Source organism: Urtica dioica, chromosome 3 (genome assembly GCF_054948205.1).
Source record: "Urtica dioica subsp. dioica isolate 48M chromosome 3, U.dioica_male_clone48M_v1_H2, whole genome shotgun sequence".
NCBI lineage: Eukaryota > Viridiplantae > Streptophyta > Magnoliopsida > Rosales > Urticaceae > Urtica > Urtica dioica.
The window spans coordinates 31,539,989-31,611,492 of NC_142758.1; the positions used below are offsets into that span (position 1 = coordinate 31,539,989).

Here is a 71,504-nt window from a genome sequence, read left to right on the forward strand (position 1 = left end):
CTACTCCTCGTGACGACTCTACATGACTCCTCGAGGTGAGTTCGCTCCTCGAGTCGAGTCCACGAGTCGACCGATAAGTCCTCGTGTTGACTCCTCGAGTTGAGTCCCGAGTTCACGAGTCGACCGATAAGTCCTCGAGTCGAGTACCGAGTCCACAAGTCGACTAACTACTCCTCGTGCCGACTCCTCATGACTCCTCAAGTTGAGTTCACTCCTCGAGTCGAGTACCGAGTCCACGAGCCGGCTGACAAGTCCTCGTGCCTACTGCACAGGACTCCTCGAGTTAAGGTCGCTCCTCGAGTTGAAGTCAGAGTCCACGAGTTAACTGAAGGCTCCTCGTGTTGACTCTACGCACATGACTCCTCGAGTTGAGTTCACTCCTCGAGTCACGTACCGAGTCCACGAGTCGACTAACTACTCCTCGTGCCGACTCCTCATGACTCCTCGAGTTGAGTTCACTCCTCGAGTCGAGTACCGAGTCCACGAGCTGGCTGACAAGTCCTCGTGCCGACTCCACAGGACTCCTCGAGTTGAGCTCGCTCCTCGAGTTAAAGTCCGAGTCCACGAGTCAACCGATGGCTCCTCGTGTTGACTATACGCACATGACTCCTCAAGTTGAGTTCACTCCTCGAGTTGAGTATCGAGTCCACGAGTCGACTAACTACTCCTCGTGCCGACTCCCCATGACTCCTCGAGTTGAGTTCACTCCTCGAGTTTAGTATCGAGTCGACGAGCTGGCTGACAAGTCCTCATGCCGACTCCACAGGTCTCCTCGAGTTGAGGTCGCTCCTCGAGTTGAAGTTCGAGTCCACGAGTCGACTGATGGCTCCTAACTGATTGACTCTATGCACATGACTCCTCGAGTTGTGTTCACTCCTTGAGTCGAGTACCGAGTCCAGGAGTGGAGTACCGAGTCCACGAGTCGACTAACTACTCTTCATGCCGACTCCCCATGACTCCTCGAGTTGAGTTCACTCCTCGAGTCGTGTACCGAGTCCACGAGCTGGCTGATAAGTCCACGTGCCGACTCCACAGGACTTCTCGAGTTGAGGTCGCTCCTCAAATTGAAATCCGATTCCACGAGTCGACTGATGGCTCCTCGTGTTGACTCTACGCACATGACTCCTCGAGTTGAGTTCACTCCTCGAGTTGAGTACCGAGTCCACGATTCGACTAACTACTCCTCGTGCCGACTCCCCATGACTCCTTGAGTTGAGTTCACTCCTCGAGTCGAGTACCGAGTCCACGAGCTGGCTGACAAGTCCTCGAGCCGACTCTACAGGACTCCTCTAGTTGAGGTCGCTCCTCGAGTTGAAGTCCGAGTCCACGAGTTGACTGATGGCTCCTCGTGTTGACTCTATGCACAAGACTCCTCGAGTTGAGTTCACTCCTCGAGTCGAGTACCGACTCCACGAGTCGACTAACTACTCCTCGTGCCGACTCCTCATGACTCCTCGAGTTGAGTTCACTCCTCGAGTCGAGTACCGAGTCCACAAGCTGGCTGACAAGTCCTCGTGCCGACTCCACAGGACTCCTCGAGTTAAGGTCGCTAGCTCCTCGAGTTGAAGTCCGATTCCACGAGTTAACTGAAAGCTCCTCGTGTTGACTCTACGCACATGACTCCTCGAGTTGAGTTCACTCCTCGAGTCGAGTACCGAGTCCACGAGTTGACTAACTACTCCTCGTGCCGACTCCCCATGACTCCTCGAGTTGAGTTCACTCCTCCAGTCGTGTACCAAGTCCAAGAGTCGACTAACTACTCCTCGTGCCGACTCCACATGACTCCTCGAGTTGAGTTCACTCCTCGAGTCGAGTACCGAGTCCACGAGTCGACTAACTACTCCTCGTGCGGACTCTACATGACTCCTCGAGTTGAGTTCACTCCTCGAGTCGAGTACCCAGTCGACTAACTACTCCTCGTGCCGACTCTACATGACTCCTCGAGTTGAGTTCACTCCTAAAGTTGAATATCGAGTCCACGAGTCGACAAGCTACTCCTCGCGCCGACTCTACATGACTCCTCGAGTTGAGTTCACTCCTCGAGTCGAATATCGAATCCACGAATCGACCGATAAGTCTTCATGCCAACCCTACACATGACTCCTGGAGTTGAGTTCACTCCTCGATTTGAGTCCCGGGTCCACGAGTCAACCTATAAGTCCTCGTGTCGACTCTACACATGACTCCTCAAGTTGAGTTCACTCCTCGAGTTGAGTCCCGAGTACACGAGTCGACCGATAAATCCTCGTGTCGACACTAGACATGACTCATCGAGTTGAGTTCACTCCTCGAGTTGAGTCCCGAATCCACGAGTCAACCTATAAGTCCTCGTGTCGACTCTACACATGACTCCTCGAGTTGAGTCCCGAGTCCACTAGTCGACCGATAAGTCCTCGTGTCGACTCTACACATGACTCCTCGAGTTGAGTGCCGAGTCCACGAGTCGACCGATAAGTCCTCGTGTCGACTCTACACATGACTCCTCGAGTTGAGTTCACTCCTCGAGTTGAGTCCCGAGTCCACGAATCGACCGATAAGTCCTCGTGTCGACTCTACACATGACTCCTCGAGTTGAGTTCACTCCTCGAGTTGAGTACCGAGTCCACGAGTCGACTAACTACTCCTCGTGCCGACTCCCCATGACTCCTTGAGTTGAGTTCACTCCTCGAGTCGAGTACCGAGTCCACGAGCTGGCTGACAAGTCCTCGTGCCGACTCCACAAGACTCCTCGAGTTGAGGTCGCTCCTCGAGTTGAAGTCTGAGTCCACGAGTTGATTGATGACTCCTCGTGTTGACTCTACGCACAAGACTCCTTGAGTTGAGTTCACTCCTCGAGTCGAGTACCAAGTCCACGAGTCAACTAACTACTCCTCGTGCCGACTCCCCATGACTCCTCGAGTTGAGTTCACTCCTCGAGTCGAGTATCGAGTCCACGAGCTGGCTGACAAGTCCTCGTGCCGACTCCACAGGACTCCTCGAGTTAAGGTAGCTCCTCGAGTTGAAGTCCGAGTCCACGAGTTAACTGAAGGCTCCTCGTGTTGACTCTACGCACATGACTCCTCGAGTTGACTTCACTCCTCGAGTCGAGTACCGAGTCCACGAGTTGACTAACTACTCCTCGGGCCGACTCCCCATGACTCCTCGAGTTGAGTTCACTCCTCGAGTCGTGTACCGAGTCCACGAGTCGACTAACTACTCCTCGTGCCTACACCACATGACTCCTCGAGTTGAGTTCACTCCTTGAGTCGAGTACCGATACCACGAGTCGACTAACTACTCCTCGTGCCGACTCTACATGACTCCTCGAGTTGAGTTCACTCCTCGAGTCGAGTACCCAGTCGACTAACTACTCCTCGTGCCGACTCTACATGACTCCTCGAGTTGAGTTCACTACTAAAGTTGAATATCGAGTCCACGAGTCGACTAGCTACTCCTCGCGCCGACTCTACATGACTCCTTGAGTTGCGTTCACTCCTCGAGTCGAATATCGAATCCACGAATCGACCGATAAGTCTTCATGCCAACCCTACACATGACTCCTGGAATTGAGTTCACTCCTCGATTTGAGTCCCGAGTCCACGAGTCGACCTATAAGTCCTCGTGTCGACTCTACACATGACTCCTCAAGTTGAGTTCACTCCTCGAGTTGAGTCCCGAGTACACGAGTCGACCGATAAGTCCTCGTGTCGACTCTAGACATGACTCCTCGAGTTGAGTTCACTCCTCGAGTTGAGTCCCGAATCCACGAGTCAACCTATAAGTCCTCGTGTCGACTCTACACATGACTCCTCGAGTTGAGTTCACTCATCGAGTTGAGTCCCGAGTCCACTAGTCGACCGATAAGTCCTCGTGTCGACTCTACACATGACTCCTCGAGTTGAGTTCACTCCTCGAGTTAAGTCCCGAGTCCACGAGTCGATCGATAAGTCCTCATGTCGACTCTACACATGACTCCACGAGTTGAGTTCACTCCACGAGTTGAGTCCCGAGTCCACAAGTCGACCGATAAGTCCTCGCGTCGACTCTACACATGACTCCTCGAGTTGAGTTCACTCCTCGAGTTGAGTCCCGAGTCCACGGGTTGACCGATAAGTCCTCGTGTCGACTCTACAAATGACTCCTAAAGTTGAGTTCACTCCTCGAGTTGAGTTCACTCCTCGAGTTGAGTCCCGAGTCCACAAGTCGACCGATAAGTCCTTGTTTCGACTCTACACATGACTCCTCGATTTGAGTTTGCTCCTCGAGTTGAGTCCCGAGTCCACGGGTCGATCGACAAGTCCTCGTGTCAACTCTACACATGACTCCTCGAGTTGAGTTCTCTCCTCGAGTTGAGTCCCGAATCCACGAGTCGACTGATAAGTCCTCGTGTCGACTCTACACATGACTCCTCGAGTTGAGTCCCGAGTCCACGAGTCGACTAACTACTCCTCGTGACGACTATACATGACTCCTCGAGGTGAGATCGCTCCTCGAGTTCAGTTCACTCCTCGAGTTGAGTCTCGAGTCCACGAGTCGACCGATAAGTCCTCGTGTTGACTCTACACATGATTCCACGAGTTGAGTTCACTCCACGAGTTGAGTCCCGAGTCCACGAGTCGACCGATAACTCCTCGTGTCGACTCTACACATGACTCCTCGAGTTGAGTTCACTCCTCGAGTTGAGTCCCGAGTCCACAAGTCGACCGATAAGTCCTTGTTTCGACTCTACACATGACTCCTCGATTTGAGTTTGCTCCTCGAGTTGAGTCCCGAGTCCACGGGTCGATCGACAAGTCCTCGTGTCAACTCTACACATGACTCCTCGAGTTGAGTTCTCTCCTCGAGTTGAGTCCCGAATCCACGAGTCGACTGATAAGTCCTCGTGTCGACTCTACACATGACTCCTCGAGTTGAGTCCCGAGTCCACGAGTCGACTAACTACTCCTCGTGACGACTATACATGACTCCTCGAGGTGAGATCGCTCCTCGAGTTCAGTTCACTCCTCGAGTTGAGTCTCGAGTCCACGAGTCGACCGATAAGTCCTCGTGTTGACTCTACACATGATTCCTCGAGTTGAGTTCACTCCTCGAGTTGAGTCCCGAGTTCACGGGTCGACCGATAAGTCCTCGTGTCGACTCTACACATGACTCCTCGAGTTGAGTCCCGAGTCCACGAGTCGACCGATAAGTCCTCGTGTCGACTCTACACATGACTCCTCGAGTTGATTTCACTCCTCGAGTTGAGTCCCGAGTCCACGAGTCGACCGATAAGTCCTCGTGTCGACTCTACACATGACTCCACGAGTTGAGTTCACTCCTCGAGTTGAGTCCCGAGTCCACGAGTCGAACGATAAGTCCTCGGGTCGACTCTACACATGACTCCTCGAGTTGAGTCCCGAGTCCACGAGTCGACCGATAAGTCCTCGTGTCGACTCTACACATGACTCCACGAGTTGAGTTCAGTCCTCGAGTTGAGTCCCGAGTCCACGAGTCGACCGATAAGTCCTCGTGTCGACTCTACACATGACTCATCGAGTTGAGTTCACTCCTCGAGTTGAGTCCCGAGTTTACGAGTCGACCGATAAGTCCTCGTGTCGACTCTACACATGACTCCTCGAGTTGAGTCCCGAGTCCACGTGTCGACCGATAAGTCCTCGTATCCACTCTACACATGACTACTCGAGTTGATTTCACTCCTCGAGTTGAGTCCCGAGTCCACGAGTCGAACGACAAGTCCTCGTGTCGACTCTACACATGACTCCTCGAGTTGAGTTCACTCCTCGAGTCGAGTACCGAGTCCACGAGTCGACTAACTACTCCTCGTGCCGACTCCCCATGACTCCTCGAGTTGAGTTCACTCCTCGAGTCGTGTACCGAGTCCACGAGTCGACTAACTACTCCTCCTGCCGACTCCACATGACTCCTCGAGTTGAGTTCACTCCTCGAGTCGAGTACCGAGTCCACGAGTCGACTAACTACTCCTCGTGCCTACTCTACATGACTCCTCGAGTTGAGTTCACTCCTCGAGTCGTGTATCCAGTCGACTAACTACTCCTCGTGCCGACTCTACATGACTCCTCGAGTTAAGTTCACTCCTAAAGTTGAATATCGAGTCCACGAGTCGACTAGCTACTCCTCACGCCGACTCTACATGACTCCTCGAGTTGAGTTCACTCCTCGAGTCGAAAATCGAATCAACGAATCGACCGATAAGTCTTCCTGCCAGCCCTACACATGACTCCTGGAGTCGAGTTCACTCCTCGATTTGAGTCCCGGGTCCACGAGTCGACCTATAAGTCCTCGTGTCGACTCTACACATGACTCCTCAAGTTGAGTTCACTCCTCGAGTTGAGTCACGAGTACACGAGTCGACCGATAAGTCCTCGTGTCGACACTAGACATGACTCATCGAGTTGAGTTCACTCCTCGAGTTGAGTCCCGAATCCACGAGTCAACCTATAAGTCCTCGTGTCGACTCTACACATGACTCCTCGAGTTGATTTCACTCCTCGAGTTGAGTCCCGAGTCCACTAGTCGACCGATAAGTCCTCGTGTCAACTCTGCACATGACTCCTCGAGTTGAGTTCACTCCTCGAGTTGAGTACCGAGTCCACGAGTCGACCGATAAGTCCTCGTGTCGACTCTACACATGACTCCTTGAGTTGAGTTCACTCCTCGAGTTGAGTCCCGAGTCCACGAATCGACCGATAAGTCCTCGTGTCGACTCTACACATGACTCCTCGAGTTGAGTTCACTCCTCGAGTTTATTCCCGAGTCCACGAGTCGACCGATAAGTCCTCATGTCGACTCTACACATGACTCCACGAGTTGAGTTCACTCCACGAGTTGAGTCCCGAGTCCACAAGTCGACCGATAAGTCCTCGTGTCGACTCTACACATGACTCCTCGAGTTGAGTTCACTCCTCGAGTTGAGTCCCGAGTCCACGAGTCGACCGATGAGTCCTCGTGTCGACTCTACACATGACTCCTCGAGTTGAGTCCCGAGTCCACGAGTCGAGCGATAAGTCCTCGTGTCGACTCTACACATGACTCCTAGAGTTGAATTCAATCCTCGAGTTGAGTTCACTCCTCGAGTTGAGTCCCGAGTCCACGAGTCGACCGATAAGTCCTTGTGTCGACTCTACACATGACTCCTCGATTTGAGTTCGCTCCTCGAGTTGAGTCCCGAGTCCACGGGTCGACCGACAAGTCCTCGTGTCAACTCTACACATGACTCCTCGAGTTGAGTTCGCTCCTCGAGTTGAGTCCCAAATCCACGAGTCGACTGATAAGTCCTCGTGTCGACTCTACGTATGACTCCTCGAGTTGAGTCCCGAGTCCATGAGTCGACTAACTACTCCTCGTGACGACTATACATGACTCCTCGAGGTGAGATCGCTCCTCGAGTTCAGTTCACTCCTCGAGTTGAGTCTCGAGTCCACGAGTCGACCGATAAGTCCTCGTGTTGACTCTACACATGACTCCTCGAGTTGAGTTCACTCCTCGAGTTGAGTCCCGAGTTCACGGGTCGACCGATAAGTCCTCGTGTCGACTCTACACATGACTCCTCGAGTTGAGTCCCGAGTCCACGAGTCGACCGATAAGTCCTCGTGTCGACTCTACACATGACTCCTCGAGTTGATTTCACTCCTCGAGTTGAGTCCCGAGTCCACGAGTCGACCGATAAGTCCTCGTGTCGACTCTACACATGACTCCACGAGTTGAGTTCACTCCTCGAGTTGAGTCCCGAGTCCACGAGTCGAACGATAAGTCCTCGGGTCGACTCTACACATGACTCCTCGAGTTGAGTCCCGAGTCCACGAGTCGACCGATAAGTCCTCGTGTCGACTCTACACATGACTCCACGAGTTGAGTTCAGTCCTCGAGTTGAGTCCCGAGTCCACGAGTCGACCGATAAGTCCTCGTGTCGACTCTACACATGACTCCTCGAGTTGAGTTCACTCCTCGAGTTGAGTCCCGAGTTTACGAGTCGACCGATAAGTCCTCGTGTCGACTCTACACATGACTCCTCGAGTTGAGTCCCGAGTCCACGTGTCGACCGATAAGTCCTCGTATCCACTCTACACATGACTACTCGAGTTGATTTCACTCCTCGAGTTGAGTCCCGAGTCCACGAGTCGAACGACAAGTCCTCGTGTCGACTCTACACATGACTCCTCGAGTTGAGTTCACTCCTCGAGTCGAGTACCGAGTCCACGAGTCGACTAACTACTCCTCGTGCCGACTCCCCATGACTCCTCGAGTTGAGTTCACTCCTCGAGTCGTGTACCGAGTCCACGAGTCGACTAACTACTCCTCCTGCCGACTCCACATGACTCCTCGAGTTGAGTTCACTCCTCGAGTCGAGTACCGAGTCCACGAGTCGACTAACTACTCCTCGTGCCTACTCTACATGACTCCTCGAGTTGAGTTCACTCCTCGAGTCGTGTATCCAGTCGACTAACTACTCCTCGTGCCGACTCTACATGACTCCTCGAGTTAAGTTCACTCCTAAAGTTGAATATCGAGTCCACGAGTCGACTAGCTACTCCTCACGCCGACTCTACATGACTCCTCGAGTTGAGTTCACTCCTCGAGTCGAAAATCGAATCCACGAATCGACCGATAAGTCTTCCTGCCAGCCCTACACATGACTCCTGGAGTCGAGTTCACTCCTCGATTTGAGTCCCGGGTCCACGAGTCGACCTATAAGTCCTCGTGTCGACTCTACACATGACTCCTCAAGTTGAGTTCACTCCTCGAGTTGAGTCACGAGTACACGAGTCGACCGATAAGTCCTCGTGTCGACACTAGACATGACTCATCGAGTTGAGTTCACTCCTCGAGTTGAGTCCCGAATCCACGAGTCAACCTATAAGTCCTCGTGTCGACTCTACACATGACTCCTCGAGTTGATTTCACTCCTCGAGTTGAGTCCCGAGTCCACTAGTCGACCGATAAGTCCTCGTGTCGACTCTGCACATGACTCCTCGAGTTGAGTTCACTCCTCGAGTTGAGTACCGAGTCCACGAGTCGACCGATAAGTCCTCGTGTCGACTCTACACATGACTCCTTGAGTTGAGTTCACTCCTCGAGTTGAGTCCCGAGTCCACGAATCGACCGATAAGTCCTCGTGTCGACTCTACACATGACTCCTCGAGTTGAGTTCACTCCTCGAGTTTATTCCCGAGTCCACGAGTCGACCGATAAGTCCTCATGTCGACTCTACACATGACTCCACGAGTTGAGTTCACTCCACGAGTTGAGTCCCGAGTCCACAAGTCGACCGATAAGTCCTCGTGTCGACTCTACACATGACTCCTCGAGTTGAGTTCACTCCTCGAGTTGAGTCCCGAGTCCACGAGTCGACCGATGAGTCCTCGTGTCGACTCTACACATGACTCGTCGAGTTGAGTCCCGAGTCCACGAGTCGAGCGATAAGTCCTCGTGTCGACTCTACACATGACTCCTAGAGTTGAATTCAATCCTCGAGTTGAGTTCACTCCTCGAGTTGAGTCCCGAGTCCACGAGTCGACCGATAAGTCCTTGTGTCGACTCTACACATGACTCCTCGATTTGAGTTCGCTCCTCGAGTTGAGTCCCGAGTCCACGGGTCGACCGACAAGTCCTCGTGTCAACTCTACACATGACTCCTCGAGTTGAGTTCGCTCCTCGAGTTGAGTCCCAAATCCACGAGTCGACTGATAAGTCCTCGTGTCGACTCTACGTATGACTCCTCGAGTTGAGTCCCGAGTCCATGAGTCGACTAACTACTCCTCGTGACGACTATACATGACTCCTCGAGGTGAGATCGCTCCTCGAGTTCAGTTCACTCCTCGAGTTGAGTCTCGAGTCCACGAGTCGACCGATAAGTCCTCGTGTTGACTCTACACATGACTCCTCGAGTTGAGTTCACTCCTCGAGTTGAGTCCCGAGTTCACGGGTCGACCGATAAGTCCTCGTGTCGACTCTACACATGACTCCTCGAGTTGAGTCCCGAGTCCACGAGTCGACCGATAAGTCCTCGTGTCGACTCTACACATGACTCCTCGAGTTGATTTCACTCCTCGAGTTGAGTCCCGAGTCCACGAGTCGACCGATAAGTCCTCGTGTCGACTCTACACATGACTCCACGAGTTGAGTTCACTCCTCGAGTTGAGTCCCGAGTCCACGAGTCGAACGATAAGTCCTCGGGTCGACTCTACACATGACTCCTCGAGTTGAGTCCCGAGTCCACGAGTCGACCGATAAGTCCTCGTGTCGACTCTACACATGACTCCACGAGTTGAGTTCAGTCCTCGAGTTGAGTCCCGAGTCCACGAGTCGACCGATAAGTCCTCGTGTCGACTCTACACATGACTCCTCGAGTTGAGTTCACTCCTCGAGTTGAGTCCCGAGTTTACGAGTCGACCGATAAGTCCTCGTGTCGACTCTACACATGACTCCTCGAGTTGAGTCCCGAGTCCACGTGTCGACCGATAAGTCCTCGTATCCACTCTACACATGACTACTCGAGTTGATTTCACTCCTCGAGTTGAGTCCCGAGTCCACGAGTCGAACGACAAGTCCTCGTGTCGACTCTACACATGACTCCTCGAGTTGAGTTCACTCCTCGAGTCGAGTACCGAGTCCACGAGTCGACTAACTACTCCTCGTGCCGACTCCCCATGACTCCTCGAGTTGAGTTCACTCCTCGAGTCGTGTACCGAGTCCACGAGTCGACTAACTACTCCTCCTGCCGACTCCACATGACTCCTCGAGTTGAGTTCACTCCTCGAGTCGAGTACCGAGTCCACGAGTCGACTAACTACTCCTCGTGCCTACTCTACATGACTCCTCGAGTTGAGTTCACTCCTCGAGTCGTGTATCCAGTCGACTAACTACTCCTCGTGCCGACTCTACATGACTCCTCGAGTTAAGTTCACTCCTAAAGTTGAATATCGAGTCCACAAGTCGACTAGCTACTCCTCACGCCAACTCTACATGACTCCTCGAGTTGAGTTCACTCCTCGAGTCGAAAATCGAATCCACGAATCGACCGATAAGTCTTCCTGCCAGCCCTACACATGACTCCTGGAGTCGAGTTCACTCCTCGATTTGAGTCCCGGGTCCACGAGTCGACCTATAAGTCCTCGTGTCGACTCTACACATGACTCCTCAAGTTGAGTTCACTCCTCGAGTTGAGTCACGAGTACACGAGTCGACCGATAAGTCCTCGTGTCGACACTAGACATGACTCATCGAGTTGAGTTCACTCCTCGAGTTGAGTCCCGAATCCACGAGTCAACCTATAAGTCCTCGTGTCGACTCTACACATGACTCCTCGAGTTGATTTCACTCCTCGAGTTGAGTCCCGAGTCCACTAGTCGACCGATAAGTCCTCGTGTCGACTCTGCACATGACTCCTCGAGTTGAGTTCACTCCTCGAGTTGAGTACCGAGTCCACGAGTCGACCGATAAGTCCTCGTGTCGACTCTACACATGACTCCTTGAGTTGAGTTCACTCCTCGAGTTGAGTCCCGAGTCCACGAATCGACCGATAAGTCCTCGTGTCGACTCTACACATGACTCCTCGAGTTGAGTTCACTCCTCGAGTTTATTCCCGAGTCCACGAGTCGACCGATAAGTCCTCATGTCGACTCTACACATGACTCCACGAGTTGAGTTCACTCCACGAGTTGAGTCCCGAGTCCACAAGTCGACCGATAAGTCCTCGTGTCGACTCTACACATGACTCCTCGAGTTGAGTTCACTCCTCGAGTTGAGTCCCGAGTCCACGAGTCGACCGATGAGTCCTCGTGTCGACTCTACACATGACTCGTCGAGTTGAGTCCCGAGTCCACGAGTCGAGCGATAAGTCCTCGTGTCGACTCTACACATGACTCCTAGAGTTGAATTCAATCCTCGAGTTGAGTTCACTCCTCGAGTTGAGTCCCGAGTCCACGAGTCGACCGATAAGTCCTTGTGTCGACTCTACACATGACTCCTCGATTTGAGTTCGCTCCTCGAGTTGAGTCCCGAGTCCACGGGTCGACCGACAAGTCCTCGTGTCAACTCTACACATGACTCCTCGAGTTGAGTTCGCTCCTCGAGTTGAGTCCCAAATCCACGAGTCGACTGATAAGTCCTCGTGTCGACTCTACGTATGACTCCTCGAGTTGAGTCCCGAGTCCATGAGTCGACTAACTACTCCTCGTGACGACTATACATGACTCCTCGAGGTGAGATCGCTCCTCGAGTTCAGTTCACTCCTCGAGTTGAGTCTCGAGTCCACGAGTCGACCGATAAGTCCTCGTGTTGACTCTACACATGACTCCTCGAGTTGAGTTCACTCCTCGAGTTGAGTCCCGAGTCCACGAGTCGACCGATGAGTCCTCGTGTCGACTCTACACATGACTCCTCGAGTTGAGTCCCGAGTCCACGAGTCGAGCGATAAGTCCTCGTGTCGACTCTACACATGACTCCTAGAGTTGAATTCAATCCTCGAGTTGAGTTCACTCCTCGAGTTGAGTCCCGAGTCCACGAGTCGACCGATAAGTCCTTGTGTCGACTCTACACATGACTCCTCGATTTGAGTTCGCTCCTCGAGTTGAGTCCCGAGTCCACGGGTTGACCGACAAGTCCTCGTGTCAACTCTACACATGACTCCTCGAGTTGAGTTCGCTCCTCGAGTTGAGTCCCAAATCCACGAGTCGACTGATAAGTCCTCGTGTCGACTCTACGCATGACTCCTCGAGTTGAGTCCCGAGTCCACGAGTCGACTAACTACTCCTCGTGACGACTATACATGACTCCTCGAGGTGAGATCGCTCCTCGAGTTCAGTTCACTCCTCGAGTTGAGTCTCGAGTCCACGAGTCGACCGATAAGTCCTCGTGTTGACTCTACACATGACTCCTCGAGTTGAGTTCACTCCTCGAGTTGAGTCCCGAGTTCACGGGTCGACCGATAAGTCCTCGTGTCGACTCTACACATGACTCCTCGAGTTGAGTCCCGAGTCCACGAGTCGACCGATAAGTCCTCGTGTCGACTCTACACATGACTCCTCGAGTTGATTTCACTCCTCGAGTTGAGTCCCGAGTCCACGAGTCGACCGATAAGTCCTCGTGTCGACTCTACACATGACTCCACGAGTTGAGTTCACTCCTCGAGTTGAGTCCCGAGTCCACGAGTCGAACGATAAGTCCTCGTGTCGACTCTACACATGACTCCTCGAGTTGAGTCCCGAGTCCACGAGTCTACCGATGAGTCCTCGTGTCGACTCTACACATCACTCCTCGAGTTGAGTTCACTCCTCGAGTTGAGTCCCGAGTCCACGAGTCGATCGATAAGTCCTCGTGTCGACTCTACACATAACTCCTCGAGTTGAGTCTCGAGTCCACGAGTCGATTGATAAGTCCTTGTGTCGACTCTACACATGACTCCTCGATTTGATTTCGCTCCTCGAGTTGAGTCCCGAGTCCACGGGTTGACCGACAAGTCCTCGTGTCGACTCTACACATGACTCCTCGAGTTGAGTTCGCTCCTCGAGTTAAGTCCCGAGTCCACGAGTCGACTGATAAGTCCTCGTGTCGATTCTACGCATGACTCCTCGATTTGAGTCCCGAGTCCACGAGTCGACTAACTACTCCTCGTACCGACTCTACATGACTCCTCGAGGTGAGTTCGCTCCTCCAGTTGAGTTTACTCTTCGAGTTGAGTCCCGAGTCCACGAGTCAACTAACTACTCCTCGTTCCAACTCTACATGACTCCTCGTGTTGATTTCACCCCTCGAGTCGAGCTCCGAATCCACGAGTCGACTGATAAGTCCTCTCGCTGACTCTATACATGACCAACCCTCGTGTCGACCTCACGCGTGGCTCCTCAGGTCGGGTCTATTCCTTGAGTTTCGACTTGAAAGTCCCCATGTCAGACATGCACGACTTCTTGACTCACTAATAATTGATAGACTCGCAAGTCTTGATGACAAATCTGCGTGCCCTCATACGAGCAACACCAAAACTGTCCCTAACGACATGCTTATGTCGCCCCTAGCGGCGCACCAAAATTCGCTCCACGACGCTCTCGTGAGAAAAAGAATGGGCCAATTGAGTCACTAAACGTGACGCGCGCGCCATGGCGTCGCATTCACAAGGGCACAAGACTCGACCCAAGAGACTCAACCCGAAAACGCGACCAGTGCACTACGGTGCCACACTCGCCGGGGGATCAAGTCTACACCTAACCCCGCATATCACATGACACGCGCTCCCAAGGATACCGCGCTCATGAGGTGGTGCGGTCACGCTCGCCGCCCAGCTCGTGCGCCAATAGGCAGCGAGTCACAAATGGGTTTCAAAGGCCTGCGCCCGCCGAACGAAACTGGTCTAGCCAGCGTCCACGGAAAACCTGGTCACACAAATGTGGCACTAATGCCCCACGAGGCCCAAGCCGTGCAAATCGATCACGCCTTCATTGGTAGGTCGAGAAAATAAGCCGCGCACAACAAAGCCGTGCAAATCGATCACGCCTTCATTGGTAGGTCGAGAAAATAAGACGCTCACCGACAAAACCATGCAAATCGACTACGATAGTATGTCGAGAACATAAGACACGCAAAACGAAAGATATCAAAGGCCGTCCCTCGCGACGCGCCAAGGCCGTCCCTCACGACGCGCCAAAGCCGTCCCTCACGACGTACAAAGGCAGCCCCTCGCGACGCGCCAAAGCCGTCCCTCGCAACGCACAAAAGCCGTCCCTCGCGACGCACAAAGGATGTCCCTCGCGACGCACCAAAGCATTCCCTCGCGATGCATTAAAAGCCCTTCTACGGCGCAATCACAAACTCGAGAGCGTTTATCCCGGGTTCGCACGTCAGCTCAAGTACTGAGTTTCCACTCGACCCACTCTCGACCGGAAACTCGAGGTGCTAATGTTGTCGGCCCGTCTCGGACCGACGAGGACAAAGGCGTCACTTCGACCCGCACGGCCGGCACGAAGCCTCGGACTGCCATCGGGCGGCAAATCCTTGCCTCGGCCATTTGCCGGCCCAAACTGGTGGCTGGCCCAACCTTGCCTCGGCCCTTGGCCGGCCAAGACCAATGGCCGGCCCAAGGTTGACTCGGCCATTGGCCGGCCGAACCCTTCAGCCGGCCAATGGCCGACCCAAAGGTTCACTCGGCCAATGGCCGAGTGAACCTTCCAGCAGTTCACTCGGCCATTGGCCAAGTGAACCCTCCAGCATATCACTCGGCCAATGGCCGAGTGAACCTTCCAGCAGTTCACTCAGCCATTGGCCGAGTTAACCTTCTAGCAGTTCTGTCACGACCCGCGACCTCTCGTCGCCAGTTCACGAGCCGCGACGGTGGGTTACGTCACAAGTCACAACATCAATATAATACAATATCTCATATCAACATAAACCGAATCAAATAATCATAATACTTATGTTAAACGTGTGGAACTGGAGGTGCTGGGTGTTGTTGAGGTGGCGCGTTCAGCCTCGTTAAGAGTTCTGTGATCGTGCGATTCTGCTCTTCCAGCTGTTGCGCGAACCTCCGATTCATCTCATCTCTTTGGATCGCGTCAGCAGCTTGTCTCTCCAGCGTGCGTCTGATCTCCGCGAGGTCCACCGCTGTAACATTCTCGGCATTAGACGGGTCTCGTCTAGGCCCCATGCCTGCTCAATTCTACACATGGAAGAGGGCATGGTTAAAATCCAAGTCACAACATCGAGAATGCGAGAAAAGAAAACATATCAACACACGATCCTAACTCAAAACGAGATCTCATAAACATTTCTCATATCCTCATCAAGTCAAAAGATATATCCAACCTGCATTCATGCCTTTACTATTTACACGTCACATGGCAACTATCGCTATCTACACAAATTTATAGACTCCCAGAAAAAGACTAGCATTTCCCGAGGCTTAGTCAGATGGGTTTCAAAAAGGGTAATCATGTCGCTACTTACTAACTATCTGCGTCATATCAACAACAGGGCAACAGTAAGCTCAGCATGATCCCGCAATCCGTACCGGAAACGTGTATCTCAAGTCTACAGGAAAGGTTAAACCTGGGCTCTGATACCACAAAACCTGTCACGACCCGCGACCTCTCGTTGCCGGTTCACGAGCCGCGACAGTGGGTTACGTCACAAGTCACAACATCAATATAATACTATATCTCATATCAACATAAACCGAATCAAATATTCATAATACTTATGTTAAACGTAATACGATATCATATAAGTATTATAAGCCGTTATTTAAAAACCTAGGTAAATTTTTCGTTTTTCTCAATTCACACTTTGAGTCTCACTAAGACTCTAAATATTTACATAACCGCTCCTGGGTTAACTTATAATTACAAGAGATAGTTTTAGGAGCGTAGTTTACGGAAGGGGTTCAACAAAATATAGTTATAACTATAGAAGAGGTTGATCCCGAGTGAGTCTCCACTAGTCCAAAGGTCAAGAGATACACGTCCGGTCTTCGTCTTCAGTTCTGTTATTCACATCGCCGTCTTGCCCTTCTCTACATTACCAAAGGTCATAAAACTATGAGTCGATTGACTCAGCAAGTGGGAGTCTAACTTAGAAAATAAAGCGACTAAATGCCATGTGATAACATGTGACGTGCAAACAAGCACATAAGAATGCATGGATGCAAATCTAGCAAGTTTTAGAGCATGACTAATGTGTGCACACTCTAACTAGTACTTGTCGTCTTTAAGGTTACACACATCCCCCGCTATAACCTCTAGAACGACAAGAGACCAGCCTTAGACTTCGAGCAGCAGTCGTCCGGCGGCCTAAGAGTTTTAACGTCTGTCTGGGATCCACTAATGGTACGAACTACATTCGACGTCGGCGCAACCCTCAGGCCCTCATAGCCCGTCAAGGTGCATTCTTCAGGTCTTCATAACCTGGCATCAAGATCGGGTGCGACTCTTGGTCGACTTCCCGATAAATGAGTACTCAGCGCCATCCCCCAGGCCCTCATAGCCCGTCAGGGTTCAATTCATTTTGGTACCATCGACACAACAATTCTTTAAGGTTCGGGTACTCTGCTGCACTCAGAGTACACACCTGTGCTACTTACAGGAGAGCGACTCGGGATAAATCTTGAAAGAAATTTCATTTCCCTTTTTATGCTCGTTAGTGTTTTAGGTTGAAGACTCGGGATATGACTCCCGGTACTTCTACCCTCGATTTGAATTCGAGAGTTAAACACGGCTCTCCTGTCTCCCCCGTTCTAACGGGTCAATCACAAATCCTAAGGAATGATTATATCACATAACAAAGGCGGGGTTTCACAAATCTTACGTTTGAACTTATTGAGCGAACTCACGCTAAGTTTTCAGGAAAAGCGGCCGAAGCCTTAATCTTTGAGATTATTCGATTTTAAAGCTTTTCCTATTCTTGTTTACTAACAAGCAATAATGCACGTAAACAGGGTTATTTCTTTGGTATGTAGTTGACTTAAGTCTCCACCCTTACCCGGAAAAGATCGTCTGAAAATTGGTTGACTTCCTGGGTTTCCTTGCTTTTCACGCTTCCCGAGACTCTACACGTCCTGGAGCGTTAACACATTCTAAAGCGTCGAGAAACGAAAACCCAAAGTTGAAAACTCATTAGTCAATGATCCAGGAGGTGATGACAAGCTTAAAGTTCTTATCGGGGTTCATGCGAGCCGGTTCAGGGGTTCGAGAATTTAATTCACTTATTTCCCGGCTTTTCGGAATTTAAACTTATTCAAAACTCGTACGAATTCGTACCAGAGAATGAGTACGAAATAAAATCCGAATCATTATTTTAACGAGTCTTAAATAAATTAAAGAAATAATCCGAAAGTAGTACAAACCGAGAATTCTAAATGAATTAACCAAAATTAAATTCTCGAACATCTCTTAATTGAATAATTGATAATCCTTGAATACAAATCTCAAATCCAAAATCAAGACTCGAGTCTAACGCTATAAAGCGATAAACGACTCACGAGTGAGATCGAGCTTTAAAAATCTGTTCTGAATTCACTACTTTTCCGGCTTCAACGTGTTCAATTCCGCCGGCTCTCGCTCGATTCTCTCTTATCTGTAACTGAGCTATGAAATAAAAACGAATATCGAGTCAATTTACAAATCCAACACCCGACTCGACTTAGAATCTGAAATCAAACCACTAATACATAACTTGTCACCAAAATCCAACTTGTCATAAATCTCAAACATGTCAATAAATCATATCACTTGTCAATAAAATTCAATTCCAAACTCAATAACCCAATTGAACTCAAAACTAACAACTCATCTCAAATCACAAAACTTGTCATAATATTCACATTTCAATCTCAAAAACGAACCCATCGAACCAAAATCGGAACGAAACATCACAATTCTCAAATCAAATTCTCAAATCTCTATTCTCATATCAAACCAATTCCAAACCAAATCACAATAATCAATTAAAATTCCTAAACCCAAAATTCATGCCATTTCTTCAATCACGTTAACCAAATCCAAGAATTAAGACCCGAGGCTCAGAATCATTCCACACGATAATCAAAATGAATCACATACCCAAAACAAGTCTCACGGCCAAGGTGATTTCCACGACCAAAACGAAGAAACCAAACTCACCAAAACTCATCATAGCCTCACACTTAGAACACAACAATAACTTCAACATACCATCACAAAATCTCCAGCCAACCACACGTTTCAACATCACAACACACGGCCAAACAAGGAGAAGAACAACTCACGGCTGGAAAAAAACTCACGGCCATATCAAGAGAAATTCAGCAAGAAAACCATTCGGCCAAACCAAAACCCAACAAATTCGAATTCAAACCTCAAAATCAAGCTCAAATAACAACTAAACACAATTAATTATTCAGAAATCATCAAAGAACACGAAATCCCCAAATCACTTCGTCAAACCCTAACTCTTGAATTCAATTTGGGTAAAAAGATTTTACCTTGTTTCTGGAGGAATTACACTCTCCGGAGTTCACCTTTCTCTTCACCGGAGTCCCCTCTAGCTCGCGGCGGCTCAAGCTTCACGGCGGCTCGGCGGCGGTCGCTCGATCTCCTCGGCGAGGCGCGCGCACACGGAGCTCAGCTCAGGTTGAAGGCGCTGGACGAGCGCGAGCAAGGAAGAAGATGAGACGAGAAGAGGGTTGTGAGGTGGGTTGAGCGGCCGAGAGAAATGGCCCGGTTGTGGTGGTCTGAAGATTTTTTTTTTCTTGCTCTGAGTATCGCGCGGGTGAGGAAGAGAAGAAGAGAAGGCGATTTCTCTTTTTGCACGTGAAGGAACATAATAGAAGCAAGGATCGATATACCGTTACCGTTACCGTTACCGTTCCGAGCCTTTGAATTTACTGGTAACCCCCCGTACCTTAAAGGAATACCGGGGGAAGCGAGAAAAAAAAAGGAAACCGGTACCGTTGAACTTACCGTTACCGTAGAGGAATACCGTCAAATACCGTATTTACCGAGGGGAATTCATAAAAGAAATATACAAAAAAAATTCAAAGTACGTAGGATAAAATTCATAAAATTAAAAATAGTGTAGAATGTTTCAACACAATACGAAATTACAAACACAACAAAAAGTAAGTTTAATAACCAAAATGATAAAGTTCAACACAATCCACCAAATACTATTGTTCAACAAATTCAACATAGGAGGGATACAAATGACTACTCAAAGCGACCGTATGCAGCGGTCATACAGTAATCATACCAAGTCATATAATGAGCATATGCACTAAAGTACCTGTTCAAGTGATAGTCGTACTCATACTGAGATGAACCAACAGACATGGAGTGGAGGGGATAACCTGGAACTGGTTGCACCGTTTCGGGAGCGTAACTTGATGCATAGGAGTCCTGGTAGTTGTAACTGGAAGATCTGTCATCATAAGATGACTCTGTGCCTTGAGGACCAATTGATACCGATCCGAAGTTGTAGGACTAGTCATCAATGTTATTGATAAACGTAAATGACATGGCATCATTCATACCTCCGCCCTGACCTCCGCGCCCGTATCCTGAATCAAAAAAGGCAGGGTGATGAAGACGATCGAAATCTTCTTGCGATGGTGCGTATCCGAGTTGAGCACCGCCGACATCACCAAATGAGGTGCCTCCAGTAGTAAAGGATCCCCCAGACCGATAGGAACCTCCATCACCTCCCCCTGATCCACCGTCACCTGTACCTCCACCTGTTCCGCTTGATCTACGGCTTGAACCTCCGCCATCTGAATCCGAACTGTCTCCGGATCCGCGTTGAGGTTGGACGTCCTCGTTCAGCACTCGCTCCGGATCAACTCCATGCTCTCGAGCCGCTTCAGCTACTGCCGGATCCGGGTTCTGGTTGACGTCGTCCATGTGAACATCGTCAATCCAGCGGAGCATTTCGTCGTCTCCCTCATTGTCATTCCCCGAGCGTTCGAAAGCTCGTTCGATGATATCCAAAGGATCCATCGGGTTGAGGTTGTTGTCGTGAATCCGAGTTGCTTTACGGAGCTGCAACTTCATGTTGTACGAGCAGAAAACAAGCTTCTCGAGTCTGCTGTACGCTAGACGGTTCCTTTGTTTTGTGTGGACGAGGGCAAATGTACTCCAATTCCTCTCACAAGCGGAGGCAGATGAAGTTTGTGACAAAATTCGAATGGCCAACGTCTGTAAAGTCGGTCCAATTTCCGTAAAGCTCCTGTACCACTCACCTGCAATCATGTGAAATAAATCATATCATGTAATTTCTTACCATTCCATGACATAGTTAATGCATACAATTCATCTCACAAGCTTACTTGCACAAAGGGTGCCTCGTGCCGAAACAGCACTTCTTTGTGAGAAGTCCCCTCGAGCATCTCGAAATGCGATTAACTGTAATTAGAAAATCAAATAAGACTCATATATTCAGAATGTGATATAGCTTGTAACAATTTATAGTTTTATACCTCTCTCCCAAGAGTTGACCCATCAAGATCCGGATGCGAGAAGTCGAAAACCTTAGTGACAGCGGCCATGTGAGTATTGTTCATGGTTATATCGGGGTTAAACAGCAACGTTGGATTTAGGAAGAAAGCTTAAATGTGTAGTGGATGTTCCATTTGAGTACTCCATCTGTGGTTAACGATGTCGACAACCCATTTCTTCCCACTCATCGCTTCCAACTTCTTTTTCATCTCGTGGAAGACGTAGAATAGTAATCCCATCGTGGGATGCACCTCAGTGTCCACTAATCGAAGAGTGGTGTACATCGGCTCGAATATGGCACACACTTCGTCCACCGAATGCCAGAATCTGGGATTTAAACATGTCTCGGATATGGATGTACCTGTAGGAGTTGCACTCAATGTGGAATCATCCCACCATTGACTACTGAACATCGTCCTCAATGCAGCTCTCTTCTCTCGGAGACTTCTGAGAGCTAGATAGTTCGTGGCAAATCTTGTTGCGCCGGGACGGATGATTTCACCTGGGGATGTCTCCCGTAACTTGGACAACACAGTGCCGTGGTTGTAGATGAACTTAGTCGCATCCCTCGCAGCTTTGATAGTTTGCTTAACACTATCTCTCTTCCCAATATCTTCAAACATCAGATCTGGACAATGTGCGGCGCAAGGTGTTCAGTACACATGGTACTTGCGTTGTAATTTTAACCCGGCACTCCTGTAGTTCGAACCGTTGTCGGTCACAACTTGGACGACATTCTGTTTTCCGATTTCTTTGAGCGCTGACCTCAATATTCCGTAGATGTACTCCCCTGTTTTCGTATGCTTTGATGCATCAACGGACTTTAAGAACACCGTTGCACCAGCACAATAAACCATAATGTTTATGATGCTCGGTCTGGTCGGCCCCGTCCAACCATCAGTGAGTATGGTGCAGCCGTATTTTACCCACCGCTTCTTTTGTTCTTCAAGGTAGTTCTCCGCGTCTGCAACCTCCATATCGAGGTACTTGCACTACTACAAAACTAGAATTCTACAACGCTTAAAAACAGTTGTAGAATGAGTCTACAACGCTTCTCAAGCGTTGTAGAAGATTCTACAACGCTTAAAAATCCGTTGTAGAATCCAACAGCTTTCTACAACGCTTAATTATCCGTTGTAGAAACTAAGCTTCTACAACGGATATTTAAGCGTTGTAGAAGCTTCTACAACGGTTTGAATCCATTGTGTAATTTTTAAATATTTTCAAACACCTCGCCGCGGCGAAGTATATATCTCGCCACGGCGAGATATTCTACAACGGATCTTCAACCCGTTGTAGAATCATTTCGCCGCGGCGGACATTATACTTCGCCGCAGCGAAGTACGTTCCGCGCCGCGGTGACATCATTTTACAACGGATTGTCAAACCGTTGTAGAATCACGTCGCCACGGCGGGAATTATACTGAGCCGCGGTGAGATTCACGCCGCGGCGACGTAGGTTTTGCGCCGCGGCGAGGGGATTCTACAACGGTTTGACAATCCGTTGTAGAAGCTTTCTGATTATTTTTTAAAAAACCCGCCGCGGCGACGTTGTATCTTAGCCGCGGCGTGTTTTATATCGCCGCGGCGAAACCAAAACATCGCTGCGGCGAGGTTTTGATGTATGAATAATGTGCTCTCGGTATCTTTTCAAGAACACATGCGATTCGACAATTGTTATGAATTTCATACGGAGTTGGTATAGGAACGCCTGGACCTGCAATATGCCAATATACATCATGTTAACGTTTCAAGAACACATGCGATTCGACAATATCAAAATAAAATTACTTATCACGAATTGAGGATTACCCAGGTTTTGAGCGGACGCTATCATGTTTTTGAACTCATGCGAGGCCTTACTCGCCGGCACATGTTCGTGAACAAAGAATTTTGTTATGTGTCTTCCGAGCCACGTTCTCTTCTTCGGATCCACGATCTCATCAATTTTTGTTTGCTTCGCACTCGCTGACTTATATAATGATGGAGCAGCTGGTGGAGATTTTGCCGGAGAACCACTGCTGGGCCCCGACATCATCCGAGCCTCTCATTCCGTCTGCGCCGCCTCTTGTCTTGACCTCTTCATAACTGCTCGTAATTGCGCTTCGTAGTCTTCTTCGTTTGATTCTTCCACGCCAATATTTTTAGTCAATGTCGTGCGAAGCGTAGATTCCAACGACTGTTTGTTCTTCTTTTTTACAACATTGCCTTGAAGTAAAGCTTGCATCTTTGTTTTCACTTCAGGAGGGACTTTCTCACAGAATTTGACACTTCTCGTTGGGTCTACATGGGCTAGGTGGTTTTTCACTCTCGTGATGCCGCCACCTCCCATAATGTGCTCGCAAAATATGCACTGGTGGCCGCTACTTTTTCCGGGAATAGGTGTGCAATACTTCCTAGCTGGGTCGGGGGCCGACATTCTTGCAACTTGTAATCTACAAATGAACAAATAACATTTACAAAATATCACAAAATTATCAAATAATTCGGATTAAATCCAAAAAAATTACAAACATCAACACAAAATTTCTAAAATTAAAAACAAGTCACAAAATTTCTTCATAAATCAATAAACAAGTTCATCATAACCTTAATCATCACAAAATTATCAAATAATTCGGATTAAATCCAAAAAAATTACAAGCATCAACACAAAATTTCTAAAATTAAAAACAAGTCACAAATTTCTTCATAAATCAATAAACAAGTTCATCATAACCTTAATCATCACTAACTAATCACAAAATTATCAAATAATTCGGATTAAATCCAAAAAAATTACAAACATCAACACAAAATTTCTAAAATTAAAAACAAGTCACAAAATTTCTTCATAAATCAATAAACCACTTCATCATAACCTTAATCATCACTAAATAATCAAAAAATTACCAAATAATTCGGATTAATTATAAAAAATTAGAATCATGAACACAAACCTTAAATCAACACTACATTTAAGTTCACAACTATCAATTTATACTTAATCTTCAAAAATTTTCAAGAAATTTCAAGTTTTAAACTCAAAATCATCAAAAAATAAAATTTGGCCGGGAAGTGGACCGGGAAAGGGATTACCGGCGGGATCTGTGAAGATTTGGCCTTCGGCGCGTCGGGAACTGGGCGAGACGGTGGGATCCGGTCGAGAAGCTGGCAAATCTGGTCTGGGTCGCGGCGGTTTTTGAGCTCCTTCTTCCCGTCCCAAATGATGATTTTTTTAGGTAAACCGGGTATTTATACCCGGTTTTGTTTTTTTTTAATTGGACCGGACCAGGAAGTGGGAACCGGGTTCCTACCCGGATCCCGGTCCGGTTCCCCCGGAACCACCGGAAACTTCCGGTTTTGGTGGTTCCGGTGCCGGGGAGCTCCAAAAAGGGGGAACCGGACCGGTTCTCGTCCGGTTCCCCCGATATTTAAATCCTTGAATAGAAGGAAGAAGAAGATCAGAGAAAGAGGGGATGAGAAGAAACAAAATGAATTTATTCATCAAACCCATTTTTTCCTCCATCTTCTTAAATCAACCCCCAAACTCACATTTTTATTTTCAAATAGCTCCAAAAATGTGACAATTACGTCCTTGTCACAAAATTTTGTGACTAAAACCATACCCGATCGAACTTTTAATTTAAATTATTCAAACCGAGACTTTCCTCGTTCGTTCTCGATTAATTTAAATATATTTAAGGTTTCTCGGAAATAATTCTCATCCTTGAGAATTTATTTCTCAAATTAAATTCCGGCATATTTCCTCGGAAAATAATTTATTATTCGAGACGAACTCGATAAATCCTTTATTTATTCCGAGATTTTCCATTACCTTAAAATAATTTAAATTAACTCTCTAACTTCAACGTCCATAATTCATTCAAGAACTTACTTGTAACACACGAAAGCTCATTTATTAACCGTAAATTACAAACGGCGAGATTCAAAAGCTTATCATTTACAATCCCTACCCCCTTAAAAGAGTTTCGTCCTCGAAACTTAAAACAGACTAGGGTACTTCTTTTGCATCTCACTCTCGAGCTCCCATGTAGCTTCTTCCACAGCATGCCTCTTCCACAAAACCTTGACCAAAGGAATGGTCTTATTCCTTAAAACTTTATCCTTGCAATAAAGAATCGCTACAGCTGGCTCTTCATATCCGACTTCAGGAGAGATCTCAACCTCTTGCTCTTGTAGAACATGCGAAGGGTCAAACACATACTTCTTGGACTGAGCTTTCCTTTCTTTCCAAACCTCATAACTCTTCGCATGGGTGAGGTCTTTAGAAAAACTTTCTCTCATGCTTCCAAACTCAAGAGGCCTTCTACGCCTGTCAGCGTAGTTTTTCTGACGACTTTGTGACGTCTTCATTCGAGCTTGGATCTTAACCGCTTTTATGGTCTGCTCTAGCATCCTAGGTCCAACAACTTGCTCTCACCAGCTTCATCCCAATGAGCTGGAGAGTGACACTTCCGCCCATACAAAGCTTCATACGACGCCATACCAATTGTCACCTGATAGCTATTGTTGTACGAGAACTCAACTAGCGGGAGGTAACGACTCCACGAGCCTTGGAATTCTAAAACACAAGCTCGAAGCATGTCCTCCAATACGTGGATCGTTCGTTCGCTTTGACCATCGGTTTGGTGGTGAAAAGCAGTACTAAACTTCAACCGAGTTCCCAGGTTCTCTTGTATTCTCTTCCATAACCTGGATGTGAAGCGAGCATCACGGTCAGAAACAATCGAGCTAGGAACCCTATGAAGACGTACAATCTCCTTTTTGTAGAGTTCAGCGAGCTTATCCATGGTGTGAGTGGTTTTGATGGGCAGGAAATGAGCTGACTTGGTCAATCTGTCAACAATGACCCAGACTGAGTCGTGTACAGTTGTGGTTTTTCGCAACCCTGACACAAAATCAGTCGTTAACTGCTCCCACTTCCACTGTGGAATCTCAAGTGGTTGCAACATTCCAGCTGGCTTCTGATGCTCTGCCTTAACTTGTTGACAAGTTAGGCACTTTTGGACGAACTCAGCTACGTCTATCTTCATTCCTGGCCACCAATACACTTTTTTTTCAGGTCTTGATACATCTTTGTCACACCTGGATGTACTGAATACAGTGTCCCGTGAGCTTCTTCCATCTACTGCTTCCTAATTTCCACGTTGGACGGCACACAAACTCTTCTGTTGCACCTTACAACTTCGTTCTCGTCCAACTTGAAGTCACCCTCTTTACCATTTTGAGCCTCAAACATCTTCGCAAGAAGATATTCGTCTGCGTACTGACCATCTTTGATCTGCTCAAGGTGTATTGGACGTACGCTAGGAGCGGCTAACCTGCTCGTGATTAGCTGAAGCTCTAGCTGCTGCACATCATCTTTCAAATGAAGAGACGTTTTATCATACTTGCTAAGGACGCTACAGACTTACGACTCAGAACATCTGCTACTTTATTGGTCTTACCAGGGTGATAGTGCAGATCGAAGTCGTAGTCGTTCAGGAGTTCCATCCAATGTCCTTGGCGCATGTGTCAACTTCTTCTGAGTGAAGAGATACGTCAACGTCTTATGGTCTGTATAGATGTCGCAATGGACTCCGTACAGGTAGTATCGCCATATCTCGAGCGCAAACACTATTGCAGCAAGCTCTAGATCATGGGTAGGATACCAGGTCTCGTAATCCTTCAGCTGTTGGTATCCCGAACACAAGTTAATCTTTGAGAACACCGTCACTCCTGACAGTAGATCAAAAAGATCGTCGATCCGTGGCAACGGATATTTGTTTTTTTATCGTTACTTTGTTCAACCCACGGTAGTCAATACAGAACCGTAGGGAATCATCTGCTTTCTTAACTAACAAGACAGGCGCTCCCTAAGGTGAATGGCTCGGTCGTATGAACCCTTTGTCAAGCAACTCTTATAGTTGCATCTTGAGTTCTTTTAATTCCGCCAGAGCCATACGATATGGAGCTTTCAATATCGAAGCTGTACCTAGAATGAGTTCTATGTTGAACTCAACTTCTCGACCAGGAGGTAGACCTGGAAGATCTTCAGGAAAAATACCAAGGAAATCTCTAGCAACTGGAATCTCCTACGGCTGTGGCTTGACTATCTTCGTGACGTCTACCACACTTGCAAGGTAACCAGCGCATCCCTGATGCATCATCTTCACAGCCTTTAGCGCCGATACGATCGGAAAACTCGATTTTCGAGAGGAACCTTGGAACTACAGTGGTCCAAGTCCTAGGTTCTGGAACAGAACCGACTTCTTTCGGCAATCTATGATTGCATGGTGGGTACTTAACCAATCCATTCCGAGGATTACGTCATAGTCCACCATTTCCAATTCTATCAAGTCTGCTTTCATTATCCGATCATGAACTCGGATAGGCACATCTCTATAGCAGCATAACGACTGGTACTTTTCTCCAGAAGGCGTAGCCGTAACGAACGGGTACGAGAATTCCTTCTAATGCTCACCTAACTGGTCAGACTTCCTAGATGCGATGAATGAATGTGTGGCTCCTGAATCTATCAATGCATATGCAGAGAAGGAATCCACGAAAATCTGACATGTGACAGCGGTGGGCGACCCTGCTCGTACTTCATCTTCACGGATGGAGAAGACTCTGGCATTGGCTTTCGGCTGCTCTTTGGGTGCAGGGGTCTTCACTTCTGGATTCTCACATACCCGAGACAGATGACCCTCTTTCCCGCATCTGAAACACATCAGCGCACAAGCATAACACTCTCCCTCGTGCGATCTGCCACACCTTCGGCACACGAGCGACTGATTGCTTCCAGAGGTCCTAGGCTTCTTATTAGGCGGCCCTGAAAGTCCGCTATCTTCACGTCCTCTGCTCTGGTTCAGCGATTGTGATCGGTTTCCAGAACTTCCCTGATGTCGATAACTCAAGCCTTGCTGGGACCTCATTCCGTCTCCTCGCTGCGGCCGACTCTCCCATCTTGATGGGGATCTGAATCTTTTTCTTGATTCGCTCCGCTTTAGGCCCGCAGCTTCAGAAGGTGTCGCATCAATTGGTTTTGGTGCAGGAGTTCGATCACCCTCGCGCCAACCGGCAATCCGCAAAGCTCTCTGCACAGCGTTAGCGTAAGAGCGAGGTCCATCATCGCCGCTATCCACTTGGCTCACGATATCCACATTGAACCCGTGCATGTATTTCATCTTTCTAGCCTGATCAATAGGGACTAGGGAATGAGCGAACCTGGCTAACGTGTCGAACTTTGTCGTATATTCTGATACCGACATTGAACCTTGTCGTAGGCTCATGAACTCGCGTACCTTGTTCGACAGGTTAGCTTCACTCAGGTACTTCCCGTGAAACAGATTGAGGAAATGGACCCACGTCATTGAGTGGACATCCTCAGACGATGCCATCACTTCCATCCAGCCCCTAGCCTCACTCTCCAGTTGATTCACAGCGCAAGCCACTCTCTCGGTATCAGACAGCTGCATGTAGTTGAAGATCTGCTGCATTTTCTTGACCCAATTCTCTGCTGCAGCTGGATCCCCATGGCCGTCAAACGTCGGAGGCTTCTGCTTTCGAAACCTCTCGTATACCGGCTCGCTCACAGGAGGAACGACGTCAGGAATCTGGAAATTGAGCTCCTAAGGAGGATCCACATGCACTGGCGGTGGATTCTCTTGTCGTTCTCCTGGAACTGGAGGTGCTGGGTGCTGTTGAGGTGGCGCGTTCAGCCTCGTTAAGAGTTCTGTGATCGTGTGATTCTGCTCTTCCAGCTGCTGCGCGAACCTCCGATTCATCTCATCTCTTTGGGTCGCGTCAGCAGCTTGTCTCTCTAGCGTGCATCTGATCTCCGCGAGGTCCGCCGCTGTAACATTCTCGGCATTAGACGGGTCTCGTCTAGGCCCCATGCCTGCTCAATTCTACACATGGAAGAGGGCATGGTTAAAATCCAAGTCACAACATCGAGAATGCGAGAAAAGAAAACATATCAACACACGATCCTAACTCAAAACGAGATCTCATAAACATTTCTCATATCCTCATCAAGTCAAAAGATATATCCAACCTGCATTCATGCCTTTACTATTTACACGTCACATGGCAACTATCGCTATCTACACAAATTTATAGACTCCCAGAAAAAGACTAGCATTTCCCGAGGCTTAGTCAGATGGGTTTCAAAAAGGGTAATCATGTCGCTACTTACTAACTATCTGCGTCATATCAACAACAGGGCAACAGTAAGCTCAGCATGATCCCGCAATCCGTACCGGAAACGTGTATTTCAAGTCTACAGGAAAGGTTAAACCTGGGCTCTGATACCGCAAAACCTGTCACGACTCGCGACCTCTCGTCGCCGGTTCACGAGCCGCGACGGTGGGTTACGTCATAAGTCACAACATCAATATAATACTATATCTCATATCAACATAAACCGAATCAAATAATCATAATACTTATGTTAAACGTAATACGATATCATATAAGTATTATAAGCCGTTATTTAAAAACCTGGGTAAATTTTTCGTTTTTCTCAATTCAAACTTTGAGTCTCACTACGACTCTAAATATTTACATAACCTCTCCTGGGTTATCGTATAATTACAAGAGATAGTTTTAGGAGCGTAGTTTACGGAAGGGGTTCAACAAAATATAGTTATAACTATAGAAGAGGTTGATCCCGAGTGAGTCTCCACTAGCCCAAAGGTCAAGAGATACACGTCCGGTCTTCGTCTTCAGTTCTGTTATTCACATCGCCGTCTTTCCCTTCTCTACATTACCAAGGGTCATAAAACTATGAGTCGATTGACTCAGCAAGTGGGAGTCTAACTTAGAAAATAAAGCGACTAAATGCCATGTGATAACATGTGACGTGCAAACAAGCACATAAGAATGCATGGATGCAAATCTAGCAAGTTTTAGAGCATGACTAATGTGTGCACACTCTAACTAGTACTTGTCGTCTTTAAGGTTACACACATCCCCCGCTATAACCTCTAGAACAACAAGAGACCAGCCTTAGACTTCGAGCAGCAGTCGTCCGGCGGCCTAAGAGTTTTAACATCTGTCTGGGATCCACTAATGGTACCAACTTCATTCGACGTCGGCGCAACCCCCAGGCCCTCATAGCCCGTCAAGGTGCATTCTTCAGGTCTTCATAACCTGGCATCAAGATCTTGGTCGACTTCCCGATAAATGAGTACTCAGCGCCATCCCCCAGGCCTTCATAGCCCGTCAGGGTTCAATTCATTTTGGTACCATCGACACAACAATTCTTTAAGGTTCGGGTACTCTGCTGCACTCAGAGTACACACCTATGCTACTTACAGGAGAGCGACTCAGGATAAATCTTGAAAGAAATTTCATTTCCCTTTTTATGCTCGTTAGTGTTTTAGGTTGAAGACTCGGGATATGACTCCCGGTACTTCTACCCTCGATTTGAATTCGAGAGTTAAACACGGCTCTCCTGTCTCCCCCGTTCTAACGGGTCAATCACAAATCCTAAGGAATGATTATATCACATAACAAAGGCGGGGTTTCACAAATCTTACGTTTGAACTTATTGAGCGAACTCACGCTAAGTTTTCAGGAAAAGCGGCCGAAGCCTTAATCTTTGAGATTATTCGATTTTAAAGCTTTTCCTATTCTTGTTTACTAACAAGCAATAATGCACGTAAACAGGGTTATTTCCTTGGTATGTAGTTGACTTAAGTCTCCACCCTTACCCGGAAAAGATCGTCTGAAAATTGGTTGACTTCCTGGGTTTCCTTGCTTTTCACGCTTCCCGAGACTCTACACGTCCTGGAGCGTTAACACATTCTAAAGCGTCGAGAAACGAAAACCCAAAGTTGAAAACTCATTAGTCAATGATCCAGGAGGTGATGACAAGCTTAAAGTTCTTATCGGGGTTCATGCGAGCCGGTTCAGGGGTTCGAGAATTTAATTCACTTATTTCCCGGCTTTTCGGAATTTAAACTTATTCAAAACTCGTACGAATTCGTACCAGAGAATGAGTACGAAATAAAATCCGAATCATTATTTTAACGAGTCTTAAATAAATTAAAGAAATAATCCGAAAGTAGTACAAACCGAGAATTCTAAATGAATTAACCAAAATTAAATTCTCGAACATCTCTTAATTGAATAATTGATAATCCTTGAATACAAATCTCAAATCCAAAATCAAGACTCGAGTCTAACGCTATAAAGCGATAAACGACTCACGAGTGAGATCGAGCTTTAAAAATCTGTTCTGAATTCACTACTTTTCCGGCTTCAACGTGTTCAATTCCGCCGGCTCTCGCTCGATTCTCTCTTATCTGTAACTGAGCTATGAAATAAAAACGAATATCGAGTCAATTTACAAATCCAACACCCGACTCGACTTAGAATCTGAAATCAAACCACTAATACATAACTTGTCACCAAAATCCAACTTGTCATAAATCTCAAACATGTCAATAAATCATATCACTTGTCAATAAAATTCAATTCCAAACTCAATAACCCAATTGAACTCAAAACTAACAACTCATCTCAAATCACAAAACTTGTCATAATATTCACATTTCAATCTCAAAAACGAACCCATCGAACCAAAATCGGAACGAAACATCACAATTCTCAAATCAAATTCTCAAATCTCTATTCTCATATCAAACCAATTCCAAACCAAATCACAATAATCAATTAAAATTCCTAAACCCAAAATTCATGCCATTTCTTCAATCACGTTAACCAAATCCAAGAATTAAGACCCGAGGCTCAGAATCATTCCACACGATAATCAAAATGAATCACATACCCAAAACAAGTCTCACGGCCAAGGTGATTTCCACGACCAAAACGAAGAAACCAAACTCACCAAAACTCATCATAGCCTCACACTTAGAACACAACAATAACTTCAACATACCATCACAAAATCTCCAGCCAACCACACGTTTCAACATCACAACACACGGCCAAACAAGGAGAAGAACAACTCACGGCTGGAAAAAAACTCACGGCCACATCAAGAGAAATTCAGCAAGAAAACCATTCGGCCAAACCAAAACCCAACAAATTCGAATTCAAACCTCAAAATCAAGCTCAAATAACAACTAAACACAATTAATTATTCAGAAATCATCAAAGAACACGAAATCCCCAAATCACTTCGTCAAACCCTAACTCTTGAATTCAATTTGGGTAAAAAGATTTTACCTTGTTTCTGGAGGAATTACACTCTCCGGAGTTCACCTTTCTCTTCACCGGAGTCCCCTCTAGCTCGCGGCGGCTCAAGCTTCACGGCGGCTCGGCGGCGGTCGCTCGATCTCCTCGGCGAGGCGCGCGCACACGGAGCTCAGCTCAGGTTGAAGGCGCTGGACGAGCGCGAGCAAGGAAGAAGATGAGACGAGAAGAGGGTTGTGAGGTGGGTTGAGCGGCCGAGAGAAATGGCCCGGTTGTGGTGGTCTGAAGATTTTTTTTTTTTTTTTTCTTGCTCTGAGTATCGCGCGGGTGAGGAAGAGAAGAAGAGAAGGAGATTTCTCATTTTGCACGTGAAGGAACATAATAGAAGGAAGAAGAAGATCAGAGAAAGAGGGGATAAGAAGAAAGAAAATGAATTTATTCATCAAACCCATTTTTTCCTCCATCTTCTTAAATCAACCCCCAAACTCACATTTTTATTTTCAAATAGCTCCAAAAACGTGACTATTACGTCCTTGTCACAAAATTTTGTGACTAAAACCATACCCGATCGAACTTTTAATTTAAATGATTCAAACCGAGACTTTCCTCGTTCGTTCTCGATTAATTTAAATATATTTAAGGTTTCTCAGAAATAATTCTCATCCTTGAGAATTTATTTCTTAAATTAAATTCCGGCATATTTTCTCGGAAAATAATTTATTATTCGAGACGAACTCGATAAATCCTTTATTTATTCCGAGATTTTCCATTACCTTAAAATAATTTAAATTAACTCTCTAACTTCAACGTCCATAATTCATTCAAGAACTTACTTGTAACACACGAAAGCTCATTTATTAACCGTAAATTACAAACGGCGAGATTCAAAAGCTTATCCTTTACAAGTTCACTCGGCCATTGGCCGAGTGAACCTCCCAACAGTTCACTCGGCCAATGGCCGAGTGAACCTTCATCCAGCCCGAGCTCCCCACTCAATGGCCGATCAACTCATTCAGCCAATGGCCGACCCAAGAGGCTCACTCGGCCAAGGAGTTCCCCAAACACCCCTTGGTCGCCTATAAATAGAGAGGTCCGCCCTCTCCCAAAGGTAATCCATTTTTTAGTCCCGAAACGCTGTCGAACTCATACTTCACTCGTTTCGCTCATCTCTGGCCTCTCACCCTCTAAAACCTCTACACTCCGCCTCAATCCCACTAATGTTGAGCGTCGGAGAGGTAAACAGAGGCACCCTCTCTGTTTCCCCTTTGTAGTTCACGTGTTCTTTCTTCCTTTTCAGGTGCTTGGACGAACTCAAGGGTCATTTACAACTAAGGGAAGACTCGAGATACCGGGTACGACACGCTCAAGCCAAAGCGAGACCACTTGGTCCGGCCTTGGGTCTAACCGCTTGAGGATTCTAAATCGTTGTCCAAAAATGAGCGACAACAAGACCCATGACCATTCAAACAAAGTTGGGGCACATCTGGGGCAAAGTTAACCCCAGGGCCTCGACGAAGTCGAAAAGAAGGGGGTGGATCGGGAACCGAAGTCCGCACGACTCCAACCAAACCTTCGACTAAGGTATCTGCTGTAGCGAGAGGTGGAGGCAGAAGAAGCCCGATCTCGGGGGCTATTTGGTACTTATGGCGGATGCTCGAAAGATCCGAGCTCCTGACGGCCGAAGGCATGAGGATGTCCTCATTACCCAAAGGATTGGGTCCTGGCTGTGGAGTCTCAGACATCGAAATTTTAGAAAGTTTAAACTAAGAAGAAAAACTGATGGCGAAGTGTTCGAAGATGGGAACTTCGTCTAGGTTCGCTGCCAAAACTAAGGACGAAGTGCTCAGAAAATAAAATTTAGCTTGAGTTCGCCAGGCGAAATGAAGAAATTTAAAGCCGAAGTCACGGAAAACAAAAAATGTTTGAGAGAAAAGAGAGGAAAGTGTTTCGGAAAAAGTGAAGAGAATGAGAAGTTACATTTTCGCCAAAGCCGCTCGGAATATATGTGAAATTATAAGACCCTTCGAATTACTCTTATTTATAACCATTTATTTTAAAACCGAATTCCGAGAATATCTAATGATTACGCCTCAAATCAAATATTCGGTCCGTTAAAATAATATAAAATCTCAACTGGCGGCTGATACTTCGATTTTGACTGACGAAGCGTGGCTGAACTCGCGCCACGTGTCAAAAATATTCCGGAAATACGCATCACGCGCCAAAAATGAAAATTCGAATCTTTCCCCCAATTTTATTTCGGGATTTCGAAAATTTTGCTCAAGTATTTTCAAAATGTTTGAAATATTTTTCAAAATACTCGGGGGATAATTGTGGGGATCAAAAATCAATTTTCTAAAAATAATAAAAACCATTTAAGTTGGGCTTAGGTTCGACCAAAGCCCAACAGCAAACCCACTCCAGCTCTCAAGGACATATCTGGACCCAGCTTGACTCCTGAAGCTCGACCCAAGCTCAATAAGGAGCCCAGTTCGCCACAAGAAGGACGAGCCGCCCGAGTTGACCCAGCGAGAGGAATCGGTCACGGTCAGATAGAAGACTCTGTCGCGAAGATCGGATCTGAGATAACTTCGACCAGCGACGTGGCAGAACCGAACTGACGAACACGTGTCCACTTCAACAAACCAGCCTCTACTATAAATAGAAGCCGATATGTAAAATTTCGCACACGCAAGCTGATATTCTTACTTTCGATCTCTTATTTCTCTATTTCCCCGAGTTCGTCCTTGTTGACTCCGGCATTCCGCCATCTTCTGATTTGTAATTTCTTCGATTATTAATAAAAGCTTTGAGCATTTATATTCGTTTTTTGTCCATTTCTTTTAAATTTCCTTTGCTTCTTATACGACATCAACAATAGTCATTCATTGACTTCGATCCTTTCTTGGTTGCAGCAAGATCACCACGGAGCTGTTTGATTCGTGCCTTCGTAGTAACAGTGAAATATTGTTCCAGTTTGGACCAGACTTGGTGTGATTCATTGCAGCCAATCATCCTTGTGAGGAGATTTTCGGACATAGATGAGAGAAGCCATGAAAGTAGTAATTGATCTTGCTGTTCGTGTTCCAGAAAATCAGGATTCGTCACCTTAATGTGCCGATCTGACTCTGAAAGATACTTCGGAGGCTTCGTCGAACTCTTGATGAATCGAAGAAGCTTGTGACCTCTAATGGCGGCCACGATCTGATGACTCCATAGAAGAAAATTGTCTTGCGTGAGTTTGATTGATAGCGAATGCGAGAAAGCGATTGGTCCTGATCTTGTGGACGAAGATCCGATCGTTGCCGACGAGGAATTTTCCATTGCCGGCGATGAAAGCTCTGATACAATATTAGAATCTCTTCAGAGAGAACTCTAGATCAAAGAATGAATTTGAGAACTGAAAAGAATATTCTCATTGATGAATTTCGTTATCAGTACATGCTATATACTATGACTGGTTGTTGTAACAACTTCTAACTAACTTGCCACACGGCATTACATGATTAGTTTAAGCATATAAATAAGATAAGCTGACGACTGTAGCTTATTCTTTGCTCTTCCTCGTGTATACGAGAGTACCTTCCTATACACGTCATCTCATACGCTAATAGCCACTTCATTAACACATTAAAATAGATGTATTACTGCACGTTATATTACGTCTTAAGTCTAACAATCTCACATGACCTTGCCTGCTTTTCCTTCTAGTTATTGATACATAATTATTCACAACCGAGAGTAATGATATTTTCATATATATAAATTTTTTTTTCTGCCTCTTTATCACAACTTATTTAGTAGTAGTAATCAAGGATATTCTTTTGAAAATTTCATCGGTCAAACTTCTGACTCAAAGGTGCAAGTCTTACCTCTGAAATATTTAAACGGCGCTATTTCATCAAAAATATCATGAGTGGCAAGTAGTTAGTGAAAGAAACGAATGAAAGAGACCATAGCGTAATGATTACAACAAACTACAGATTACATAAGTGGATTACTTGAACAAAATTCCGACCAAGTTGTCTCTTCCTCTGTGGGCTTCGAGGTCGATGAATATGGCATCTGGAATTTCAAACTGGACGCCATCACATTTCCCTGATGAACTCCTTGCTGCCACCAGAGGGTTCCCAATACTCGCAAAGGCGTTAGCCACGATACGCACCTCTTTCTCCAAATTTCCCGGTTTCAGTTCCGAAATCATGTCACGGAATTCTCGAGGAAGCTTTGAAGCAATGTTCGCATTGCTCAGCAGCCTGAATAGCAAATTGTGGAATCTCTTGGTGTTCATACAGATCAATACCAGGGCGAGAAATAACCGCAGCACTATAAGAGAATGGAAATCTGAGTTGAGATTGGAATTCTTGATCCAAACAATGGCATCGTCTTCGTTACAAAGAAGCTCGTAAATAATGGCTGTGGTGATTTCAAGGGAACCGATGAACTGTTTTTTCCAATTAGCTTCGATTTGGTCTTTGACTATGACGTTCTCGTTCCAATTAAGGTGGATTAGAAAGTCGAGAAAACATGACTTAGTCGAAAAAAATTGCCCTCTCAGATAGAAAGTCATGATCAACACTCGCTCAATCAGATACACAAAGCGGTTTAATGACACGTAGTCGCTCTTTCCCAGGCGATCGGAATAACAAGTGCGTTGTAGAGTATCGTGGAAGCTTCGAACCACAGAACGATCTAATCCAGATTCAGATAATAATACCTTAACGCAGTGTTTCCACTCCGAATTGCTGCTAAACCTCCCAAAAATGAGATTATGCATTTCATCTGTAAGCCGCTGAGACACATCCAACACCGCCATCGCCGTGTTTCCAAGTTCCCGAAAAGTCAGATCACTATTCTCCAAGCGAGCCACCGCATGAATTCTTTCTTCCAACATTCTCTTGAACTCCTTCTTTCCCCCAACTGGCATGTTAGAATGAAACTGGTCTCTCCATTCCAAAGCATTTATTATAAACCGAAAAAAGCCCTCAGATGGCAGCTCGATGTAGTCACGAAGTAACATATGATGACAGTGCATCTGAAGTGAAAGATTGGTTGCCGGTCCATATATATGAATGCGCAGCGATTTTTTTTCCGGGAGGTGCTCGTAAAAATCTTGGAGACTTTTCTGTACCTTCCTTGTGACGGAAGCCATTTCTGAGTTCCAATAACTTCTTGCAGCATACAGGAAATGATTGCTTTCGCAGTAGGATATTCTCTCATCCCGATTGAGATGCCAGTTATTTAAATTTTTTAACCAATGTGCTTCGATATTGTGTACGAGATAGACGGGTTTCTTGTTTCCGAAACGCTTTGTGACCGTTACACCCATATAGCTTAGGCAAAAGTTTGCATATTCGTCGAATTGATCCAGATGGCTTAGATAGTGAAGCACCTTTCTGATCTTCTCCTTCCAATCATTCCAGTAGAGAAGCAGCGCCTCAACAGACACTTGATTTCGAGCAGAGCTCAACGAGTAACCTGAACTCGCAGATTCAAAATGAATATCTAAAATTTTCCGAGCACATAAAATTTGACCAAATACACTTTGGTGTCTCTCGGAGTCCTTCCAAGTTCTTTCCCAATCAGAGAGCCAAAGATTTTCATCGATGAGACAACGGATTTCAGTTCTGCGCTTGAAAAAGAAGTCCCTCGACACTTTGTCCGCCAACTTCTCAGCTTTATCCAAATACTTATTCTTTCCTCGAAAACGACTAAAAGGCAACCCTTTATTGCTTGCCAAGACATGGAACAACAGACGTGACGAGGCCTCCATGAAATCCCCGCCCTTTTCCAACATCTCAACCTCAAGAAGAGTGTCTCCGAACTGCTTTGCAATCTTCGCGGCGCTTGCGTAATTCTTGAATCCGATTTCCAAGCCTAGAAGCTCATTGTAGCAGCCTTCGGCCTTCAAAAACCGCCTCATCGAGTCTTCAGAACAGAATCTACGAACAAACTCCATCATCGCAGCCATGTCACCGCGCATTTTGCAATCGTGCGCAGAAGCCATCAAAAGCTTTTGGTTAGCAGCCTCGATATGAGGCTCGTCTGTTTCCATATTATTGATCGCCGTTGAGTGCCTTCTCCAGCAAGTAATATACTCAAGTCCCTGGCTGTGCAGTTTCCCGCGGAGACAAACATTCAAACATTGAGAGAATAAGTTGGCCGTGGCATACTCAGTAGCGGCACGCTTATACAATCCTGCTCGAGTAAAACACTCTCCCGCTTTCTAAAGCTTAGACTCCCCAAAATTTTCCATGTAGATCTCACCTACGCAAAGTTATTTAAAAAAAAAAGAATTGTAGCATTAAATAATAATCACTACTCGAAAGAAAATGATCCTATGTTATCGTATTTTGTCTAACAAAAAATTGTCCATAAACTAATTTTACACTGTAAAATGAGATACGAGGACTTTTGTACTAAAAGTAATGACAGAAAGGTAATTTTGCGCCCACGTAATTTTCTAAAAACCGTGGTGTGCGAGTTAAAACACAACCAAAATAAACGAGGCCCTCGCATAATGGGTTGAGAGAGACTACCCCTTGATACGGTCCCAAGAATCGCCATTACCGCCAAACCCTTATGTTGATGTTGTTAGCATAATTATACTCAAACTATTCGTTTCATTTAATTTTTTTCATTTTTTTTAACACTTCACTTAGGATTTTCTTGTAGAAAACTTAAAAGTATTTTCCTACTGAATTAACACGGTAGTGATACAAAAGAAACCGAATAAATTATATTCTAACCCTTAAAGCAGTACTAGTTAAGGTTAAAACCATGTTTACCTTTAGGGTAAGACTTTGTTTCCATAAAACTATAATCATATTATAAATAACTTATCAAAGTTAATATATATGTTTTAAGTTGCTTCGTAGTTAGAATTTCTTTGTTTTCTTTTATTTTTTGAAAATGACAAAAATGCAACACAATCATTAGTTAGTTCACTCAAGAAATTAGCTCGGTGACGAAAATCATCACTCACATAATAGTTAGTACAATGTAAAGTTGCACAATACAAAAGCCACGAAAAATAATGTACATATGAAAAAATAAAAATAAACCTTTTAAAAGTTTTTTTTTTTTTTTTTTGCACTAACAAAAAAACCCAGAAAATGATGTATTTTATAACAAATTTGTACCTGCTAACGCGTATTGCTCAGATTCGTAGAAGCATTGTGCAGCTTCATGATATTTTTTAATTGACAAAAAAATATTAGCAGCCTTGGTGAGATTCACATTGGACGTATCATACTCAAAACCGCGAATCTGCCACGCTTCAGCTCGAAGGCCGGCCGCCTCGGCCCAGCTCTCCATCTTCGCATCTCCTGATCTTCGAAAGCAGATCTTTGCCGCATCGAAGTTTTTCTCATTAAAAAACTGCACACAATATATTCAGGGTTTAATTGAATTTATCAGCACAGGAAAATTCTATATAATTTAAACTGAAACCGAAGAGTAATTTAATGGACCGCAAGACCTTAAAGCCAGTAGACATCCAGTCATGAACAGTGCTTGAACTTGAAGCATGAGCGTCTTTAAACAATGAAGGATCGAAGCGCTGAACTTCGACGAGTTTCATTGTCTTCCAATACTCGCATATCTGTTGAGATGTCCCGTCACCTTCAGCGGTCTCTAAAATCCACAGCTCTTGTTTCGTACGAGTTATGGCAACGTACAATTGCTTCAGCTCCAAACACAGCAGTCTATGTTTTGCAATGTCGAAACTCGGCGAAGGCCGATAATTATTGCAGAAAAGATTTTTCTCCTTCATATATGTGTATATGACATTCCATAGATCTTTTTCATATGACAAAGAGAGAAAATTGTAGAGGAAGACACCCTGTGACAAAGAAAAGAAAACTAGTTTAGGAAACAATAGAGCATGAGAAAATAAAACCGCATATTACACACACTTGTATAGATAAAATAAAATAAAAACAAAGAATTAGCTATTCTCACCCGAAATTCAAGATCCTTGCATTCGGATAGCGTAAGAACAATGTTACGATTCCCAGAATAACTCGAAAGTTCTTTCTTACTACTCTCATCTCTGACCAATATTACCTGGTCAGGTCCTAAACTGGTCGTACTGAGCATCGAAGCAAACTCATTCTTTTTTACACGTTCAACCAAGACTGGAGTTTCCCCGGGAATAAGACTAGTCTCAGGGTTAAGAAAATCAATGGACAGTGGAAAGAAATGGTGAACAATGTCGATGACACTCTGAGCTAAATTTAAAATTCCCGCGTGCGAACGAAAACTCTGGCTCAAATGTGAAATCTTCGGGATTAGACCCTTTTCTCCTTTCCCATGCATTAATGCCTCGCCACTCGATTTCAAAACAAATTCCTCATAGAAGAGATGACGTATGTCCTCAAATCTGAAGTGAACTCCTTTTCCAATGGTCTGTGCTGTGTCACCGGCAAAAACAAAACCTCCGTCCACATTTTTGCACACGTGTTTAAAAAGCGCAATTTGGACCATGGTTAAGTCCTGAACTTCATCAACGTATACAAAATCAAAATCGAAAGCGCCATGTTCTTTCTCGCCCAAACGACGATGGAGATCCATGACTAGATCGTCCCAATCATATTCGCCGTTCTTCTCCTTTTTCCTTTCATATTGCTGGAAAATGTCGTAAAGATTTTCTCTTTGACTCTTGTCCAAGGTCGATATACGGTTCTCAGACATCGAAACATAATCCTTACGACTAATTTTACCTTCGTAAGCATCCCAAGCTCGTAACCCACCTTTGATGTGGGACACTATTTCTGTGAAAGCCGTTAATGACTGAATGTTCTTTGTCAGCTTCTTTGGAAACTGAGGCCAGTAAGAGTGGTGGAATTTTCCGAAATCGACCTCCTTTTGCATAAAAGCTTCCAATGCCTCCGATCTCGTCCTTGTACTGAAATCGTAGTCGTTTTCTACTTGATTGAATCTGTTGAAGAATGAACCACCCATAGTTCCGTCAAGCATTATCAGAAACTTGTGATACGGCACAACAAGCGGGTATGATTCGCGAGGTAAGCCAGCAAAAGAGTCCGGAACGTCGTCGAAATTTTGCGACACATTGCCGACACAATATCCCAACAGAATTTCAGACTGATTGTTCTCTGAATTGTCACCAAAAGAAAATCTGTAAATCCAAATGGAAAGAGTTAAATTAAACACCAACAAAATATATTTATTGAACATCTACCTACATGCATAAAGAGCATTGACAAATTAACCTTTTCAAGCCAGAAACACTTTTTTTAACAGCAAGACAAAGTTTGGGATTAAGCGACACAAATATCTGACGAAGAAAAACATCGTCCTTGTTCTCGTCTTCATCAGTCTTTTCGTCATCAGAACTTTGACCGTCAAGTTCGTGGAAACCTTTCGAAGCTATGCGATGCATTTGCTCTCGCTGAAATATTTTTCGGCTGATTACCGTTGTTTTTCCCGTTCCAGATCTCCCGAGAACAAATGAGCTTCTCTCGGAACGAACGACGTCCATTTCTTCCTTCGTCAGCTCAAACGGCAGTTCAACTTCCCTGCCATCATTTCCGCAGAGCAAATGGGTCGCCATTTGAGATGATATTTGATAGAACTTCGCAAGCAACAAACTCTCACTCAACTTCGAATCCGAAGATAAATTTCTCTTATTATGAGATAAATGCTTAAGGCGAACGACCTTATGTGAGCCATTCCACGTCATTGGGATCTCCAAATCCCTGGAGAAAGAGAAAACAATAAGAACATGTTATTTCTACAAAAATAAAATTAAAACATAATAAAAACAGTGATTATAGACAACATACCCTTCTATTCTCTTATTAGCCTTGCAAAGACCAAGAAACTCATCAGTGTACATAAAAAACAGAGAATCAAGGCGGTCTGCTATTTTAGGCACGTCACACTCTGGAACAATATCCCAGACCCTCAAAACTTGGTAGTGATTTTCTTCTGTAACCACATCGACCGAGACGATAACAAACCTATCTTTAACCTTAATTTGTTTCACAACATGCTTCGATCGATTACACGGCACATCATTGTTCGTCGTCTTTGGTCTCCAACCGGTTGCGAGCCTCATCAAGAGGTTAATGACCAACTTCTTCTTATGATGCAATTCGATCTTTTCGAACGACGTTCTAAAGTCATCGCTGAATAGAACCTGCGCGCACGAGAGTAATTACAATGATATTTATATAATAACATTTCGAAAGAAGTCAACTAATTATATGACCGATACCTTCCACGTCGCGTTTTTGAAAAGCAAATTGTCGGAATCGAGCGAGGCTTCCAACTGGTCAAGATCATTCTTCACTTCAACGACGAATCTGAACAAGTCTTTGTCCTCGTCAACATTATGATAACATTTTTTATCCTTGGCGTCTTGTACAATGGATTTCCATGCAAAATCATCACTTTGCGACAACCCTTTTTCATTTCCGAGAATCCAAAGACATTGCCTATAATTCATATAGCATTTGCTTAGTTGCCAAATCGAAACTTATTTAATACGGAGGAAATGGCGGGCATAATTACTTATTGTTTTCATTTTGATACACTTAGATATCTTTTTTTTTTCAGCAGCATAAATATTTAATGTCTTGTTTTAGTTGTTCCGTTGCTAGTATTTTATCATTGGACGGAATTACACGTGTCGGCCTCATATTCAACAAACATTAATTATTTTTCTTTAAAAAAAATTAAACATTAATAATAATATAAGTGAAATTTGTTGTCACTAGCCCACCTTACACTTCTTATTAGGGGAATAGCCCAATTTCCATTTAATTAAGCAAATAGCCCATTTTTTATCAGCTGACAATTATACCATTCACTATATACATTCGCTCAAACAAGCTCAAACAAACAAATTCACGCTCAAACAAACAAGCTGGGCGTTCTCTGTCCAGAATCCAACCATCAAACCAGCTTTTACGATCATCATCATCGTGGCAAGATCGTTTGTCCTGGTAACGAACGATCTTCTCTGAATTTCCTGATTCTTATCATCATCGCAAGATCGTTCACGCTCAAACAAGCTTGGTGTTCTCTGAATTTTTGTTTTTTGCTTTTTGTGGTTTGCGATCAAACAGGCTTTTGTCTCCGAGATTTTCCCAATCAAACAAGCTTTTGCGATCATCATCATCATCATTGCATAACGAACGATCTTCTCTAAATTTCCTGGTAAGTCGCCGTTTTTTTTTTTTTTTTTTTGTGGTTTTGTATTTGATACAGCAATTACAAAAAATTCTCTATTGATGTTTCGTTTATTCAATTTCGGTGTGTTCTGTCAATCCTATTGTTGATTCATCATCGTTCTTAGACAAATCAAGCATTTATTTTATTTTAGGGACGAATCGTTTATTAATTAACCGGATGAGTTAATTTAATTTACTGATTTCTTATTTGTGTCTTTTGTTCGTTTAGTATTTGTTTGTATATTTGTGTTTATTAAATCTTCAGTGTTCATATTTTTCAGTACACTAACGTTAATGGCATCACAATCTCATTCTCGAAGTGCATCCGATGAATTACAAGGTTTTCATTTAATTTAATTAATCGTTTGAGTAAATTTGATTAACTAAAACCATATAGGTTTCTTTGTAGTTGTATAACTGTTTTTGTTTCAATTTTTGCTTAGAAAACGCGGCTGGGTTAATTCTTTACGATTCTTCCGGCAGTGGATCTTCAATTGATACCGTTGATATCGGAAAACAGGTTTCGATCATTGATGATATCAACTTTGACAACTTCTCTACGTCATTTGATATCAAAGAGAATGATATTGTCTTGTCTAAGGAGTATATGATTATGGTCATGCAATTATATGCTATTACACATCATTTCGAGTACAAAGTCCTTAGATCTTCAAGTACTCGTTTCAATTTGATATGTTGTGCACCTTCTTGCCCATGGATGATGAACGCGGTGTCTTCCAAGAATTGTCATTTTTGGACTGTACGCAAGTACACTAGTCTGCACTCTATGGATCATAGGATGGAAGTCTTTTCTAATCGTCATGTTCAAGCTACCTCTTCCTTGGTCAGTCAATGCATCAAAACAGAGTTATTGAATAGGAGTGCTAGTCATGTTACTCCGAAAGATGTGATTTCAACCATGTTGGTTAAGGGAAAAGTCGAAATTTCTTATTACAAGGCATGGAAATCTCGACAACTTTCTCTTAAAGAAATAAGAGGCTGTCCCGAGGAGTCATATTCTTTGCTTCCTCTTGTTGCAAAGATGATGAAGGAAAGGAATCCAGGTAAACCATTTGACATCATTCAGGCTCAGTAAATTAATTAACCTACTGTTCTTCATTAGTTAATTAATTAACTGAAACAACAATGCTAAACAGAAACTGTTTTCTCTTTTACAGAGATATTGTAATTATTTTACCTACTTTTTGTCAACACAGGAACATTTACTGATTTACAGATCAAACCAAGCGGAGAGTTTTTGTACTTCTTCATTTCATTTGGTGCATCCATAGCCGGCTGGAAGTATTGTCGTCCCGTTTTTTTCCATAGATGGCTCATTTCTTAAAAGTAAATTTGGAGATCAAATGCTTCTTGCTTCTGCCTTGGATGGCGATAATCACATATTCCCACTTGGATTAGGTATCGTTAATTCGGAGAACGATTCATCATGGGAGTGGTTTCTTTCTAAGCTCAAAGAGTGTATGGGTGATCGTGACGACTTGGTAATCATATCCGATCGTCACATTAGCATTCCTAAGGCAGTTTCAAATGTCTTTCCAAACCTGTTCTGGGAAAGACTTGCAGGCACGAAGCATGAGCCATTGAGAATCACCGCCACGAAGTTCTTCTTCCCGAGCTGGGAGACGAGGCCGAAGCCACGGGGATGGATTACGCTCTCTCGGCCGAAGTGAGAGAATCGCAGGATCGGCGGGAATGTTGTCCAGTAGCCTCTGGTGATGGGATTACATACGTAGTAATTATCGGTGAGGCTTTGCGATTTAGATGAGAAAGAGGTCGCCGGAGGAGGCTCGGATCTCGGCGGCTTCCCAGCTCTCCGGGAGGAAGTCTAAGCTGATGGGCTTCTCCGGGAGAATGGATTGAGCCGGGCCCGGCCCGTCGCGTGAAAAGAATCGAGGCTTTGAAGGATCTGAAGAACCGTTTGTTGGCGTGGAAGTGGATGAGGGAACGCCAGCGACGTATACCATTAATAGTACTGTATTAATTTTGAGATACATAGTGGTTCCCTAAAAAAAATCCCGCTCTTGCTTGGAAAGTTGTCCAACTTGAGAAAGCTTTACAACGTCTATGATGGTGGCATTCCGCTGGAGCTCGGGAACATGGCGTCCCTAGTTCACATCGATCTTTCCAACTGTGAATTGGATGGCCAAATTCCGCGGCGACTTGAAGTCTCTGGACACTCTTTACCTCCACGCCAACCTTCTATCTGGTGAGTTGGACTCGCTGGGGCTGTGGAAGAACAACTTCACGGGGGTGATTCCTTCTTTCTTTTTTTCCCAGAGCAGGTTTGTGGAAAATATTTTAGAGATTTTTTTTTCTTTTACTTTTAATCAGAATTATTATTTATGAAATTATATTATTATTAATGTTTAATTTTTCAAAAGAAAATAATTAATGTTTGTTGGATATGAAGTCGACACATGTAATTTCGTTTAAAGATAGAGAAATTGTCCCATTTGTCACCAGTTTCAAACAATTTTCTCAATTTTCACCAAAACACTAATTTGTCCTAAAATGCCACCATTTATGTCAACAATGTTTATATCTATTTTTTCCTTTCACCATTTAGTATTTTGATGGAAAGTGGGAAAATGTTATGAAATTGGTGACAAGATAAAGACAAGTATTAACGGTTAACGGCGAAACTAAAATAACATAAGACTTAGATATTTAGGCCGTTAAAAGAAATATATATCTAAAAACATTTTTTACCTGGCTCTTATGGAATCTATACTAACGCTGTGATTATCTGAAGGCAACACAATCGAAGAATTTGAATTCGATCTCACTGTTGATAGTATTACTATATCCCCTTCATGAATCTCTAGTTCTTCAAGCGACGTCACTTTCACCGAAAACCCATGGAAATTCTCGTACTTGTCTTCGAGTTTCTCCTGTGTTTCAACAACCTGAGAAAGGTACGGAGATGCTACAACAATGCTAACAGGCTCCCTGATGCTCTTCCACACTGAATAGAAAAATAAATAATATTATAAATTAAAAAGAAAAAAACAACGAGAAATAGCTTAAGAAATTATTAACTAAAGCATCCAGAAAAATCCAACAAAAGAAACAAGTCTAATGCATATCGGAACTACGTACAAAAAGTTATGCGTAACATGTGATTTATGTTCAGTGACGGATCCAGGATTTCAATCAAAGGGGGGCAAATTTGAGAAATATTTTTTAGGAGGGGCATTATTGAAAAAAAACTTACAAATTTGGGTCAAAAACATAATTATTAATAAAATTTAAGAGTAAAATTATAAAAAATATAAAAATTTGGGGTTAAAAAAATAATTTTCAAAAATTGAGGGGGGCATTGGCCCACCCTGGCCCCCACCTAGATACTGTTTATGTTTACATAATAATGTATATATACACATATAGGCTTTTATGAATATATGAGTATGTTACTTCAATTGATAATATAGTTCATTATTTATCTGTTTTTAAAAGTTTTATATACCGTTCATATAAGTACGCAGAATTTAACCAAATGAATTTCTTTTCAGAAATGCTATAAAAAAAAATAGTCATGAACTATCATTAAAATCCCAGTAAAAAAACGGAGAAGCCAAATTCAAGCTTTTTTGTTAACACTTGCGTAGCTTTTTCACAATCCTAATCAATATATATAGCTAATTCCATGCATCCATAATGTTTTATGATAGTACTGAGTAAATATATTCTTTTATTATGTATGACTTAACATGCATTCATGCTAAAAAAAATACAAAAAAGCTTAACAAGTTATAATAACAACGAACCCAAAAAAAACGTTTCAGAGCTACAATAAAGACCCAGTTCCGATACTGTTGTAAAGTCAAAATAGAAAGAAGCCTAACTCAAGCTTAATATTAATTCTTAAAGCAAAAAAAAAACAAAAAAACAAAAAAAACCTCTTGATTTACCTTTGAAAAGCTTTTGAACAATTCTAAAAGCAATAGCAACTTCCACAAGGTTTTTCATGCTACCATGAAGATCATCCATTTCTTCTTTTCCACAGAAAACATTAATGAAAGAGTAGGAACCAAAAAGTGGTCCCGGGAGATTGTAATTAGTCATTACTGATCAATATTTCTGGTTTAATTTTCAGTTGCCAGACACATGCATAAATGGAAAACGTATATATATTTTTCTTGGGCTTGCTTATCAAGAACTGAGAGCGGAAGCGGAACCGATTTTTAGTTTCTATTAGAAACTTTCTACTGGGGATTCCAAGAACTAAGAGCACGTTTGGTTAGATGAGTAAAATAGGAATGGGATAGGAATAAGAATGATGAATAGAAATATAGAATAGAGTTGAATGGAAAAGTAATTATTCTCTTTGGTTTGCTTTTTTAACATCTTAAGGAATAGAATATAATTCCTTAAAAAAAATAGAATATAATGTATTGAGAAGTTACAAAAATACTTGTTTGGCATGGTTTAGTTTGGCAAAACAATCTTGTTTAAGTTATGTAAAACAAATTGTAAGAACCTGTTCAAGATTCGGGTTACTATCGTCACTTTCCTCCCGCGTGAATAATACAGGAAATATCTTGTTTCCTGTTTTGATATTATTTGGTGAAATATTCTCGGATATTTGGTTTCTTAATATATTTGAATCGCGAGAGATTTTGTGGTAACTTAATAAAATTTATTTATAATCGAATTAAGTTATTCACTATTTTCTGTTAGGTAACATGTAATAATATGATTTCCACGATCCTCATATGTGGCTATTTAAGGAAAGTATAAGAGATTTTCGAGTTGACTATTAATTGTTGCATTAGAAAATTTCTCCAAAGGACGATAAATGAAGCGAGAGTTGGAAATTAAGAATAGTTAAGTCAAAGTAAGTTTTGGAATAATATCGAGATAAGTTTTGAGTTCGTCTCGAATAAATTGAGTTACCGAACAAAGGTTTTCGGTTAGTTCTCGATAATTAATTAAATGTCTCAAGGTGAGAAATTAATTCCAAAAGATCTTAAATATGTTTAGGATGAATGAGAAAATTATATTATTAAATTTCTATGGATTATTTCAACTATTGTGGGTGTAAAATGTTGTGAATGAATTGAAAGGATTTATTTGCAACATGTATAAGAGAGAAAAAAAATGATTTGTGATGGAAAGTAAGAGGGAAATAGAGTAATTATTAGCTTGCAAATACATAAGATTTCTTTGCTTAGCCATTAATGCTTTGACGTAGAGATATGTCACAACTCATCACCATGGAAAAAAAATAGAAAAAGAAAATAAAAGGACGTTCACTTCGAATCTTCAAGGATTGCAATACCCCACCTAGTCATTCATCGGACCGTACAAGAAAGGAAAGGAAAGGAAAGAGCAATTAATTAATTTCCTGGCTCCCATCTTCTTTTTAGTACACGGTCAAATGATAAAATGGGAAATTCTTCACACTTCTATCTCTAACTAGAGGTGGCTACGCGCGAATGATCGTATAATGAACATGAGTATGTATGAAGAAATTTAAAATCGTCTTGTAAGATAACTTGGCAGTGAACAAAATATGCACTTACCAATTAATTGAACATAATTCCACTTATATATAATTGATAAAGTATGAAGTAAATGACATGGAGACTTTAAATATCATGAACATAAGATAATTATATACTTGTCATTTTCAAGTTCAAAATGTTGTTAAAAATACGACCAACGATCGATTTTTGACATATCGCAAAATCTAATCTAGATCGACAACCGAAACATTCGGGTAATACAAAAAAAAAAAAAAAAAAAAAACTTCAAGAGCAGCCTACATTCTATATCTATACTCAAAAGAGTGAATTCAAGGACAAGTCATAAAAAATAAAAAAATAAAAAATAAAAAAAGAGTTTGATTTCAACAAAAGTAACACGTTGGTTTTTTTTTTCGATTTTTGGCTTTTTCTTGAGCTTGGTGTTCAGATCTTCACAGTTAGAAGCTCCGTTCTTGGAGGAATGACCATCACTTTGTTGTGCCTCAGGTTGGGATGTTGTAGATATGACCTGCTCTTTCTCAACGGATCTTGGAACGGAAAAGTCATTCAATTCTGTGTTTTTTGGCTGACCTGGAACATTTTCTAACAAAGAGTAAACAAATCTGAGTAAAGAAAAAGGGATAGTTTTTCTAAGCATCATGTAGAGAAGAAGAGAGAGCAAACGAAAAGATAGTATTTTAGGTGAAAGATAAGTGAAGTATTCAGATCGAGTTACATATATTTATAGTTCATACCGCAACAGAAGTTGTAAAGGTTGACTGTTAGTAATCTATTAGGTGTCTCTTCTTATTTTAGTTGATGAAGTGGCATGGGATAGACTAAGCTGACATGAATATTAATCAAGTTGACTTGCAACTAAAATATTTTCAACTAAGCTGATATCTTAAAAAATGGACCAGCGAACCTATTATTCAAACTAATACGAAAAAGAAAATAAATATACCAAAATGATCCAGTTGACTGACCTGTGAAGACTACTGAAGATTATCAATATTTATGTAATGCAAAACGATCAATACGCACCTGGAGTGAGATTAAATGACCAAGATGAAGCCGGCCCGGCCATATACATGAACCAGGCGCCCCCACCTGAAGTTGGTTTCATTTTCTATGTGGTATGTTCAAACTCGTTTAGTTTCTTGTTGAAAAAATATTTGATGACAAGCCTTATTCGAATGCTCGGATTTGTTAGACATGATCTAAGTTAAAATAACACCGAATCATAAGTAATTCTCAAACAGAAAAACGTACTTGGGCAAAGTGCTGTTTAAAGTGATTAAATTACAGCAAATGTGGATTCAAATATTAGATTAAAATATAAACAAACAAACATAAACTAATATATTAAAAACAAAAAGTCAAACTAAGGGGAGACCTGTAAGAAGGCCAACGGCAGGTACGGGTTCCAAGATCTTCTCGGTTCTTTCCAGTCTTTGCCTGATTTCATAATCACAAAAAGGTCAACATTACATTTGAGATGTGTTTATATCAATCTAAAAAAATAAGGAAGCCCACCCATACCTGATATGCTTGATGAAAAACGGATCTTTCATGAGGTAAAACGCCCACAAAAGCCTCTGCCGTTTGATCTGATCGCTGTGCCACGTACCAGGACAAGTTTAGCATTAATCACATCGATGATTCAGTGGTTACAGAGTTATTATTATAAAACCGTCAATCACTCACCTCATGTTGTTCAGCCTAGGGAAGAAGAATATTCTCTTTTTCTCTGTCCTCAAGAGTCGTGACCTACAAAAGAATTCACATTCCTAGAACGTCCACGCCCAATGACACAACCAACGGAATCCACGATCGGGGGACTAAAGTGCCATAACATCAGATGGATGGTGAAGATTAGCTACTCGAAGAGATTAAAGTGTTGTTTGTGGCGACAAAGGATAACATTATTAGTCCAGTTGGCGAACAAAATACTTGCAATTTTATAAATAACACAAGCTTGCAGATTTAACCGACATCAATAAACCCTTTTAACAAAGAGTACTCTTAAACAAATTCAAAAGACCACAAATTTGAATGGGAATAAGCGATTAAATCGACAACAAATTCAAGGATAGGCCGCCTAAATTATCTATTGTGTATTGTTAGATAGTACAAAGGCAGTGATGAAACACACTCTATATAGAATTTTCATGAGTAATGAATGAATTAACTTTGCAATCACAGGCTCACAGCGTCCACATTCTTGTTCTCGACAAAATCCTACTTATTTTCGACGAATAGCTTCCATACAATGTTGTTTGCTTACTGATCGATCTACTTCAACCATTTCTTCATATTTTCAAAGCTCTCCTTCTCAGTAACATCATATACAATCTATGATTTTGTGGCTTAATAAGTAGACCATAATGAAAGTAGATATAAATCAGAAAAAGATCAATATGTAAGAAGAAGAAAACCAATAACAAATTATCTCTAATGCATTCACATTTAGTAGTACAAAGTAACATGATAAAAAAATTGCTGATAATAAAGTAATAACATAGTAAAAACTTTATCTCAAAGAAAAAAAAAATAGTAATGCAAATGAAGCTCCTCATTTTCCTTAAAAAAGTATAATTGTTTTCACATCAAAACTTTGATAATTAAGATCGTGTGATATACCTATAGATCTGGCCAAAAAATTGTATTACTCACTATCAAACAAATTACTATTTATTTATGAACAAGACTGGAAAAATTCAATGTTTTGTAAAATACCTTTTTCCCTATGATTTATTTATTTGTGGGGGTTCCGCGTTCTTTGTAATGCTTGGTTGACTCTCTTAGCCATTTGGCCAATAGGAAGATGTTCTTGGGTATTGTCTCTCCCGAGAAACGTCTTGCTGGTGTAGCCTCAATTCTTTTCCCCTTAATGAATTAAAGCCAAGCACTTCAAGCAGAAAAAACAAGTACTTGACATATTAGATTTATAACTTGTACAAAGTAAACAAGGGAAGAAAAAATGGAAGGAAAACTCACATCAATCTCGTTATCAAACGGAATTGCCGCCGAAGATTTAAAGGAGATTGGATCACGAAAGAGCTGCTGTGGAAAATGTAGATTGAAGCCGGAATGCGATGTATATTATAATTTTTGTGTGTTTTCAATAAAGGCTCAATACTACTTATTTGTCTTTGGCCTTTGATTAAACTCACATACACCATCTATTTTTTCTTCTTCTTAATTTCACACGAACAATGTCATACCCACTCTATTTTATGTCTTCATTGATTTTCCTAGAAGAGAAGCTCTTTCTACACCGGATTATATCTCATAAGAACTCTTTGAACAAAAAAAAATATATAGTCTAAACTTCATAATCTACTAATCAGTGGGGTAAAAATATAAATACATAAAATATGCATAAACTCCTAAAGGCACACAAAGCACATTCTCATACCTAAGAAAAAAATCTAGTGATCTCTTCCAGCGAATATATATACTTTTCCCTTAAAACTAATAGAATAAACATAAAGTTCAATTCATGTTTCTACTAAACATGAAAAAATTGATACTAAACAAAGGTGTCTTGTGCTGTGTTTGAAACACAACAAGTTGAACATAGTTATAAATAAAAAAATGTGACGACGTTCAAGATGCAAGTTCCGATCAATGACATTCTATTGAATTGAAAATAATAGCATCAAGAAATTTTACTTCGATAAAAAAGCTAATCTTATATTCACTCGAACGGATCTCTCTACCCAGCTATCTCTGTCAAAAATATAATGTCACACAAAATAAACATACCAATGATATTATATAGCATCATACCCAAAATTACACAACAAATCAGAAGGCAAATTGATCTGCAGAATTGATCGACATACCTAATCTTAGCGGTGAAATTGATCGACGAGTCTTACAGCCTTCCAATCTGCCATTCAAAAATTTTATTGAATTTGCAATATTACTGAAGATTGCAAACACAATCAGACTCGAACTTACACCACAAATCTGATCACCTAAAAATAGATAATAAAAGAGAGCCATAAGAGAATACAAGAATAGAGTTTTACCATTATAACATTCTCTTGCTTTGCTAGCCATAAGCATCATATTAATGGTTCGAATAAACATTGTTGTGTAAACCAGCCTTCCATTCTCCACGACCACTTTGAATTCCTCTCGCTCTTTCGGTGTACACACTACACCACAGAATCTCTTGCAACGCTAGTTTTCCGAAGAGCAGCTTTAACTCGTGTGAAATTGAGACCACAAAGATTAGAGATTTTTAAAATCGGAGGAAGGAAAAAAAACGAAACAGGGAGTTTTACCGATTAGAGGAAAAAAGGCTCGGTCAGGATTTGGTCGTCATCGCACTTGCAATGCTTCATTCCTTCCAAAGCAATTTCACATGCTCATCATAAAACCAGGTTATACCATATTCATTACAACACAACCAAACTATTCAGGAACATCAATTTGAACTCAAAGAAACACTAACAGTATATGAAACAGATTATATTTTGTATGCAACTTTAAGTTGTCAATTATTTTTTTTCTTTTTCTTCTGCTAAGCATATTCACAAAAAGTTTATAGCACATATACATACTTATGAGGGCAAACTCACCGTTGTCCTCATCCTCGTCTTCGTCAGAGCCGTCTACGATTGGTGTCGCCTCGACCGGTCCGCTCCAAATTCTCAGCTCCGAACGATCGCCGCCGTACATTCCCCGGTGGAAAATCCGGCGTGACGGCGAAAAAACACCCGTCGATGAATCCGCTAAGATCTCTCGTCTTCGGAATCCCGGCCGATTCTTCTCCCACCGCCGGAGCTACGCAGTTGAAGTGTAGAGCTTCGTTGCCTTGATAGATGATTTGGTGATGGTGGTGTTGAGAGCTTCTGTAGCCTCTGCGGCGCAACCAAGCTCATATCCTCCGACGACATTTTTCTTGCCCTAAAAAACGTATATTTATTCAAAACTTTCTTTCTTTTGACATATGGCTGAATTTTACATATGGTAGCACATCAAGACTCACCTGGTTTTCAGGAGGTAGAGAGTGAGCAAACGAGATGAGGGAGTGACAAGAGACAGGTTCGAGAGAGCAAGAAAGAGAGAAGATCGAGGTAGATCTAGAGAGCGTGCCAAAAAAGAAGAAGAAGTGTGAAAGTCAATCGGGTTCCAATCAGGAATCACGGATTCACGCTCTTCATCTCCACTTCATCTTCTCAAAATCACGCTCAAGAATCAACAAAATCCGAGCGATTAAGGAGAAAAAAAAAAGCGAGTCCTTACCTTGGATGAGGCAGAGGAATTCCGATCTCTCACGATTTCTCTCTCTTATTGCTTATCTCGCTCTCTTTCTTCTCTGGGTGTTTTTTGGGCGTGGTCAAGTGAAGAAGAAAGAGGAAAAGAAAAGAAGTAAGATAAATGAATTTGATTTCTTTTTCATTTTTTAGAAAGACGAATCGATGGCGTGGGTTTTTAGAAGAAGACGAATCGATGGCGTGGGTATCGAATGAAGATGAAGAAGGAAGAGGAAAAGAAAACGCAAGGAATAGGCCAATTTAGCCACGTGTCGCGCAAAGAAGGTGGCAAATTTAGCCATGTGTCGCGCAAAGAAGGTGGCAAATTTAGCCACGTGTCGCGCAAAGAAGGTGGCAAAGGAGTGCCACGTGGCATCCTCTGGATAGAACTTTAAGTACCGTAGACTCTTATTATCTATGGTATGGATACATAGACGAACGATAATAAAGGAAAAAGAAAAGAAGACAAGTAGAAGAAAAGGAAAAGAAAAAGGGAACGCTCAGGAACGAAGCAAAGCAAAGAAACAAGAAGAAAAAAAAACGAGAGAGTGATGGAGAAGGAAATCACGTTAGAGAGAAAGAAAATAAGCTGGAGAGGTATCGCCGGATTTCGATAAAGGGTTTCAAAATTGATGAGAAAGAAGACTCGAAGCATGAGTGCAAGGTCGAGCACAAATAGAAGAAGGAGAGGCAAGCTGATTGAGCATTAGCACTGGATGTTAGATTTCTGTCAGAATTTATGAGAAAAAATCAAAGATCACTATGAAATTCATAAAGAGATAAGGAGCGTGCGTGGATTGGGTTTTAAGTGAAGTTCAAAAAGACCTTTTCTAGAAGAGAAGGATTGGATATCTTGAAGTTTTGTTAACCGGGTAAGTGGATATTAGGCACCTACAATATCAAAAAATGTTATATATATATATATACATATATTGTACGTGCATCTTTATGTGCTTTCTAGTAAGCATGAGTAAGATAAGCCAAATGATAAATCACTATCAAGATTAAGGGCTTTAAACCATTAACAAAGTGGGAAACAGAATTAGTCTGGCTAACAAAACTGGCTAGAGGTAATTAGGAACCCAAGCCTTTGTTATGTGTTCAGTTAGCTTCCCCCAAGAGAATCCAGTCCTAGTGATTTGGGTTATAAGGGATTGTGATTAACACTCGTATTCAAAGCGAGTATGTTTACGTTACGATCTTTGTGAGTCATATCCTGAGATCTTATAAGTCACGATTTAATAAAGCGAAAAGAATGTACGATAAGGTCAGGATTTAATCCAAGCTAAGCAGTCTCTCATGTTAAGTTAATTAAAGAGAAGACATATGGAATGGTACCGCCTCCGACATATACCCCCATGTTAGCGAGTACTTGTTATACTTCGTGGTGGTACCACATGGGGGTTAGGCTAGTATGGCGCCTATATGACATATGTCATGCGAATATCATTAAGGGATCCTGAGTATGGAATGTGTATTGTATGATGGGGATATGAGGGACCTAAGCTGGTAGATTCTCAAGTAAGTTGTAATTATCGGGACCTAAAATGGTGATTCCATAGATTATGATAGAAGTATGTATGCTATGATGTGAATTGCCGGGACTAAACGGTGGATTCTTAAGTAAGTTGGAACTCTCGGGACCTAAGCCGATAATTCCATAAACTATGGCAAGATATGAATTTATGTCATGTTTGAACTACCAGGAATTAAGCCGTTAAGTTCTCAAATGATATGAAAGTATGTCCTACATTATGTTATGCATTGCTTATGTGATATGTGCACGGTGCATTAGATACGCAGATATCCACTTACTGAGTCTTTCCACTCATAGTTATTATCTTGATATTGTAGATAAAGGCAATGCTAAGGAGGACTGAGCAGAGCATCAGCATAAGTGAGTAAGCGTGTATATACGATTGTCGACTTGTGGCTTATGAAATGGCGAGTTTGTTTGTTTCTATTTTGAGTCAAAGTGTTGTACGTGAGTCAATGTCCTTTAGCACTATGTTAAGATCTTAAGTGTTTTATCTAGTGGAAGGTTTGTAAATAATGTGTCCATAGGAAAATAAAATAAAAACTAAATTTGCTCGTATTTTTCAGAAACGTTTCACTAGGTAAACGTCTCAAATGTTTTCCGCATACGATTTTAAAACTTTTTTTTTTCAAATTAAAGGCATCGTGATGCATCATGCATGTTTTTCAAAGTATGTTTTAAGCAAGAAACAAAGATATCTGCTGCGGCTCGAGGGTCGTGACATAAAATCTCGCTGCCTTAAACCTTGAACCAGTTTTTCTGCCTTGGAGAACATCATCGACATCTGGTTCTTGGTGCTTGCAATTGATGTAGCTTTATTTGTGCAGAGTTTGTACCAGCGTGTTTTTGCATTGACGTGCTTGTCAATCTTCAGGAGAAGATTTGGTGAAAGTGAGAGAGTCTCAGATCTCAGGGGGACTTAGATTGCAAATCTATCAGAGAAGTCAAAGACGCAAGGTGTTTACAAAGGTAGTCGTCAAACTTAATATTCATGTATATTTGACTATTGAGATAGTGGATTGCTTTTCATCACCGGACGTATCAGTCCCCCTGAGTAGATTTTTTATCACCAAATATGGTTATCAAATCTCTTATGTCATTTGTGTCACACGAAAATGAAAAAATATTTAAAGCTTCGGGCGTTTTGACCCAAAGCCGAAACAAGTGGCCGCACCCGAGCAAAAGGTGTGAACTCGAATGCCTCGAGTTGGGTTTCCTTCAGTCGAAGGGCTTCTCTAAGGAGAGAAGGGATGAATAGGGGGAGTGACCGTGCCTTTTTGTGTAGGCTGTCTACGTACCCGTGCGTGGGATCAGGTCAGAACATAGTTCAGGGCGTATGTAACGCAGGTTGAGGCGCGGAGCCTGAGGGTGTGCTCGACAGAGGAGACGGAGCGTGGAGGAGTCCTCGACGGCGTCTCAAGACTCTAGGATTGAGTGACCCAATAGAGAATGTGTGGTTTCTCTCTTTTGGAGACGTGGAAGACTCTAAGTCGAGATTTCCTTGTCGTGGCGGAGCTTCCGGGCGCGTAGGCAATTTCCAGTCGAAAATGCAGGACACATAGGCGATTTCTTGTCATAAATGGTGGACGCGTCTAGTGTGCTAGACGTGTCTAGTGTGCTAGATGCGTAGGCGATTTTCAGTCGAAAACCTCTGGAGCACTCGTGGGCTCGAGATTAGTCGTTCGATCAAGAGAGTCGGCGCTCGGGAGTTCTCGGGAGCACTTTGGAATCTTTGAGAACGAGAAATCGAGGAGAATCTGCTTCAGGCCAAGGATGGCATCAAGAGAAGCAGAGAGAAGAGTAAGTATACAAAAGAATGAATGGGATGAGTTTCCCCTCAATGAGAGGGGGTATTTATCGTAGTTGGAGGGGCCTAGGAGGCTTGTATTTCATCCATGTGGGACTGGAGAGCGTGCTCCGCCAAGAAGATAAGCGCACGAATGACTGGCGGGGCGCATGGCTCGCTGCGCTCGCGCGTTTTCCTCGAGCGGCGCACGCATGAGTTGTCGGCCTTTTGTGGGCCTTAAAAGTCTTCGTTTATCCGGCCCGTTGGGGCGTTTGGGACTTGAGATTTCATGCGAGTTGCGTGAAACATAAAAGTCCATACTCGAGGAATCAAGGTCGACACGAGGATTTGTTAATCGTCTCGTGGACATGTAATTCTACTCGAGGAGTTATTTCGTCTCGAGGAGGAACATGGCTCGACTCGAGGAGCAAAATTTTGGCATGAGGACTTACCAGTCGACTCGTGACAGAAGGCTTGCCGCTCGTCAGGACTTCCGACCTTACCATCGGCCCTTTGAACGGCGTGTCTTCTCGATGTCTCTGGTTTTTCAAAAATGACCGACAACATTAGCCCTCCAAGTTTGTCGCTCGGGAGGCTCCGGGCGGTGAACTTTTAGTTGTTTCAGCCGGGTGTTTGAGGAAAATTTATTTCCCAAAGTTTCGCTGACGCGAAGCCTTTGTGATTACAAAGAATGTTCTCACAATTGCATGTGCTCTCTCCCATTTTTTTTGTCTCTCACAACACGAGTGTGTGATCACGTGGAGGAGGATCCTAGCGGATAGGAGGCGTAGCTCGACGTGGGCGAGGCGGACGCAATTGCATCCGTCGCTCTAGCCTCGGAGAAAGGGAACGTGCGCGCGCAAGCAGGCGGGCGCGTGATGAAGGCAGACTGGCTTGTCGCGGTGTTGTCAATGGTGCCCACAAGAAGAGTTGTAGTCTTTATTTTGTACATTTGATGTAATAAAGTCTCATGAAGACTCTTGCTTGTAATTTCTTATTCATTAATAAAAAGTTGAAACGTTCATTCATTCCTCCTTGTCTGTTTGAAGCTTTATGATAAAACATTAGTCTTTAGTCCATAAACAAACTTAAAAACTTACGAAGAGACAAATGTAGATTTGCATGAACAAACTCTTCGTAGTTTGCTTAAAACGATACATTCGCAATCTAAGGGTCAAAGGACTATTGACCTCAGTACGATTGTTAGGAGAATATATGATGTCTAGTTATGGGGCATTGAGAGTTGGAGACTCTATAGTTCTTCTAGGTATCTTCTGAAGGTACTGAATTGACCAGTGCACTTCTAGAGACAAAATAAGAACAAACCATTTAACCTCTTATGTCTCGAAGTCACTACGTATGAATTGCATCGTGCTTACCTTAATCCTGAAATGAGACGTGCCATTTCACAGCTTACGTATTCTAATTTGAGAAAGTGAGAGTTCGGACTCACTATGTGATTCTGAACATGGCCTATTGGTGAAGTACTCAGTTGTGAGAATGTCATGAGTAACTTTGTGAAGTTCTCATAGATATGGAATTCATGTACAAGATTGCTGAAATGCTTTGTTCAAATTGAGTAACAGTGCTCATGCTTTGTTCAAATTGAGTAACAGTTCTCATACTAAGTTGTGAGAATGTCATGAGTAACAGTGCTCATGCTTTGTTCCTTAGAATGTGAATAAATGAACTGGCCAGTGTCCAAATTGAGTCTCGACTCTTTTGGATGAAACAATGTGACTTGTTAGCCCCTCGTCAATACATTGTTTCTATCTTATTCACAAGCGACAAAAGAGTTGAGGAAATAACAGCTAGAAGGGTAAAATGGTAATTTTGTAAATTCCGACTAGCTGATGATATTCATGAAGGGTAAACACTGATAATATTCTGTGGATCCACTCATTACAATTAGGTTGAATTCTTGAGTAGAAAATAAATTCATTTGAACCGAGAGATTTTCAGTGTCAACTCTTTAGTGGAGTCTGGAAAAGGTTTGTGAACTTTTTAGTCCAAGTATTTAGCTCAAGCTTTGTTCATTTGGATCCATGAGGTCACTGTCACAAATCACATCGAATAGGAATAGTTAAACTAGAAGCTAAGTCAAAACAAGAACGAGACAAGTTTTACGAAAATTATCAAAAGGGTATTTTTGTCTTTCAGACATAGGATGAAATGAATGTCAATAAATTTTTTAACATGGTCATTTAATGACATGAATCACTCGACCAAAATTAGTCTTTTTGGGCCTTGTGGATCAATTTCATTTCATAAGAATTTTATTGAAAATTCTTAATGGGCCTTTTTCATGTTGTCATGAACAAATGAAAAAGCTTCTAGAAGCCCTTTCTAGAATGTTTTGGGCGCCCACTACCCAAAGGAAAAGAGAGAATATTTTGTGCATGAATGTATCAAGATACTTGCCAAAAGAAAAAGAGGAAACAAATTTCCTCTAAGAGGAATAAGGGGAAATCGGCCAAGGCTAAGGGGAAATCCAAGCTAGAACGCTATTTGGCTTTGTGACTCTAAGGAGAATAAGGGAATATTTGCTCATGAATATGTGATATTCTATTGAAGAGGAAACTACCTTATTGAAGGTAAAGCCTCTCCTATAAATAGGAGCCTTATTCTTCACATTTCATTCATCCCAAGTTTTAGAGATTGAGAGCTTCTCTCTCTAGCTTGGTCGCCCCTCTCTCCTTCTCTCTCTAAGTTCTTTTCGTTTTTGTTTTGGCACCTAGGTCCTCATTTAACCTAGCATTTTAGCTCTTCGACTCTAAGACTTGTTCTTGAGTCGTCGTGTTTAAAAGTGCCCACACACTAATTCGTTTTTCTCTCGAGTGATTTAGTGATAGAAACTTTTGTGGTTGCTCGAGTTGGCGAGGAAAGAAAGAGAGACGTACTGCGAGGGAGATGAACGTTTCCAACCTTCCGAAGGCTCATCAACGTTCAAGCTTCTAAAAAGGTTAGTAAATTTATTATGCTCGTAATAGTTTTATTTACATGTGCTTGCTCTTTGTCTAGGTTAGTAAAATCGTTTTACTTATCAAAATAAATTTTTTAAAATTCCGCCGCTTACCGAAGCGTTAAACTTTTTCTTAAACCCTAGATCAATTCCAACACGCGGCTTGTTGATCTTTGGGCGAAGTCCAGCCAAGTCTTTCTTCGATGGCGTTTTGTTTGATGATATCTTCAAGCCGGAGTCCGTGGGACTTGATGATGACTAGCAGTGTGACGATTGTCTAATCGTGACCTGTTAGGAAAAGATCATGGCGTCCATCTCGGCCAACTTGGAAGGCGATTGCACTTTTGCATTTCGCAGATGCGTGCTCATTCCGAGGTCTCGGAGACAGAGGTTAATGGTGCGAGCTGATGATTCAAGAAGACGGAGTGGTATCTGGTGGAACGCTCTGCCGCTCCGGAGGGCTTTGCTGCTCGGGGATTGACGCTAGAAGTTTGATCACACATCGGGCATGAGTCGGTCTCACGGAGGCATCCGTCATTCTGATTTTGGTGGCGCTTCTCCGTCTGCGTTCAGAAGATCAACCCTTATTACCCAGACGTGAGTGCGGGTCAGAGTTGAGGCCATTGGAGCAGTGTCACTCCGATTCTGGCTGACTTTTCTACCGATGCGGGGGCAGACAGTCTATGTTGAAGACGTGGAAGGTCATCGTGGACTTCTTCTGTCAAGGTGTTTTTGACGCCGAGAGGGTAAGTTTCCCTCTGTTTGTCTTTTCACTTTGTTTTGCAAACATCTTGCTTTGGCTAACTTGCTCTTCAAACCGCTTCAGGTGCTTGCTCGTACAACCCAAGGCGAGAAGATTCTACACGATTTCATTCGTCGCATGGGACTCCTCCAGGAGGAGCTTGCTCAATCGAAGTCTCAGCTAGCTTTGGCCGAGCGAGGTTCTTGCTCAAAGGCGGAGTTTGCGAGTCTTTGAGAGCAGCTTCAATTAGCTCGTATTGAATTGGGAGTCTCCCAAGGCAAGTGTGATCGTGCTCATACAGCGGTGGCGAAGATGGCTGGAGAGTTGACTATGGAGCGTTAAGCTCTAGAGGTTGAGACTCGGTCGACGAAAGTTCTTCGGAGCAAGGTGTGTGACCTTTGACACCAGTCGGACACGCAGACGGATGGAGTGGTTAGAATAAAGGGCCAACTTCCGTCAAGCGAGGCTGTCTGCGTCCGGGTGGAGCACGAGCGTGACTCTTTGGCAGAGGAAGTAGCTCGGCTTATTGCGCAGAAGACAGCGGCGAAACAGCTTGCGTCCGACTTGCAGGACAATTTTGATGTCGGGGTCAAGGAGGCGAGGCACGCTGCGACGGTTGAGTGTCGAGAAGCTACCGCTACAGAGAACGTCTCTCGAGGGATCACTTTCGACTTCTTCGATCATCTTTTCCTGTCGTTTAACATGTGTGTTCGAGTAATTTTTCCCCGCAAGTTTTTAGCGCATTGCTTTCTTTAAGAGTTTCCTTTCAGCGCACTTGTCTCAGCGCTAGCTTTTTAGGATTTTTGGGGCAGTTACCCTCTTTTTATGAAATATGATTTTTTTCTTTTTAGGAACATGTCTGCTCAATTTGATCGTGCGTTCTTATTCCGATTAGCTATGGCTTGTCTCGGAAGATACGGGTGTTTGTCGATAGTTTCGACAAGTCTTCTGCCTTAGCAAGATTTTGCTTTTCTTCCCAAAGCATCTTGGCTTGTTGCCTTTGGGGGTTCGGCCTTAGACGTGCTAAACTGTTGTATGGTTCACATCCTTGTTCTTGAGTGATCGTGTCGCATTCTCCGGGTTGGGGCAAGTTTGTCGTAGCTATGATGGCGTGGGTGCATCGTGTGAGATGGCATGAACTGCGCCTAGTATGGCGATTCAGGTGTGCCTTGTGGTGGCTTCGAGTGCGTTGTGATTAGTCATCATACGCAGTGCCTTGTCGCAACTTAGAGCGCATCGTGAAAGACGGCTTTGTGCGTCATGTAGGCATCTTAGGCACATCGCGATGGATGGGTTAGATGCGCCATGTAAGCTTCTTAGGTGCACCACGTAGGCGTCTTAAGTGCGCCATGTAGGCATCTTAGGTGTGCCATGTAGGCGTCTTAGGTGCGTCGCGAGGGACGACTTGGTTGCGCCATGTAGGCATCTTACGTGTGCCATGTAGGCATCTTAAGTGCACCATGTAGGTCGCTTTGATGCGCCATGTAAGCATCTCAAGTGCGCCATGTAGGCGGCTTAGGTACGCCATGTAGGCGGCTTACATGCGCCATGTAGGTGTCTTACGTGCGCCATGTAGGCGTCTTAGGCCTGCATCTCTCGGATGTCTTATGGCGCGCCGCAGATGTGTCTTTAGCCTGCATCTCTTGGATGTCTTATGGTGCACCGCGAAGGCATCTTTAGCCTACATCTCTTGGATGTCTTATGGCGCACCGCGTAGACGTCTTTAGCCTGCATCTCTTGGATGTCTTATGGCGCGCCATGTAGGGGTCTTTAGCATACATCTCTTGGATGTCTTATGGCGCGCCGCGTAGACGTCTTTAGTGTGCCACATATGCATCTTAAGTGCGCCATGTAGCCGTCTTAAGTGCACCACGTAGGCGACTTAGATGTGCCATGTAGGCGGCATAGGTGCGCCATGTAGGCGTCTTAGGTGCGCCATGTAGGCATCTTAGGCATGCATCTCTTGGATGTCTTATGGCGTGGTGCGAAGGCGTCTTCAGCCTGCATCTCTTGGATGTCTTATGGCACGCCTGTTGAGGCATCTTTGGCCTACATCTCTTGAGTTCACTCCTCGAGTCGAGTACCGAGTCCACGAGTCGACTAACTACTCCTCGTGCAGACTCTACATGACTCCTCAAGTTGAGTCTCGAGTCCACGAGTCAACTGATAAGTCCTCGTGCCGACTCTACACATGACCGACCCTCGAGTCGACCTCACGCATAGCTCCCCAGGTCGGGTCTATTCCTCGAGTTTCGACTTGAAAGTCCTCATGTCAGACATGTACAACTTCTCGAATCACCAATAACCGATAGACTCGGAAGTCTCGATGACAAATCTGCGTGCTCTCATACGAGGAACACAAAAACCGTCGCTAACGACGTGCTTATGTCGCCCCCAATGGCGGACCAAAATTCACTCTACGACGCTCTCGTGAGAGTAAGAATGGGCCAATTGAGTCCCCAAATGTGAAACTTGCGCCGTGGCGCCGCACTCACAAGGACACAAGACTTGACCCAAGAGACTCAACCCGAAAATGCGACCAGCGCACTAAGGTGCCACATTCGCCGGGGGATCAAGTCTACACCTAACCCCGCCTATCACGTGACACGCGCGCCCAAGGGCGCGACGCTCATAAGATGATATGGTCGCGCTCGCCGCCCAGCTCGTGCGCCGATAGGCAACGAGTCACAAATGGGTTTCAAAGGCCTGCGCCCGCCGGACGTACCTGGTCTAGCCAGCGTCCACGGAAAACCTGGCCACGCAAATGTGGCACCACACTCGCCGTCTAGCTCGTGCGCCGATAGGCAGCAAGTAACAAATGGGTTTCAAAGGCCTGCGTCCGCCAGACGTACCTGGTCTAGCCAGTGTCCACGGGAAACCTGGCCACACAAATGTGGCACCACGCTCGCCGCCCAGCTCGTGCGCCGATAGGCAGCGAGTAACAAATGGGTTTCAAAGGCCTGCGTTCGCCGGACGTACCTGGTCTAGCCAGTGTCTACGGGAAACCTCGCCACACAAATGTGGCACCGCGCTCGCTGCCCAGCTCGTGCGCCGATAGGCAGCGAGTAACAAATGGGTTTCAAAGGCCTACACGAGAAACCTGGCCACACAAATGTGGCGCCACGCTCGCCGCCCAGCTCGTGCGCCGATAGGCAGCGAGTCACAAATGGGTTTCAAAGGCTTGCGTACGCCGGACGTACCTGGTCTAGCCAGCGTCCACGGGAAACCTGGCCACACAAATGTGGCACCACGCTCGCCGCCCAGCTCGTGCGCCGATAGACAGCAAGTCACAAAAGGGTTTCAAAGGCTTGCGCCCGTTGGACGTAACTGGTCTAGCCAGCGTCCACGGAAAACCCGTTCACACCAACATGACGCCAAGGCCCCCCGGGGCCCAAGTCGTGCTAATCGATTACGCCTTCACTGGTAAATCGAGAAAATAAACCGCGCACCACGAACAAAGCCGTGCAAATCGATTACGCCTTCGTTGGTAAGTCGAGAAAATGAGCCACGCACCGCCGAACCGCGCAAATCGATTACGCCCTCGTCAGCAAATCGAGAAAATAAGACGCTCGCCGATGAAACCATTCGAATCGACTACGATAGTATGTCGAGATCATAAGACACGCAAAACGAAAGACATCGAAGGCCGTCCCTCGTGACGCACAAAGGCCGTCCCTTGCGACGCACAAAAGCCGTCCCTCGCGACGTGCAAATGCCATCCCTCGCGATGCATTAAAAGCCCCTTTACGGTCGAGAGCATTTATCCCGGGTTCGCACGTCAGCTCAAGTATTGAGTTTCCACTCGACCCACGCTCAACCGGAAACTCGGGGGGCTAATGTTGTCGGCCCGTCTCGGACCGACGAGGACAAAGGCGTCACTTCGACCCATACAACCGGCACGAAGCCTCAAACGGCCACCGGGCGGCAAGTCCTTGCCTCGGCCGTTTGCCGGCCCACACTAGTGGCCGGTTCAACCTTGCCAGGGCCATTGGACGGCCGAGACCGGTGGCCGGCCCAAGGTTGACTCGGCCATTGGCCGGCCCAAGCCTTTGGCCAACCAATGGGTGACTCAAGGGTCACTCGGCCATTGGCCGGCCCAACCATTCAGCCGGCCAATGGCCGACCCAAAGGTTCACGTGGCCATTGGCCGAGTGAACCATCCAGCAGTTCACTCGGCCAATGGCCGAGTGAACCTTCCAGCAGTTCACTCGGCCAATGGCCGAGTGAACCATCCAGCAGTTCAGTCGGCCAATGGCCGAGTGAACCTTCCAGCAATTCACTCGGCCAATGGCCGAGTGAACCATCCAGCAGTTCACTCGGCCAATGGCCGAGTGAACCTTCCAGCAGTTCACTCGGCCGATGGCTGAGTGAACTATCCAGCAGTTCACTCGGCCGATGGCCGAGTGAACCTTCCAGCAGTTCACTCGGCCAATGGCCGTGTGAACCTTCATCCAGCCCGAGCTCCCTACTCGGCCATTGGCCGATCAACTCATTCAGCCAATGGCCGAACCAAGAGGCTTACTCGACCAAGGGGTTCCCCAAACACCCCTTGCATAAATAGAGAGGTCCACCCTCTCTCAAAGGTAATCCGAATTTGAGTACTGAAACGCTGTTGAACTCGTACCTCGCTCGTTTCTCTCAAGTCTCGGCCTCTAAACATCTAAAAACTCTATATCCACCTCAATCCTACTAATGTTGAGCGTCGAAGAGGTAAACAGAGGCAACCCCTCTGTTTCCCCTTTGTAGTTCATCGTTACATTCTCTTGCAGGACAAACGACGGACGAGGCAAACACCAACCACAGCTAAGGGAAGACTCAGGATACCGAATCCGACACGCTCAAGCCCGAACGCGACCACTTGGTCCGGCCTTGGGTCGAACCGTTTGGGGCTTCTAAATAGTTGTCCGAAAAACAGCGACAACATTTAGTTTGCTCTCTCCATTCTTTTTTGGCCGAATTCTCTTCCTTCCTCATAGAGGAAATTTGTTTCCTCTTTTTCTTTTGGCAAATATCTTGATACATCAATACACAAAATAATATCTCTTTTTTCTTTGGGTTGGTTGGCCAAGAAGGTCTTCTAGAAGGTGTTTCTAGATTTTTCTTCACTTGTTCATGACAAAATAAGAAAAGCCCATTAAGAATTATCAAGTAAAATTATATGAAATGAAATTAATCCACAAGGCCCAATAAACTAGTTATGGCCGAGTTATTTATTTCTCATCAAATGACAATGTCAAAAAAATTTATTGACATTCATTTCATACTATGTCCAAAAGGACAAAAATACCCTTTAGACAATTTTCGTAAAACTTGTCTCGTTCTTGTTTTGACTTAGCTTCTAGTTTAACTATTGCTACTCGATATGATTTGTGACAGTGAGCTCATGGATCCAAATGAACAAAGCTTGAGCTAATATACTTGGACTCGAAAGTTCACAAACCTTTTCCAAGTTTTGCTTAATGTCAACTGACTCCACTAAAGAGTTGACACTGAGAATCTCTCGGTTCAAATGAATTTATTTTCTACTCAAGAATTCAACCTAATTGTAATGAGTGGATCCACTCAATATTATCTATATTTACCGTTCATGAATACCATCAGCTAGTCGGGATATACAAAATGACCATTTTACCCTTCTAGTTGTTATTTCCTCAACTCCTTTGTCGCTTGTGAATAAGTTAGAAACAATGTATTGACGAGGAGCTAACAAGTCACATTGTTTCATCCAAAAGAGTCAAGACTCAATTTGGACACTGGCCAGTTCATTTATTCACATTCCAAGGAACAAAGCATGAGGTGATATACATTGCATTTCAGCAATCTTGTACATGAATTCCATATCTATGTGAACTTCACACAGTTACTCATGACATCTTCACAACTTAGTACTTCACCAATAGGCCCTGTTCAGAATCACATAGTGAGTCCGAACTCTGACTTTCTCAAATGAGAATACGTAAGCTGTGAAATGGCATGTTTCATTTCACGATTGAGGTAAGCATGATGCAATTCATACGTAGTGACTTCGAGACATAAGAGGTTAAATGGTTTGTTCTTTTTTTGTCTCCAGAAGTGCACTGGTCAATTCAGTACCTTTAGAAAATAACTAGAAGAACTATAGAGTCTCTCTCAATGTCCCATAACCAGACATCATAGATTCTCCTAACAATCGTACTGAGGTCAATAGTCGTTTGACCCTTAGATTGCGAATATATCGTTTGAATCAAACTATGAAGAGTTTGTTCATGAAAATCTACATTTGTCACTTCATAAGTTTTTAAGTTTGTTTATGGACTAAAGACTAAGGTTTTATCACAAAGCTTCAAACAAACAAGGAAGATTGAATGAACGTTTCAACTTTTATTAATAAATAAGCAATTACAAGCAAGATTCTTCATGAGATTATATTACATCAAATGTACATAAATAGACACTACTACTCTTCTTGTGGGCAACATTGACAACAGCCGATTCCCTCCTCGGTAGGGAACTTCACCAGTAGGTGGTATGTAGAAGTAATAGCCCTTAGCCGGTTCAGTGTGGGTTGCCCAGTGATGACATTGTAGGGCAATTCCTGATCAACCACTAGGAATGGGACCATGTGAATGACTTCAATGCCTCCGGGAGTTCCGTAGGTGACCGGCAAATCGATGATGCCTTTGGTCATGACTCTCTCCCCAATGAATTAAAATAAGGGCGTTTGGGTCGGAGTTGGGCGTAGCCCCCCGAGTTTCATGCGCTATAGGGTGGTCTTTAAGATTATGTCGACAACACTGCCGTTGTCGATGAGAACCCTTTTCACCAGGTCATTAGCCACCTGGGCTTTGAGGAGTATCGCGTCATTGTGCGGATGCACAACTCGCTTGGCCTCTTCGTTAGTGAAGTACATCACCTCGTGAGGTACGGACGGAGGTTCCTCATAGGTGAGGTTGACGTGCATAGCGGTGTCTCCTTGGGACGCGGCCCTTAGGAATTTTCTTCTTTTTTCGGGCCGAATCTCCACGTTGTGGACCACCTAGTATGGTGGTTACAATGTGGAGCTGTGAATTGGGGACAACGGTAGCTGTGGTTCGGTCAGCAGTAGCAGTTGCTCCTCTTCCTTTGCTAGACTATGATATGCTTGAGGGGGGCCCCGCAGCGCTAATCATGCGTAACACAAACTCTTTTAGGTCACCCCGGTGGATCAAATCCTAGATTTGCCTTTTGAGATTGTGGCACTCGGAGGTCAGGTGATCGTATTCCTGATGGAACTCGTAATATCTAGATTGGTCGCGAGTCGCGGGGTCTTTTTTCATCGGAGCCGGGGCGATGAACTTGTCACGTGCCAAAGGCAGGATCCGATCCGACGTTGTGTTCAGTGGTGTAAACGACGAATACCCTTTAAAGTCTTCTGCGAGTCTCGACTTTTGGGGCATCAGAGGTTGGCTATTAGAAACCTAACCCCCTCTGTTTCACCTTTTACAGGAGTCGCCTCGCTTGTTGCTAGGTTCATCTTGGCGGTGAGAGTTTTGATTATCGCTCTTGGGGCAATCGAGGTAATCTTCGACTCCCATGAAGGTCTTGGCTCGAGTCATTAACTCAGCCATGGTAGAAGGGACACGACCAACGACGGACTTGAGGAAGTCACTTGTACGCAAGTCTTCAATGATGGCGGCGATTACGCCATTGTCATCAAAGCGATCAACCTTATTCGATTCTTCAGTGAATCGGGCGAGGTACCGTCTACGAGACTCGCCATTCTCTTGCTTGATTGACCACATGTACATCTTTGTCTTCTTTTGAAGCATAGATGTAGCGAAACGTGCTAAGAACATATCTTTCAGGTCTTTGAACGATCGGATGCTTCCCGGCCTTAAGTTCATAATGCTGGATGTGGTAAGTGGGATTACTGTTCCCATCGTAGGGAGCGAGGTTCGGGAGTTTGAAAGGCAAGGAATTCTCCTCAACGACCCCATAGGCACTTCCGCCTACTCCATATTCTCGGAGATCTTGTACTTCATTTCAAAGATTGTGGATCATAGTGACCACATCGAGACCGGTTGTCGGAGTAGCTCTCTGTTCGGGAGGAGTCACCTGTCGGCTCTTATTAGACCCTTGACCCGTACGCCGGTTCCCGTTAGTTGGGGCTGCCGGTGGGATGTTCGGCCGAGAGCTTAGTCGCTCTCTTAGGTCATCGCCATGCTTGTTGCGTTGGGCAGTAAGATGATCCCGGAGATCGAGGCTTGCCGCATGGAGGCGCAGGCTTCGTCTAAGACGGCGCGCTTTTCGCATGCCCTGACTTTCCGCGACATTCTTCTTTTGACCAAGTCGATCATGGGCCGAACGTCTAGAGTTCCCCTCTTGGGAGGCTGTAGGTGCATTCCCCATCTTGGGTGAAGGATCCGAAGGACCGGCTTCATTCATAGAGGGGAGTTCCCCGTATTTTGTGAGAGAAGTCTCGATATCCTCCGAATCATTAGCACCCTCGTAATCTGGGTCGCAATCTCGAGTTTCCTCATAGAGGTTCTCGGGATCCCCATTGGGAATCACCGAGTTATGCATAGGTTGTTTTGCAACTAGTCGACTGTGGTACCTTGCATTCTTCGTCTTTAGTTGGCGGATATTCTCCTCCAACTCCATGATGCAGTCGTACCTGCTATTTGGAGATGGAGATGGTGAGCGGGTCGAGCTCTCTTTAGGGAGCGACTCTTCGTCACCATGCGCTCGGGAGCGCAAGAAATATTTTTAGTCCCAATAACGTTATCGGGGTTGTTAACGCCCTCAGAACATACGGGTGGTTGGCTACTCATCTTTTTCTCGTGTTCTAGAAAGTCGAGTTTTCAGAAGATGGATAGAAGGGATTTCGGGCTGAACAAGTAGGGAAGTCCCATCCTTCTAGCGCCAATATTTTGTCGCACAAAAATGAACAACTATTTAAAGCTTCGGACGGTTCGACCAAAGGTCGAACCAAGTGGCCGCACCTGAGCCAAATGTGTGAACTCGAAGGCCTCGAGTTGGGTTTCCTTCAGTCGAATGGCTTCTCAAAGGAGAGAAAGGGGTGAATAGGGGGAGTGACCGTGCCTTTTTTACGTAGGTTGTCTACGTACCCGTGTGTGGGATCAGGTCAAAACATAGTTCAGGGCGTATGTAATGCAGGTTGAGGCGCGGAGCCTGAGGGTGTGCTCGACAGAGGAGACGGAGCGTGGAGGAGTCCTCGGCGACGTCTCAGGACTCTAGGATTGAGTGACCCAAGAGAGAATGTGTGGGTTCTCTCTTTTGGAGACATGGAAGACTCTACGTCGAGAGTTCCTTGTCGTGGCGGAGCTTCCGGGCACGTAGGCAATTTCCAGTCGAAAATGCAGGACGCGTAGGCGATTTCTTGTCATAAATGGTGGACGCGTCTAGTGTGCTAGACGTGTCTAGTGTGCTAGATGCGTAGGCGATTTTCAGTCGAAAACCTATGGAGCACTCGTGGGCTCGGGATTAGTCGTTCGATCAAGAGAGTCGGTGCTCGGGAGTTCTCGGGAGCACTTTGGAATCTCTGAGAACGAGAAATCGAGGAGAATCTGCTTCAGTCCAAGGATGGCATCAAGAGAAGCAGAGAGAAGAGTAAGTATTCAAAAGAATTAATGGGATGAGTTTCCCCTCAATGAGAGGGGGTATTTATCGTAGTTGGAGGGGCCTAGGAGGCTTGTATTTCATCCATGTGGGACTGGAGAGCGTGCTCCGCCAAGAAAATAAGCACGCACATGACTGGTGGGGCGCATGGCTCGCTGCGCTCGCGCGTTTTCCTCGAGCGGTGCACGCATGAGTTGTCGGCCTTTTGTGGGCCTTAGTAGTCTTCGTTTATCCGGCCCGTTGGGGCGCTCGGGACTTGAGATTTCATGTGAGTTGCGTGAAACATAAAAGTCCATACTCGAGGAATCGAGGTCGACACGAGGATTTGTTAATCGTCTCGTGGACAAGTAATTCTACTCGAGGAGTTATTTCGTCTCGAGGAGGAACATGGCTCGACTCGAGGAGTGAGGCTCGACTCGAGGAGCAAAAGTTTGGCACGAGGACTTACCAGCCGACTCGTGATAGAAGGCTGCCTACGTACCAGTGCATGGGATTAGGTTAGAACGTAATTCAGGGCGTATGTAACGCAGGTTGAGGCACGGAGCCTAAGGGTGTGCTCGACAGAGGAGACGGAGCGCGGAGGAGTCCTCGGTCTCTCTTTTGGAGACGTGGGAGACTCTACGTCAAGAGTTCCTTATCGTGGCGGAGCTTTCGGGCGCGTAGGCGATTTCAAGTCGGAAATGCAGGACGCGTATGCGATTTCTCGTCAGAAATGGTGGGCGCGTCTAGTGTGCTAGACGCGTAGGCAATTTTCATTCGAAAACCGCAGGATCACTCGTGGTCTCAGGATTAGTCATTCGATCGAGACAGTCGGCGCTCGG

At 44.4% G+C, this 71,504-nt stretch overlaps 4 protein-coding genes and 2 long non-coding RNA genes across 6 annotated transcripts; all 6 read right to left on the minus strand.

Moving 5' to 3' along the window:
- Positions 1-17,759: 17,759 nt before the first annotated feature.
- Positions 17,760-19,268, minus strand: LOC149402563 (uncharacterized). Its single transcript, XR_016296149.1, has 2 exons — positions 18,944-19,268; positions 17,760-18,068 (listed from the first exon to the last, which is right to left on the minus strand). It is a non-coding gene; the product is annotated as an uncharacterized LOC149402563 (long non-coding RNA).
- Positions 19,269-19,940: 672 nt separating this feature from the next.
- LOC149402564 (uncharacterized) lies at positions 19,941-21,023 on the minus strand. Its single transcript, XM_089608436.1, has 3 exons — positions 20,933-21,023; positions 20,783-20,858; positions 19,941-20,695 (listed from the first exon to the last, which is right to left on the minus strand). Exons 1-3 carry the CDS (start codon positions 21,014-21,016, stop codon positions 19,941-19,943), a joined length of 915 nt encoding a protein of 304 aa, XP_089464562.1. The 5' UTR covers positions 21,017-21,023.
- Positions 21,024-21,061: 38 nt separating this feature from the next.
- LOC149402565 (uncharacterized) lies at positions 21,062-21,928 on the minus strand. Its single transcript, XM_089608437.1, has 2 exons — positions 21,661-21,928; positions 21,062-21,579 (listed from the first exon to the last, which is right to left on the minus strand). Exons 1-2 carry the CDS (start codon positions 21,926-21,928, stop codon positions 21,062-21,064), a joined length of 786 nt encoding a protein of 261 aa, XP_089464563.1.
- A 9,020-nt stretch (positions 21,929-30,948) lies between these two features.
- LOC149402566 (uncharacterized) lies at positions 30,949-32,667 on the minus strand. Its single transcript, XR_016296213.1, has 2 exons — positions 32,133-32,667; positions 30,949-31,257 (listed from the first exon to the last, which is right to left on the minus strand). It is a non-coding gene; the product is annotated as an uncharacterized LOC149402566 (long non-coding RNA).
- Positions 32,668-35,964: 3,297 nt separating this feature from the next.
- Positions 35,965-39,937, minus strand: LOC149402567 (uncharacterized). The gene is made up of 3 exons (XM_089610124.1): positions 39,580-39,937; positions 39,242-39,479; positions 35,965-38,366 (listed from the first exon to the last, which is right to left on the minus strand). Exon 3 carries the CDS (start codon positions 38,152-38,154, stop codon positions 36,097-36,099), a length of 2,058 nt encoding a protein of 685 aa, XP_089466250.1. The 5' UTR covers positions 38,155-38,366; positions 39,242-39,479; positions 39,580-39,937; the 3' UTR covers positions 35,965-36,096.
- LOC149402568 (uncharacterized) lies at positions 38,326-47,383 on the minus strand. The gene is made up of 10 exons (XM_089608438.1): positions 47,230-47,383; positions 46,028-46,283; positions 44,860-45,027; positions 42,340-42,559; positions 41,906-42,261; positions 41,333-41,818; positions 40,062-41,238; positions 39,580-39,942; positions 39,242-39,479; positions 38,326-38,366 (listed from the first exon to the last, which is right to left on the minus strand). Exons 1-10 carry the CDS (start codon positions 47,381-47,383, stop codon positions 38,326-38,328), a joined length of 3,459 nt encoding a protein of 1,152 aa, XP_089464564.1.
- Positions 47,384-71,504: the final 24,121 nt, after the last annotated feature.

Bases quoted from the DNA above. Each gene is read 5' to 3' on its own strand.
- LOC149402568 (XM_089608438.1), bottom strand. From the start codon at position 47,383: ATGACTAATTACAATCTCCCGGGACCACTTTTTGGTTCCTACTCTTTC. The intron at 46,284-47,229 runs GTAAATCAAGAG...TTTTCTATTCAG, and splicing joins TGTTCAAAAGCTTTTCAAAG to TGTGGAAGAGCATCAGGGAG. The intron at 45,028-46,027 runs GTAAAAAATGTT...TCCCATCACCAG, and splicing joins ATAGATTCCATAAGAGCCAG to AGGCTACTGGACAACATTCC.
- LOC149402565 (XM_089608437.1), bottom strand. From the start codon at position 21,928: ATGGAGGTTGCAGACGCGGAGAACTACCTTGAAGAACAAAAGAAGCGG. The intron at 21,580-21,660 runs GTTCGAACTACA...CACATTGTCCAG, and splicing joins CCAAGTTGTGACCGACAACG to ATCTGATGTTTGAAGATATT.
- LOC149402564 (XM_089608436.1), bottom strand. From the start codon at position 21,016: ATGAACAATACTCACATGGCCGCTGTCACTAAGGTTTTCGACTTCTCG. The intron at 20,859-20,932 runs GTATAAAACTAT...TTCTAATTACAG, and splicing joins GGTCAACTCTTGGGAGAGAG to TTAATCGCATTTCGAGATGC. The intron at 20,696-20,782 runs GTAAGCTTGTGA...ACATGATTGCAG, and splicing joins ACGAGGCACCCTTTGTGCAA to GTGAGTGGTACAGGAGCTTT.
- LOC149402567 (XM_089610124.1), bottom strand. From the start codon at position 38,154: ATGGAAACAGACGAGCCTCATATCGAGGCTGCTAACCAAAAGCTTTTG.